This window comes from Hemitrygon akajei, chromosome 11 (genome assembly GCF_048418815.1).
Source record: "Hemitrygon akajei chromosome 11, sHemAka1.3, whole genome shotgun sequence".
In the NCBI taxonomy this organism is placed as follows: domain Eukaryota; kingdom Metazoa; phylum Chordata; class Chondrichthyes; order Myliobatiformes; family Dasyatidae; genus Hemitrygon; species Hemitrygon akajei.
Window position 1 is genome coordinate 84,229,827 of NC_133134.1, and position 72,089 is coordinate 84,301,915.

Sequence of the window (72,089 nt, forward strand, 5' to 3'; positions counted from 1 at the left end):
GTACCTTGTCCCATCGATCTGTACCCGGACACAGACCCCCATACCCCCCCCCCACCATCCATGTACCTAGTCCCATCGATCTGTACCCGGACATAGACCCCCATAACCCTCCCATCCATGTACCTTGTCCCATCGATCTGTAACCGGACACAGACCCCCATACACCCCCATCCATGTACCTAGTCCCATCGATCTGTACCCGGACACAGACCCCCATACCCCCCCATCCATGTACCTAGTCCCATCGATCTGTACCCGGACACAGACCCCAATACACCCTTCAACCACGTACCTAGTCCCATCGATCTGTACCCGGACACAGACCCCCATACCCCCCCCATCCATGTACCTAGTCCCATCGATCTGTACCCGGACACAGACCCCAATACACCCTTCAACCACGTACCTAGTCCCATCGATCTGTACCCGGACACAGACCCCCATACCCCCCTCATCCATGTACCTAGTCCCATCGATCTGTACCCGGACACAGACCCCCATACCCCCCTCATCCATGTACCTAGTCCCATCGATCTGTACCCGGACACAGACCCCCATACCCCCCCCCCATCGATCTGTACCCGGACACAGACCCCAATACCCCCCATCCATGTTCCTAGTCCATCGATCTGTACCCGGACACAGACCCCAATACACCCTTCAACCACGTACCTAGTCCCATCGATCTGTACCCGGACACAGACCCCCATACCCCCCTCATCCATGTACCTAGTCCCATCGATCTGTACCCGGACACAGACCCCCATACCCCCCTCATCCATGTACCTAGTCCCATCGATCTGTACCCGGACACAGACCCCCATACCCCCCCATCCATGTACCTAGTCCCATCGATCTGTACCCGGACACAGACCCCAATACACCCTTCAACCACGTACCTAGTCCCATCGATCTGTACCCGGACACAGACCCCCATACCCCCCTCATCCATGTACCTAGTCCCATCGATCTGTACCCGGACACAGACCCCCATACCCCCCTCATCCATGTACCTAGTCCCATCGATCTGTACCCGGACACAGACCCCCATACCCCCCCCCATCGATCTGTACCCGGACACAGACCCCAATACCCCCCATCCATGTTCCTAGTCCCATCGATCGTACCCGGACACAGACCCCCATACCCCCCCATCCATGTTCCTAGTCCCATCGATCGTACCCGGACACAGACCCCCATACACACCCCATCCATGTTCCTAGTCCCTAGTGAAGAAGTTCCCTCTCAGGTTTATTTCACCCTTCACCATTAACCCATGACCTCTAGTTCTCTCCCCGCTCCTTTCCTCGCTTTATTTCTTTCCTTCCCCCTCCCCCTCTTGGGCTCCTCCATATCCACTCCTTTCCCGCTCTGTCCCTCTCTCACATCCCCTTTTCTTCCTCTTGCCCATCCCTCTCACCCTCTATATTGCCAGTCCTCTCTCCCTCTCCCTAACTCGGCACTCTCTCTCTACCTTCCTCAGTTTTACCCCTCCGCATTCCTGCTACTGCTTCTCTCCCCTTTTGCTTCACCCTCTCCACCCCTCCCCCCCCCCCCCCCCCCCCGCTCCAAATTCTGCTTCTCACTCTCTGTCAGGAGCTCTCCCCCAACTCCGGATCTCCGGCCCCTGCAGGTTAAAGGCCGACTCTGCTGTCTAATAACTTCAGTCTGGCCCTTTGAACTCTGCTTATTGAAGAATGCTGCCTCTAATTCTGCTGATTAGCTCCCCGGGGACCGATCCAGCTTGCAATGGTTCCTGTTGCAGAGAGGCGCACGTCTGTAGCGTTTCCCCTGTTGTCAGGGCACTAGGGGCACGGCTCTGTTAGTGCAAAAGTGTACCAGGGTCACACCTACCCTCCTGCTCTCAGGGTGTCTCCCACCCTCCTTCCCTTTCTGTCCTCCCCTCTCCTTCCTCCTCTTCTCTCCTTCCCTCCCTCCTTTCTCATCCTCTCTCCTTCCCCTTCACTCTCTCACACTCCCTACTTTCTCCTTTCCTCCCTGTCTCCCTGCCTCCCTCTCTCTCCCTCCCTCCTTCTCTCCTCACTTTCCCTTCATTCATCCCTCTTTTCCTCCCCTCCCTCTCCATTTCCACTTTCCCTGCCCTCCCTCTTGTTTTCCCCAGAATGGAGGAGACAGGGAGCTCTCCTGGTGCAAGAGTAGATGATTGTAAAAGGCATCTTACAGTGAAACGGGCCATATGACCCATCAACCTGAAATGTCGACTGCCCACCTCCCTCCGTAGATGCTGCCTGGCCGCTGAGTTCCTCTGGCAGCTCGATGTTCTGCTGCAGATTCCAATGTCTTTATCTCCACCCTGAAGAGATCCAGGGCGCTGATTGCATCAATGTTGTTATGGGATCCCTCGAGTTTACATCCTAATCTAGACCACAGTATCAGAGCACAGCGTAGGAACAGGCCCTTCAGCCCATCGTGTCTGTCATGACCATTATGCCAACTTAATTTCATCTCTTCTGCCTTCACATAGCTCATATCCCTCTGTTCATCCGTTATCAAGGACCCCACCCCCACCATCCAGGGAACACACAGAAAATGCAGATCAGGCAGCATCTATGGAAATGAATCAGCAGTCGACGTTCCTTGCTCCCTGCTCGCGGCTGCCGTTGGGAAGGAGGGACCGCAGCCTTATTAACTTGTTTGTTCCTTTTTGTATCTGCACCATTTGTCGTCTTTTGGCCACTGGTTGTCAGTCTTTGTGAGGTTTTTCGTGTTGTTGTGTGTCTTTGTATCTACTGCGAATGCCGACAAAAGAAGAATCTGAGGGTGGGGATGTACGTGTACTTTGATAATAATCTGAATTTGAACTTTTTGAAGTTATTACCCTACAACCACCAGGCTCCTGAACCGGCGTGGATAACTTCACTCACCTCAATTCTGAGCTGACTCATTGTCAAGGACTCTCCAACTCGTGTTCTCAGCACTAGTTATTTACTTTTTAAATTTTTTTTTGTATTTTGCACCAGTTTTCTTCCTTTGCACACTGGATGTTTGTCCATCTTTGTGTAGCTTTCCACTGGCTCTATCGTATTTTTGTGCTACTGTGAACACCGACACGAAAATGAATCTCAGGGTTGAATATACGTACTTGGATAATAAATCTACTTTGAACTTTGATCGTGTGTCTGTCTAAATGCCTCTTAAGTGTTGCTATCAGATCTGCTTCCACCCCTTCTCTGGTAGTGTGTTCAGGTACCCCCCCACCCCCCCACACCCTCTGTGTGAGTGGCACGCTAACGCGACAGCTAGCATATTGCTTGACAGTGCCAGAGATCCTGGTTCAACTCCGGCATAAGGAGTGTGTACATTCTCCCGTGACTCCGGGTGCTCTGGTGTCCTCCCACGTTCCAAAGATGTATGGGTCAGGGTTAGGAAGTTGTGGGCATGCTATGTCAGCACCGAAGCGGGGCGACACTTGTGAATTACCCCCAGCACACCCCTTGACTGTGTTGGTCATTGATGCAAATAATGCATTTCACTCTATGATTCAGTGTACATCTGACATATAAAGCTAATTTTTATATCTGCCCCCTAAGCTTCCTTACTATGATTAAATGTCAAATTGAAGTGAACGCATAATCTACCTGACATAATCAATAACTCTCCATTCCCTGCACATTATCAATAACTCTCCATTCCCTGCACAAAATCAATAACCACCATTTCCTGCACAAAATCAATAACCATCCATTCCCTGCACATAATCAATAACCTTCCATTCCCTGCACATTATCAATAACTCTTCATTCCCTACACATAACAGATAGCCCTCCATTCCCTGCATAATCAATAACCATCCATTCCCTGCAATATCAAGCCAAGTTGGAAGCCCAGGCTAACCAGAGGGATGCCAGTAGACTATGGCTGGGTCTAAATGAGATCACTGGGCACAAAGAAAAGGCTGAGATTATCAATAACTGTACGCTTCTCTTCCTGACAAACTTAACGTATTCTACTCAAGATTCGAACAGAAGAGGAGCGTCCCGCCCCCTCCGGATGAACCGGACCTGGTGGCATCGAGATTCATCGTTACCGAGGAGGACGTTAGAAGAGTCTTCCTGAAGATAAATCCAAGGAAGACGACGGGCCCAGATGGCGTCCCGGGGCGGGTTCTCCGGGCCTGTGCAAGCGAGCTAGCTGGAGTGTTTGCTGACATCTTCAACTGCTCCCTGCTTCAGTCTAAGATCCCCTCGTGTTTTAAGAAGGAAATGATAATCGCGGTGCCGAAGAAAAGCAAGGTGGCATGCCTGAATGACTATCGACCTGTTGCTCTGACATCAATTGCTATGAAGTGCTTCGAGCGATTGGTTATGGCACACATCAACCATAACCTACCGGTCAACCTCGATGCTTTGCAATTCGCCTACCGGAGCAACAGGTCAACGGCAGATGCCATCTCTCTGGCACTACATTCCTCCTTAGAACACCTGGAGAATAAAGACGTATTTGTAAGACTCCTTTTCATCGACTACAGCTCTGCCTTTAATACCATCATTCCAAATAAACTGATTCCTAAGCACCGGAACCTGGGTCTTAGCATTCAGATCTGCAGCTGGATCTTCAACTTCCTCACAGACAGGACCCAGGCTGTAAAAATAGCAGACAAACTCTCCTCTACAATCACTCTGAGCACCGGTGCCCCACAAGGCTGTGTACTCAGCCCCCTGCTGTACTCACTGTACACCCATGATTGTGTAGCCAAGTTTCCATCGAACTCAATATATAAGTTTGCTGATGACACCACAATTGTAGGCCGTATCTTGGGTAATGATGAGTCTGAGTACAGAGAGGAAATTAAGAACCTGGTGGCATGGTGCGAAGACAATAACCTATCCCTCAACGTCAGCAAGACGAAGGAATTGGTTGTTGACTTCAGAAAGAGTAGCGGACCACACGACCCCATCTACATCGGTGGTGCGCAGGTGGAACAGGTCAAAAGCTTTAAGTTCCTCAGGGTGAATATCACAAATGACCTGACTTGGTCTAACCAAGCAGAGTCCACTGCCAAGAAGGCCCACCAGCACCTTTACTTCCTGAGAAAGCTGAAGAAATTTGGCCTGTCCCCGAAAACCCTCACTAATTTTTATAGATGCACCGTAGAAAGCATTCTTCTAGGGTGCATCACAACCTGGTATGGAAGTTGTCCTGTCCAAGACTGAAGAAGCTGCAGAAGATCGTGAACACAGCCCAGCACATCACACAAATCAGTATTCGGTTCTTGGACTCACTTTACACCGCACGCTGTCGGAGCAGTGCTGCCAGGATAATCAAGGACACGACCCACCCAGCCAACACACTTTTTGTCCCTCTTCCCTCCGGGAGAAGGTTCAGGAGCTTGAAGATTCGTACGGCCAGATTTGGGAACAGCTTCTTTCCAACTGTGATAAGACTGCTGAATGGATCCTGACCCAGATCTGGGCCGTACCTTCCAAATATCTGGACCTGACTTACATTACCGTGCGTTCCCTTTTCTAATTATGATTTATAATTTAAATTTTTATTATATTTACTTTGATTTGTACTTCAGGGAGCGCAAAGCACAGAATCAAATATCGCTGTGATGATTATACACTCTAGTATCAATTGTTTGGTGACAGTAAAGTATTGGTATTTATATTTGTAATGAATAACCCTCCATTCCCTGCATAATCAATAACCATCCATTCCCTACATATGCCTATGTAACAGCTCCTTAAACACCTAAATCGTATTTGTCTCCACTACCGCCCCTGGTAATGCTCTCTTGGCACCCATTCCCATTAAATTAGACTTATTATCACTGATGGGTAATTGTAAACACAGGAGATTGTGTAGATGCTGGAAATCTTTGCCACTACACACAAAATGGAGGAGGAATTTAGCAGATCAGGTAACATCTGTCTGATAAACAGTCAACATTTCAAGCCAAAACCCTTTGTTAGAAATGAATTGTTTTGTGGTAGCAGGACAGTGCAAAGACATAGAAATCCTATAAATTATAATTAAATGAAGAGTGCTAAACAAAAGGAATAACGGGGTAGTGTTCATGGCTTCATGTTGGTGAATGAAGAAGTTCTTCCTGAACGGTCGAGTTCCTGTAGCTCCTCGCCGACAGTAGGATGAAAGAGGTGAGTGTACTTCGTGATGGATGCCACCTGTTTGTGGCACCAACTCTCAAAGCCGTCCTCGATGTCTGTGGTGGAGCTGACTGAGTCTACAACCCTCTGCAGCCTCTTGCGATCCTGGGCATTGGAGCCTCCGCTGCAGCCGGTGATGCGACCGATCAGAATGCTCTCCACTGCACACCCTTAGAAATCTTGGTGACATAAGTAAGCCTCTCACATCTCCTTCACTGGTATTGGTTTATTATTGTCACTTCGAGTCACAGGCTGGTCAGCCCATCTAGTCTTCCTAGTCCCATCGACCTGCCCTCCATACCCCTCCCGTAAATGTACCTGCCCATGTACGGAGACACAGTGAAAAGCTTCTTTTGCACACTCTTCATACAGATCAGGTCATCACACAGAGCACTGAGGTAGAACTAGACACTCTCCCCTTCTCATGCATCGGATCACCATTGGTTAAGGATCTCACGCCTACTGATGAGACAGGACAATTACCATTGTTCAGTCAAGTGGCATTTCAACAGAATGGGACTTGTAACCACCAGAATATTAGCATTCATTTCCAGAGGACTGGAATATAAAAGTAAGGATGCGATGCTAAGACTTCATAAGACGTTGGTCAGACTGCACCTGGAGTATTGTGAGCAGTTTTGGGCCCGTTCTCTGAGAAAGAATGTGCTGGGATTGTAGATGGTCCAGAGGAGGTTGACAAGAATTATCCCAGAAATGAAAAGGTTAACATATGAGGAGCATTTGATGACGATGGGCCTGTACTTGCTGGAGTTTAGAACTATGAAGGGGATTCTCATTGAAACCTATCGAATATTGAAAGGCCTATGGAGTGGATGTGGGGTGGATGTTTCCTATAGTTGAGGAGTCCAGAACCAGAGGGCACAACCTCGGAATAGAGAGACATCCTTTTAGAACAGGGATGAAGTGAAATTTCTTTAGCCAGATGGTGGTGAATCTATGGAATTCAATACCACAGGGGGCTGTGGAGGCCGAGCCATTAGATATATTTAAGGTGGAGATTGATTAGTAAGGGGGTCAAAGCTTACAGGGAGAAGGCTGGAGAATGGGGTTGAGATGGAAAGGTGGAGTAGACTCGATGGCCCAATTCTGCTCCTAAGTCTTACGGTTTTCAGCAGTAGGAGGCAATGTGCATGTCTGTCTCTGGAGAATACTCATGTCATATGTCAGATACTGGGGCTGACGGATCCACAGGCTTTCAGCTGCAAGGACAGGTGCCAGAAACCGGATGTTGTCCAAGCGACCACACGACAGCTGGCTCCTTGGCAGCTGACTGTCTCCGGATCCCCTTGCTCCTCGAGCTGGCAGGCGTGCTGCTTCCCGCAACCGGCAGTGGGAGGTTTCCCTGCATTGTCTGGGATCCAGCGACTGGGCCGGGAATTCAGGTCAGAGAGAGCTCGTTACTGGTGTGAAGGGCAGAGCAAGTCAGAATGGAGTCACACGGCCGGAAAACAGGCCATTCAGCCCAACTGCTCCATGCTGGTCCAGATTCCCATTGAGCTCATCCTTCTAACCTTTAACCTCTAAATTTAACCCAACGCTGAACTGATTGCACAACCTATGGACTCACTTATAAAGATTCTACAACTATTGTTTATTGCTTGTTTGTTTGTTTAGTTAGTTGTTTATTTTTTTATACTTACTCTTTTCTTTTTGTCTTTGTACAGTAAACACGATGGGCCTGATTCTGCTCCATGTCTGATGTTCTTATGGTCTAGTTGTATTTTGCACGTTAGTTATTTGTCTGCCTATGTTGTGTGTGGTGTTTAATTAATTCTATTGAGTTTCTTTCTACTTACTGTGAATGCCCGCAAGAAAACGAATCTCAAGGTGAGATATGTACTTTGATAATCAATTTACTTTAAACTTTGAACTTTATTTTTAATATAATTTTAATTATTTACCATCATTGAATGTTTTGTTGCATGTCATGGCCTAACCAACACAACACTGCAAATTCCTTATACTCTACATGTAAATATATACCTCTCCACATCCCTCTGAACCTTTCCTATACGTGTACCTGACCGTTATCCCTCTAAACCTTTCCTATTCGTGTACCTGTCCATATCCCTCTAAACCTTTCCTATCCGTGTACCTGTCCGTATCCCTCTAAACCTTTCCCATTCCTGTACCTGTCCATATCCCTCTAAACCTTTCCTATCCGTGTACCTGTCCATATCCCTCTAAACCTTTCCTATCCGTGTACCTGACCGTATCCCTCTAAACCTTTCCTATTCGTGTACCTGTCCATATCCCTCTAAACCTTTCCTATCCGGTGTACCTGTCCGTATCCCTCTAAACCTTTCCTATCTGTGTACCTGTCCGTATCCCTCTAAACCTTTCCTCTCCGTGTCCCTGTCCATATCCCTCCAAACCTTTCCTATCCGTGTACCTGTCCATATGCCTCTAAACCTTTCCTCTCCGTGTCCCTGTCCATATCCCTCCAAACCTTTCCTCTCCGTGTCCCTGTCCATATCCCTCTAAACCTTTCCTATCTGTGTACCTGTCCATATCCCTCCAAACCTTTCCTATCCGTGTACCTGTCCGTATCCCTCTAAACCTTTCCCATTCCTGTACCTGTCATATCCCTCTAAACCCTTTCCTATCCGTGTACCTGACCGTATCCCTCTAAACCTTTCCTATTCGTGTACCTGACCGTATCCCTCTAAACCTTTCCTATTCGTGTACCTGTCCATATCCCTCTAAACCTTTCCTATCCGTGTACCTGTCCGTATCCCTCTAAACCTTTCCTATCTGTGTACCTGTCCGTATCCCTCTAAACCTTTCCTATCCGTGTCCCTGTCCATATCCCTCCAAACCTTTCCTATCCGTGTACCTGTCCATATCCCTCTAAACCTTTCCTCTCCGTGTCCCTGTCCATATCCCTCCAAACCTTTCCTCTCCGTGTCCCTGTCCATATCCCTCTAAACCTTTCCTATCTGTGTACCTGTCCATATCCCTCTAAACCTTTCATATCCGTGTACCTGTCCATATCCCTCCAAACCTTTCATATCCGTGTACCTGTCCATATCCCTCTAAACCTTTCCTATCCGTGTCCCTGTCCGTATCCCTCTAAACCTTTCCTCTCCGTGTCCCTGTCCGTATCCCTCTAAACCTTTCCTATCCGTGTACCTGACTATATCCCTCCAAACCTTTCCTATCCGTGTACCTGTCCGTATCCCTCTAAACCTTTCCTATCTGTGTACCTGTCCGTATCCCTCTAAACCTTTCCTCTCCGTTGTCCCTGTCCATATCCCTCCAAACCTTTCCTATCCGTGTACCTGTCCATATCCCTCTAAACCTTTCCTCTCCGTGTCCCTGTCCATATCCCTCCAAACCTTTCCTCTCCGTTGTCCCTGTCCATATCCCTCTAAACCTTTCCTATCCGTGTACCTGTCCATATCCCTCTAAACCTTTCCTATCCGTGTCCCTGTCCGTATCCCTCTAAACCTTTCCTATCTGTGTACCTGTCCGTATCCCTCTAACCTTTCCTATCCGTGTACCTGTCCATATCCCTCTAAACCTTTCCTATCCGTGTACCTGTCCGTATCCCTCTAAACCTTTCCTATCCGTGTACCTGTCCCTATCCCTCTAAACCTTTCCTATCCGTGTCCCTGTCCCTATCCCTCTGAACCTTTCCTATCCGTGTCCCTGTCCCTATCCCTCTGAACCTTTCCTATCCGTGTCCCCTGTCCCTATCCCTCTAAACCTTTCCTATTCGTGTACCTGACTATATCCCTCCAAACCTTTCCTGGTTCTGGGTTCTCCAGCCTGGAGAAAAGGACCATGAGCATTCTCCGTATCAATGCCCCTCCCTCATGATATACCGATGATGCCACAGTGACCGAGCAGTCAGAGTGCTGCCATCACAGCTCAGGATGTTCGGGCTCTATACTGGTGCCATCTGTAGGGAGTTTGTACATTTGTTCCCGTGACCGCGAGGATTTCCTCCAGGTGCTCTGGTTTCCTCTCACAGTCCAAAGACGTACCAATTGATAGGTTAATTGTTCATTGTAAATCATGCTGTGATTGAGCGAGGGTAAATCGGTGGGTTGCTGGTGGTGTGGCTCGTTGGGCTGGGCAGGCCTGTTCCGCTCTCCATCTCTAAATAAATAAATGATTTTATACACCTCTGTGAGGTTACCCGTCGATCTCCTTTGGTCCAAGGAGAAAAGTCCCATCCTGGTCAACCTCTCTCCATAACTCAGTCCTCCTGTCCCATCAACACCCTCATAAATCTCCTCTGCACTCTCTCCAGCTTAATGGCACCTTTCCTCTAACAGAGTGACCAAAACTGAACACAATACTCCAAGTGCGGCCTCACCATCATCTTGTACAACTGCAACACAATGTCCCGAAGCTCTGACTGACACAGGCCTGTGTGCCAACGGCCTTCCAGTATACCTGCGACATATTCCACAGCTCCGAGCAAACCCCTCAGTTATCCACAAAACAACTCAATCGTCACCAGTGGTTGCACCCACAGACACCTACCCCTCCCTGGCACAACCTTCCCAGTTCACGTTTCAGTTTATCTCCAAACGCTGGTGCCATCACGTACTGATGCATCCTGACCCATTACCGCACAGCCTGGTCCGAGACTGAAGTGAGTAGTGGGCACAGCTCTGTCCATCTGGTATGGGAACTGTACCTCCCTCAATCGCAGGACTCTGCAGAGAGTGGTCGGACAGCCCAGCGCATCTGTAGATGTGAACTTCCCATGATTCAGGACATTTACAGAGACAGGTGTGTAAAAAGAACCTGAGGATCATTGGGGACCCGAGTCACCCCCGACCACAAACTGTTCCAGCTGCTACCAGCCAGGAAACGGTACCGCAGCATAAAAGCCAGGACCAACAAGCTCCGGGACAGCTTCTTCCACCAGGCCATCAGACTGATTAATTTATGCTGATACTATTGTATTTCTGTGCTGTATTGACTATCTTGTTGTACATACGATTTATTATAAATTACTATAAATTGCACATTTAGACGGAGACGTAACGTAAAGATTTTTACTCCTCATGTATGTGAAGGATGTAAGAAATAAAGTTCATTTCCCTCCTCACCTACGGGAGCCCTGCCTCAAGAAGGAAAATCCATCATCAAGGATTCGCAGAATCGGGATCAAGCCCTCTCCTCACAGCTCCCATCGGGCAGGAGGTAGAGAAACCTGAAAATGCCACAGCTCCAGGCTCCCCTCTCCACACAGCTGATGAATCCGAAGGAACGGCAGAGACCCCATACAGTTTGGTACCAGCGCCATCGCAGGTGTTGCCGGTCGGCGTTGAACTCAACATCGGACTGCCTTAAGGACTCCAGCTCCCTAATTTTACTCGGGACTGACTCCCAAAGCCTTCCCCATGAGTGGGTATAACCCCGAGGCAGCGGAGGTTGAGATCAGAGTTTTCCTTCTCCTACATGAGCTGACAACCATGGCTCAACGAGCCACATCTGCCCAGTGATTGGTTTTAAGGCACCAGTAACCCACCTTTGCCCCTTCTCCTGTCAGTAAAAACCAGTTCCGCTGGGCATCACTAATTCTCACAACCATGCCGTCTGTTCACACTACCAAGGGCCAGGAGGTATGAAAGCCTTAAGAACCCACACCACCAGGTTCAGAAACTGGACTTCCCTGCAAGCATTTGGTTCTTGAATCGACCTGCACAGTCCCAACCCTACCTCGGCAATAGAACGCTGCAGACCACCCCCTCTCCCTACCGAGTCAGACCACCTCTGACCCTACCGAGTCGGACCACCCCTCTCCCTACCGAGTCGGACCAACCCTCTCCCTACCGAGTTGGACCACCCCTCTCCCTACCGAGTCGGGACCAACCCTCTCCCTACCGAGTCGGACCACCCTCTCCCTACCGAGTCGGACCAACCCTCTCCCTAACGAGTCGGACCACCCCTCTCCCTACCGAGTCGGCACCACCCCTCTCCCTACCGAGTCGGACCACCCTCTCCCTACCGAGTCGGACCACCTCTGACCCTACCGAGTCGGACCACCCTCTCCCTACCGAGTCGGACCACCCCCCTCTCCCTACCGAGTCAGACCACCTCTGACCTACGAGTCGGGACCACCCCCTCTCCCTACCCGAGTCAGACCATCCCTCTCCCTACCGAGTCAGACCACCTCTGACCCTACCGAGTCGGACCACCCCTCTCCCTACCGAGTCAGACCACCCCTCTCCCTACCGAGTCAGACCACCCCTCTCCCTACCGAGTCAGACACACCTCTGACCCTACCGAGTCGGACCATCCCCTCTCCCTACCGAGTCAGACCACCCCTCTCCCTACCGAGTCGACCACCCCTCTCCCTAACGAGTCAGACCATCCCTCTCCCTACCGAGTCGGACCACCCCTCTCCCTACCGAGTCAGACCACCTCTGACCCTACCGAGTCGGACCATCCCCTCTCCCCTACCGAGTCAGACCATCCCTCTCCCTACCGAGTCAGACCACCCCTCTCCCTACCGAGGTCAGACCACCTCTGACCCTACCGAGTCAGACCACCCCTCTCCCTACCGAGTCGGACCATCCCTCTCCCTACCGAGTCAGACCACCCCTCCTCCCTAACGAGTCGGACCACCCCTCTCCCCTACCGAGTCGGACCAACCCTCTCCCTACCGAGTCAGACCAACCCTCTCCCTACCGAGTCGGACCACCCCTCTCCCTAACGAGTCGGACCACCCCTCTCCCTAACGAGTCGGACCAACCCTCTCCCTAACGAGTCGGACCAACCCTCTCCCTACCGAGTCGGACCACCCCTCTCCCTACCGAGTCGGACCACCCCTCTCCCTACCGAGTCAGACCACCTCTGACCCTAACGAGTCAGACCACCCCTCTCCCTACCGAGTCGGACCACCCCTCTCCCTACCGAGTCGGACCAACCCTCTCCCTACCCGAGTCGGACCAACCCTCTCCCTACCGAGTCGGACCAACCCTCTCCCTACCGAGTCAAACCACCTCTGACCCTAACGAGTCAGACCACCCCCTCTCCCTACCGAGTCGGACCACCCCCTCTCCCTACCGAGTCAGACCACCCCTCTCCCTACCGAGTCAGACCACCCCTCTCCCTACCGAGTCAGACCACCTCTGACCCTACCGAGTCAGACCACCTCTGACCCTAACGAGTCAGACCACCTCTGACCCTACCGAGTCAGACCACCTCTGACCCTACCGAGTCAGACCACCTCTGACCCTAACGAGTCAGACCACCCCTCTCCCTACCGAGTCAGACCACCTCTGACCCTACCGAGTCAGACCACCTCTGACCCCTACCGAGTCGGACCACCCCTCTCCCTACCGAGTCGGACCAACCCTCTCCCTACCGAGTCAGACCACCTCTGACCCTAACCGAGTCAGACCACCTCTGACCCTACCGAGTCGGACCACCCCTCTCCCTACCGAGTCGGACCACCCCTCTCCCTACCGAGTCGGACCACCTCTGACCCTACCGAGTCAGACCACCTCTGACCCTAACGAGTCAGACCAACCCTCTCCCTACCGAGTCGGACCACCCCTCTCCCTACCGAGTCGGACCACCCCTCTCCCTACCGAGTCAGACCACCTCTGACCTACCGAGTCAGAACCACCTCTGACCCTAACGAGTCAGACCCACCCCTCTCCCTACCGAGTCGGACCACCCCTCTCCCTACCGAGTCAGACCACCTCTGACCCTAACGAGTCAGACCACCCCTCTCCCTACCGAGTCAGACCACCTCTGACCTACCGAGTCAGACCACCTCTGACCCTAACGAGTCAGACCACCCCTCTCCCTACCGAGTCGGACCACCTCTGACCCTACCGAGTCAGACCACCTCTGACCTAACGAGTCAGACCAACCCTCTCCCTACCGAGTCGGACCACCCCTCTCCCTACCGAGTCGGACCACCCCTCTCCCTACCGAGTCAGACCATCCCTCTCCCTAACGAGTCAGACCACCTCTGACCCTACCGAGTCGGACCAACCCTCTCCCCTACCGAGTCGGACCACCCCTCTCCCTACCGAGTCGGACCACCCCTCTCCCTACCGAGTCAAACCACCCCTCTCCCTACCGAGTCGGACCACCCCTCTCCCTACCGAGTGCGGACCACCCCTCTCCCTACCGAGTCAGACCATCCCTCTCCCTACCGAGTCAGACCCACCCTCTCCCTACCGAGTCGGACACCCCTCTCCTACCGAGTCGGACCACCCCTCTCCCTACCGAGTCGGACCAACCCTCTCCCCTACCCCGAGTCGGACCACCCCTCTCCCTACCGAGTCGGACCACCCCTCTCCCTAACGAGTCAGACCACCCCTCTCCCACCCGAGTCGGACCACCCCTCTCCCTACCGAGTCGGACCAACCCTCTCCCTACCGAGTCAGACCACCCCTCTCCCTACCGAGTCGGACCACCCCTCTCCCTACCGAGTCGGACCAACCCTCTCCCTACCGAGTCGGACCAACCCTCTCCCTACCGAGTCAGACCACCCCTCTCCCTAACGAGTCGGACCACCCCTCTCCCTACCGAGTCAGACCACCCCCTCTCCTACCGAGTCAGACCACCTCTGACCCTACCGAGTCAGACCACCCCTCTCCCTACCGAGTCAGACCACCCCTCTCCTAACGAGTCGGACCACCCCCTCTCCCTACCGAGTCAGACCACCTCTGACCCTACCGAGTCAGACCACCCCTCTCCCTACCGAGTCGGACCAACCCTCTCCCTACCGAGTCGGACCACCCCTCTCCCTACCGAGTCAGACCACCCCTCTCCCTACCGAGTCGGACCACCTCTGACCCTACCGAGTCAGACCACCCCTCTCCCTACCGAGTCAGACCACCCCTCTCCCTACCGAGTCAGACCACCCCTCTCCCTACCGAGTCGGACCACCCCTCTCCCTAACGAGTCGGACCACCCCCTCTCCCTACCGAGTCAGACCAACCCTCTCCCTACCGAGTCGGACCAACCCTCCTCCCTACCGAGTCAAACCACCCCTCTCCCTACCGAGTCGGACCACTTCTTACCATTGATTTGTCTTGGACTGTTTTTGCACTAATGTCGTGTTTTCACACGACCATTTTAAATCTTGAATGATATCATTGATATCTAGTTTATGTTGTCTGTCGCTATCTGCCTGTGACACTGCTACGAGCAGCTTTCTCATTCAGTGTTCACGTGACTGTAAACCACACTTGCCCCTGACTTGACTACGGTAATCCATGACCCAGTGATCTCTGTCTCTCGCGGTACACAACCCACACCTAAACTGGTACCAGTGTCACTGAACAAAGACTCTACCTCTGTCCGGTCCACATCTAAACTCTCTGGGCCCGTCCAGTCCAGGAGCAGAAACTTCAACCCCCCGCAGATGCTGCCTGCCTGGCACCGACCATCTGCGTGTCGCTGGTGATTCCAGAAATCCTTGCAGCATGGTAATCTAACGTTACAGAGTGCCAGTGGCCTTGTGATTGAGCTCGGGGTTCAGTTCCCTGCTGCTGTCTAGAAGGAGTTTGCACGCTCTCCTTGTGACCCTGTGGGTTTCCTCCGGGTGATCTACGTTCCTCCCACATTCCAGAGACGTACAAGTTGGGATTAGTAAGTCGTGGGCGTGCTTGCTGGAAATGTGGCAACGCCTGCAGGCTTCCCCTTGGGCTGTGTTGTTCGCTGATGCACAGAATACATTTCTCTGTATGATTCAAATGGTAAATAGTCTAAACTATACGTTTATCTATTTCACTCTCATATTCTGCAACTCCGGACACTCCCCAGACCTTTACCCTGTCATCGTGAGAGAGAGGCCCTTCAGCCCACTGCTTCCGTGCTGACCAGCAACCACACAATTACACTAATCCCCTTTTTTATTCCCCCTCAACTCTTCCCCCAGATTCTCACCCCCCCCCCCACCTACACACCTTGAGGAAGGGGGGCTGATTTACAGCAGCCAATTAATTCACCGACCCTGCACATCATTGATCTGTGGGAGGGAACTGGGGGAAAGCCGCTCATTCTCAGGGTTTGCAGACACACCACACCCAACACTCATGTGTTCGAACCCAGTCACTGTGGCTCTACCCCTAGCTTCTCACTGGACAATTCCCCACTGCCCTACTGTCAGACCCAGCTCAGGACCAGGACACAGCTCACTAGTGCACACTCACATACAGCTCGCTCTCGTGGAACACTCAAGCACACCTTAAAGCTCTGTTCACACTAACACTATCCAGGTTACAGTTTCAAGTTCCTGGGTGTTAACATTTCTGAGGATCTACCCAACATATTGATGCAATTACAAAGGAGGCTGTATTTCACTGGCAGTTTGAGGAGAATTGCATGTCACCAAAGGCTCTCGCAGATTTCTCCAGATGTACCGTGGGGAGCATTCTAACCGGCTGCATCACCGTCTGGAATGGAGGGGCCACGGCACAGGGTCGGAAAAAGCTGCAGAAAGTTGTAAACTCGGCCAGCTCCGTCATGGGCTCCAGCCTCCCCAGCATCGAGGGACACCTTCGAAAGTTGATGCCTCAAAAAGACAGTATTTATCCACAAGGCCCCCCCACCCCCATCGCCCAGAACATGCCCCTCTTCTCATTGCTTCCATCAGGAGGGGGTACAGGAGCCTGAAGACACACACTCAACATTTCAGAAACATTTTCCTCTGCCATCAGATTTCTGAATGGACAATGAACCCATAAACACTCTCTTGTTGTTTTTTCTTTTGTTGCTGTCTGATTGCTCTGCTTATTTGATATATATGTTTCTCATTGTACTTTATAGTTCTCTTTTGCTCATGTATTCCTGCCGTTAAAAACAACAGATTACACCACAGATGTCCGTGATCTTAAAGACGATTCTGATTCCGAGTCACACGTGGACTCAGTTCCCAGCTCAAACTCACAACTCTCAGTGCACTCGCGCCTCACAATCACTTCTCCAGCGCACACCTCGAGTACACCTCCCCTCCCCAGCGCCGCTCACACCCCCCCGCAGTGCGCACTTTGCTTCGGCTTCTCTGACTCCGCCCCCATCCCCCGAGGGTCAGTTTCTGTCAAAGCGTCAAACAAGAGGTGAACAAACGGTAGAGAAGGCGAGAGCAGCGTGCAGGGAGGAAGGAGAAAGGAGAAAGGAGGAGAGAGGAGAGGGAGAGAGAGGGAGAGGGAGAGGGAGAGAGGGAGAGAGGAGAGGGGAGAGGAGAGAGAGAGAGAGAGAGAGAGAGAGAGAGAGAGAGAGAGAGAGAGAGAGAGAGAGAGAGAGAGAGAGAGAGAGGAGAGAGAGAGAGAGAGAGAGAGAGAGAGAGAGAGAGAGAGAGAGAGAGAGAGAGAGAGAGAGAGAAAGTCCGGGGAGAGAGAGTCAGACAGAAAGACAGACAGGGGAAAAAGCAGGAGCGGTCGGGAGCGCAGCGCTAACCAGCGCCGAGACAAAATTGGGTGCGAAGCCGCGGAAGGAGGTCCCCCTCGCCGGCAAAATGTCTAACTTCACCGGGAACTGGAAAATGAAGAGTAGTGAGAACTTCGAGGAGCTTCTGAAAGTGCCTGGGTGAGTGGGGGAGAGGAGGGGGGGGGGTAGAGAGTTGGGAGAGGGAAAGGGGGGAGAGGTAGATAAAGGGGTAGGACGCGAGGTAGCGGAGAGGGGGAGTCAGGAAAAGGGATAAAGAGAGAGATGAGGAAGAACGGAGAAGGGGAGAGGCAGATAAAGAGAGAGAAAAGGGGGGGGAGTCACGGGAGAGAGGAAGAAAAGGTACATAGAGGGGGAACAAGGTTGGGGAAAGAGGGAGAGAGAAAGTAAGAGTGGGGCAAAAGTGGAGAGAGAGGGAGCGGGAGGGTTGAAATGAGGGTAACACAGCGTGTGTATATGGGTCTCGGATGTTGAGAGGGAAATGGGTGGGAGAATGGAGGGGCTGGCGAGTGAGTGTGAGTGTGTGCTTCTGTGTGAGTGAGTGAGTGCATATTTATGTGTATATATGTGTGTTCGAGCGTGTGTGTCTGTGTGAGTGTAATAACATTTTATGTATTTAACAAACCCCCTCCACTCTCTGTCCTTTCCTCATTCCTTCCTCCTCTCTGTCCATCCCCCCTCACTCTCTCTCCATCACCTCTCAATCTGTGCGTGTCCCTCCTCTCTGTCCCATCCATTTCACTCTCCCTCTCTTTGACCTTACCTTCATTCTCAGTCTATCGCAAACTCTCTCTCTCCTCCTCCTCCCCTCACTCACCTCCTCTCTGGCCGCGGCTCTCTGTTCCCTCCCCACTTGTGTTTGATCTCTCAGTTCCCTTCTTTCTCTCAGATGTGTGTGTGTGTGTGTGTGTGTGTGTGTTGTCTCTGTGTGAGTGTCTGTGGTTGTGTTGTGTGTGTGTTTCTGTCTGCCTGTGTCTCTATATGTGTACGTGTCCGTGGTTGTGTTGCATGTTAAAGTGTGTGTCACACACACAGCCCCATGTCCTTGGGGAGGGGAGGTGTAGACCAGGGATCTCTGAGGAACATGTGCTGGTGGGGTAGGCAGACCCCAACTTTGCACCGTGCAGTGGGGCAAGAGGGTCAGGGACAGATCCTGGGGGGAGGGGGGGTCAGGGAGGGAAACTTTCTGGACCTGCCCCTGACCCTTTGCCCTCTGCACCAGAGGTGGGTCTGCTGCAGAGGAAGATCGCGGTGCAGGCTGCCTCCAACCCCGCCGTGGAGATCAAACAGGACGGTGAGAGCTTCTACATCAAGACAGCCACCAAGGTGAGGACCACTGAAATACGATTCCGGATCGGCGAGGAATTCGAGGAGCAGGACCGTGGACGGCAGGCCCTGCAAGGTGAGACCGTGGGAGTGGAGGGCTAGCAGGAGGGGCACGGAGGTATGAGGGGTGTGGTTGAGGGGGTTGGAGGGAGGGCAGCGGGTGTTCAGAGGGAAGGACTTTGGAGGGAGGCATGGAGATGGACAAGGGAACGGTGGTCAAGGGACAAGTGGCCTTGGCTCCCCAGGCATTCCCTTCGGCGGACATCAGGGTCTTGACACAGTATTTACCATGAGATTAGTGACCGTGGTTACTGTGGGATCAGAATTCCTGGTTTCCATGGGATCAGAGTTCCTGGTTACCGTGGGATCAGTGACCCCAGCTATCATGGATTCAGTGACCCAGGTTACCATGGGATCAGTGACCCCGGTTACCATGGGGTCAGCGATTCCATTGACAACACGGTTACCATGGAGGATGTCAGGGACCCTGGTTACTATGGGGACAGAGTGCTGGTTACCATGGGAAGCAGGACCTCTGGTTGTGCTGGGCATTGGTCCTCTTACCATGGGGTTGGAGGCCCAGTGATGGAGGTGCTGTGGTGACGGTGACAGTTGTCTCCCCGGCAGAGTCTGGTTCGATGGGTCGGCGACAACAAGATGGAGTGTGAGCAGCAGCTGCTGAAGGGACAGGGCCCCAAAACCTCCTGGAGCCGCCAGCTGACAGCCGATGACCAGCTCATCTTGGTGAGTGCTCCCTCACCCTCCCTCCCCTAGCCATCACCCTCCTTAACCTGCACCCTCTCCCTCCCACATTCCCTCACCCTCCCTCACCACCTCCTTCCCTCCCTCACTCTCCTTTACCCTTCCTCCCCTACCATTCATCCTTTCACCTACACCCATTCCCCTCTCACTCCCACACCCCCACCCACACACCTCCCTCATCCTCTGTCACCTACACGCTCTCCCTCCTTCACCCTCCCTCCCCAGCTTTCACCCTCTTTCACCCAGTCCCCACTCTCACTCCCACACTCCAACCACTAAACTCCCTCACCCTCTTTTCTCAACCTCCCTACCTCATCCTCCTTCACCCACCCTCCATCAAATGCTCCCTCACCTTCTCTCCCTCCACTCGCACTCTTCCTTCCTCCATCTGCCACCTACCCTCTCTCCTTCTTCCCTTACCCTATCTCCAACCCTCCCCCCACCAAACCTTTTCTAGTCCTCTCTCCTCACCCCTCTTTCAACATCCTTCCTTACTGCCTCATACAGACTTACCCCCCATCCCTCACCCTCATCCTTCACATTCACTCCCCTCCATCTCACCCACCCTCCTTCCCCCCAAACTGCCCCTTCTTCTCCCATCTCACTCTCCCTGTCCTCCCTCCCTACTCCCTCAATTTTCTTCCTCATTTCTCCATAATCTCCCTCCATCTCCCACACCCTCCCTTCCTAGAGCTGGGTGACCAGAACTGTCACATCACTCCAACTATTGTGTCTGTGCAACTACACATTGATTAAATATAAGCACGCATGCGGGAGACAGCTTTAACGGGTGTATTCACATTGCAGTGACACAGAGAGAGATGCGTAGACAACAGATCAATACATAGTGCTAAGGTGGGGGGGGGGTCATTGCTCTAAAAGAAATAGATCCATACATACATTACACTCCTCTCCCTTCAGTAATGCAACATAAAACTGTAAGGCGGGTTGTGCCTTACGAGCCTGAGTGAATTTTTTGAGGATGTGACTAGACACATTGATGAAGGTAGAGCAGTAGATGTAGTGTATATGGATTTCAGCGAGGCATTTGATAAGGTACCCCAGGCAAGGCTTATTGAGAAAGTAAGGAGGCATGGGATCCAAGGGGAAATTGCTTTGTGGATCCAGAACTGGTTTTCCCACAGAAGGCAAAGATTAGTTGTAGACGGGTCATATTCTGCATGGAGGTCGGTAACCAGTGGTGTGCCTCAGGGATCTGCTCTGGGACCCCTACTCTTTGTGATTTTTATAAATGACCTGGATGAGGAAGTAGAGGGATGGGTTAGTACATTTGCTGATGACACAAAGGTTGGAGATGTTGTGGATAGTGTGGAGGGCTGTCAGAGGTTACAGCGGGACATTGATAGGATGCAAAACTGGTCTGTGAAGTGGCAGATGGAGTTCAACTCAGGTAAGTGTGAGGTGGTTCATTTTGGTAGGTCAAATATGATGGCAGAATATAGTATTAATGGTAAGACTTTTGGCAGTGTGGAGAATCAGAGGGATCTTGGGGTCCGAGTCCATAGGGCACTCAAAGCTGCTGCACAGGTTGACTCTGTGGTTAAGAAGGTGTACAGTGCATTGGCCTTCATCAATCATGGGATTGAGGTTAGGAGCTGACAGGAAATGTTGCAGCTATATAGGACTCTGGTCAGACCCCACTTGGAGTACGGTGCTCAGTTCTGGTCACCTCATTACAGGAAGGATGTGGAAACAATAGAAATGGTGCAGAGGAGATTTACAAGGATGTTGCCTGGATTGGGGAGCATGCCTTATGAGAATAGGTTGAGTGAACTCAATCTTTTCTCCTTGGAGCAACGAGGGATGAGAGGTGACCTGATAGGGGTGTATAAGATGGTGAGAGGCACTGATTGTGTGGATAGTCAGAGGCTTTTCCCCAGGGCTGAAATGCCTAGCACAAGACGGCACAGTTTTAAGGTGCTTGGAAGTAGGTACAGAGGAGATGACAAGGGTAAGTTTTTTTTACGCAGAGAGTGGTGAGTGAGTGGAATGGGCTGCCAGTGATAGTGGTGGAGGCGGAAACAATAGGGTCTTTTAAGAGAAACCTGGATAGGTACATGGAGCTTAGAAAAATAGAGGGCTATGGGTAACTCTAGGTTATTTCTAAAGTAAGTACATGTTCGGCACAGCCTTGTGGGCTGAAGGGCCTGTATTTTGCTGTAGGTTTTCTATGTTTTTATATACAAAACATTCAATTTACTTTTCATAAACCCATATTCCAAGTAATAATGTTTCACAATAACGGTCCGTAACTAACTCCACTGGACTACAGGCTCAGTCTTTTGGGTGGCGCTCTGTTTCTTTCTCCATAGCACCTCTGGAGTGGCATCAGGCTTGGTAGGCGTCTTGTCAACGATAACGTTATTGTAGAGTCTCTGGGTCTGTGGAGTGGCATCAGGCTTGGTAGGTGTCTTGTCAATGATAACGTTATTGTAGAGTTTCTGGGTCTGTGGAGTGGCATCAGGTTTGGTAGGTGTCTTGTCAACGATAACGTTATTGTAGAGTCTCTGGGTCTGTGGAGTGGCATCAGGTTTGGTAGGTGTCTTGTCTAAGATGAGGTTCTCAGTTTCCAGTGTCACGTTGCTGTCAGTGACATCATCACTGAGAGGTAAGTCCGGTGACCGTAATGTGTCCATCTTGTTGGATGCAGTCGACTCAGGTGTGTTCTTCAGTTAAGCATCCAGCGTCTGGTCCACATGACGTCTCCATGTCTGATCTCAACATCCACTGTGTACATCACTGGTCCAGTTCCTGTAACTTCCTCCGGGGTCTCCACTTGTCTTCTCAGTAATCACGCGCGAGGACTTCCTGTCCATCCTTGAAGCCCCTTGCTGATTCACTTGGCAACTGGCTGAACTCTTTATTCTGCACTTCCCTCCAGAGGCCTATGCAAGATCTCAGACTCCTGCTCATGAACATCATCGCAGATGTTTGGTTTGTTGTTGCATGAACAGAGTTTCGATACACAAAAAGGAAATTGTCCACCTTGTGCTGCAGAGAAATGTCCACCTTGTCCATCACTTTAATGGACTTCTTGAAGGTTTGGATAAACCCTTCAGTTAACCCAATTGTTGCTGGATGCTGATGACTTGAAATGTCTGATGCCATTTTTCTTCATGAACAGTCGGAATTCTTCTGACATGTATTGTGGCCCGTTGTCACTCACAATTAGTTCTGGTAAGCCGTTTCAGGTGAAGATAGTCCTCAGGCTGGAGACAGTCTTTGCTGAGCTGGTTGACTTCATTGGTATAACCACCGGTCACTTCGAATGAGCAGCCACAGCAATCGGGAACATGGAGTCCAGCAAAGCCAATATGGGCTCCTTGCCACGGTGAAGGCAGCCACTCCCACAGGTGTAACGGTGCCTATGGGGGTGCATTTTGAACTTTTTGGCAACCTGAACAGCTGTAATCCATGTCTTCAATCTGTTCATCTATTCCCAGCCTCTGGTTAATGCGACCATTTGGACCGCAGTTGCTTGTTGATCTTTCACTGGGAGCTTTGATTGAGTGCCAGTCTAGTTGGATTTTTCTCAACCATTCACACTTGACACATGCTGGCTCCCCACTTTTCAACACAAATCTTTAATGGTTGTGTTTGGCCTCCAAATGTCACACTCACTTTCAGTTTGCTTTGGGAGACACTTTATCAACTGTGTAGGTCTTTAGTATCACTGAGATCTTCTCTAAAACAGTCTGTTGCAGTCAGCATCTGAAATAATAGACAAAGCTGATGATGTAGTCATTTCCAGTTTTACATCAGACACGTCTACTGTGACCCAGATGATCTTGTGATCTGCTTCAGTAACACTATGCAGTTCTAGGCAAGACAGCTCACCTTCGTTGGACTCTGTGTTGTCTGATTCTGTTTCACATTCGGTCACTTTATGTATTTGCTTAGTTTTGTGTCTGAAATTTTTTACTTGGTCTGGCTTTTCTCTTTGATTGTGCATTTTTTCTGACTTGCACACTCTCTGTGTGATCCTATCTGTGACACTTCCTGACGCACACTCTCTGTGTGATCCTATCTGTGACACTTCCTGACTTGCACACTCTCTGTGTGATCCTATCTGTGACACTTCCTGATGCACACTCTCTGTGTGATCCTATCTGTGACACTTCCTGACTTGCAAACTCTCGATGTGATCCTATCTGTGACACTTCCTGACTTGCACACTCTCTGTGTGATCCTATCTGTGACACTTCCTGACTTGCACACTCTCTGTGTGATCCTATCTGTGACACTTCCTGACGCACACTCTCTGTGTGATCCTATCTGTGACACTTCCTGACTTGCACACTCTCTGTGTGATCCTATCTGTGACACTTCCTGACGCACACTCTCTGTGTGATCCTATCTGTGACACTTTCTGACTTGCACACTCTCTGTGTGATCCAATCTGTGACACTTCCTGACTTGCACACTCTCGATGTGATCCTATCTGTGACACTTCCTGACTTGCACACTCTCTGTGTGATCCTATCTGTGACACTTCCTGACTTGCACACTCTCTGTGTGATCCTATCTGTGACACTTCCTGACGCACACTCTCTGTGTGATCCTATCTGTGACACTTTCTGACTTGCACACTCTCGCTGTGATCCTATCTGTGACACTTCCTGACGCACACTCTCTGTGTGATCCTATCTGTGACACTTTCTGACTTGCACACTCTCTGTGTGATCCTATCTGTGACACTTCCTGACTTGCACACTCTCGATGTGATCCTATCTGTGACACTTCCTGACTTGCACACTCTCTGTGTGATCCTATCTGTGACACTTCCTGACTTGCACACTCTCGATGTGATCCTATCTGTGACACTTCCTGACGCACACTCTCTGTGTGATCCTATCTGTGACACTTCCTGACTTGCACACTCTCTGTGTGATCCTATCTGTGACACTTCCTGACGCACACTCTCTGTGTGATCCTATCTGTGACACTTTCTGACTTGCACACTCTCGCTGTGATCCTATCTGTGACACTTCCTGACGCACACTCTCTGTGTGATCCTATCTGTGACACTTTCTGACTTGCACACTCTCTGTGTGATCCTATCTGTGACACTTCCTGACTTGCACACTCTCGATGTGATCCTATCTGTGACACTTCCTGACTTGCACACTCTCTGTGTGATCCTATCTGTGACGCTTCCTGACTTGCACACTCTCGATGTGATCCTATCTGTGACACTTCCTGACTTGCACACTCTCTGTGTGATCCTATCTGTGACACTTCCTGACGCACACTCTCACTGTGATCCTATCTGTGACACTTCCTGACGCACACTCTCGATGTGATCCTATCTGTGACACTTCCTGACTTGCACACTCTCTGTGTGATCCTATCTGTGACACTTCCTGACGCACACTCTCTGTGTGATCCTATCTGTGACACTTCCTGACGCACACTCTCTGTGTGATCCTATCTGTGACACTTCCTGATGCACACTCTCTGTGTGATCCTATCTGTGACACTTCCTGACGCACACTCTCTGTGTGATCCTATCTGTGACACTTCCTGACGCACACTCTCTGTGTGATCCTATCTGTGACACTTCCTGACGCACACTCTCTGTGTGATCCTATCTGTGACACTTCCTGACTTGCACACTCTCTGTGTGATCCTACCTGTGACACTTCCTGACGCACACTCTCTGTGTGATCATATCTGTGACACTTCCTGACTTGCACACTCTCTGTGTGATCCTATCTGTGACACTTCCTGACGCACACTCTCTGTGTGATCCTATCTGTGACACTTCCTGACGCACACTCTCTGTGTGATCCTATCTGTGACACTTCATGACGCACACTCTCTGTGTGATCCTATCTGTGACACTTCATGACGCACACTCTCTGTGTGATCCTATCTGTGACACTTCCTGACGCACACTCTCTGTGTGATCCTATCTGTGACACTTCCTGACGCACACTCTCTGTGTGATCCTATCTGTGACACTTCATGACGCACACTCTCTGTGTGATCCTATCTGTGACACTTCCTGACGCACACTCTCTGTGTGATCCTATCTGTGACACTTCCTGACTTGCACACTCTCGCTGTGATCCTATCTGTGACACTTCCTGACTTGCACACTCTCTGTGTGATCCTATCTGTGACACTTCCTGACTTGCACACTCTCTGTGTGATCCTATCTGTGACACTTCCTGACTTGCACACTCTCTGTGTGATCCTATCTGTGACACTTCCTGACGCACACTCTCTGTGTGATCCTATCTGTGACACTTCCTGACTTGCACACTCTCGCTGTGATCCTATCTGTGACACTTCCTGACTTGCACACTCTCTGTGTGATCCTATCTGTGACACTTCCTGACGCACACTCTCTGTGTGATCCTATCTGTGACACTTCCTGACGCACACTCTCTGTGTGATCCTATCTGTGACACTTCCTGACGCACACTCTCTGTGTGATCCTATCTGTGACACTTCCTGACTTGCACACTCTCTGTGTGATCCTATCTGTGACACTTCCTGACTTGCACACTCTCTGTGTGATCCTATCTGTGACACTTCCTGACGCACACTCTCTGTGTGATCCTATCTGTGACACTTCCTGACGCACACTCTCGATGTGATCCTATCTGTGACACTTCCTGATGCACACTCTCTGTGTGATCCTATCTGTGACACTTCCTGACTTGCACACTCTCTATGTGATCCTATCTGTGACACTTCCTGACTTGCACACTCTCGATGTGATCCTATCTGTGACACTTCCTGATGCACACTCTCTGTGTGATCCTATCTGTGACACTTCCTGACTTGCACACTCTCTATGTGATCCTATCTGTGACACTTCCTGACTTGCACACTCTCTGTGTGATCCTATCTGTGACACTTCCTGACTTGCACTCTCTCTATGTGATCCTATCTGTGACACTTCCTGACTTGCACACTCTCGATGTGATCCTATCTGTGACACTTCCTGACTTGCACACTCTCTGTGTGATCCTATCTGTGACGCTTCCTGACGCACACTCTCTGTGTGATCCTATCTGTGACGCTTCCTGACGCACACTCTCTGTGTGATCCTATCTGTGACACTTCCTGACGCACACTCTCTGTGTGATCCTATCTGTGACACTTCATGACGCACACTCTCTGTGTGATCCTATCTGTGACACTTCCTGACTTGCACACTCTCTGTGTGATCCTATCTGTGACACTTCCTGACGCACACTCTCTGTGTGATCCTATCTGTGACACTTCCTGACGCACACTCTCTGTGTGATCCTATCTGTGACACTTCCTGATGCACACTCTCTGTGTGATCCTATCTGTGACACTTCCTGACGCACACTCTCTGTGTGATCCTATCTGTGACACTTCCGGACGCACACTCTGTGTGATCCTATCTGTGACACTTCCTGACTTGCACACTCTCTGTGTGATCCTACCTGTGACACTTCCTGACGCACACTCTCTGTGTGATCCTATCTGTGACACTTCCTGACTTGCACACTCTCTGTGTGATCCTATCTGTGACACTTCCTGACGCACACTCTCTGTGTGATCCTATCTGTGACACCTCCTGACGCACACTCTCTGTGTGATCCTATCTGTGACACTTCCTGACTTGCACACTCTCTGTGTGATCCTATCTGTGACACTTCCTGACTTGCACACTCTCTGTGTGATCCTATCTGTGACACTTCCTGACTTGCACACTCTCGATGTGATCCTATCTGTGACACTTCCTGACTTGCACACTCTCTGTGTGATCCTATCTGTGACACTTCCTGACTTGCACACTCTCTGTGTGATCCTCTCTGTGACACTTCCTGACTTGCACACTCTCTGTGTGATCCTATCTGTGACACTTCCTGACTTGCACACTCTCTGTGTGATCCTATCTGTGACACTTCCTGACTTGCACACTCTCTGTGTGATCCTATCTGTGACACTTCCTGACTTGCACACTCTCTGTGTGATCCTATCTGTGACACTTCCTGACTTGCACACTCTCTGTGTGATCCTATCTGTGACACTTCCTGACTTGCACACTCTCTGTGTGATCCTATCTGTGACACTTCCTGACTTGCACACTCTCGATGTGATCCTATCTGTGACACTTCCTGACTTGCACACTCTCTGTGTGATCCTATCTGTGACACTTCCTGACTTGCACACTCTCTGTGTGATCCTATCTGTGACACTTCCTGACGCACACTCTCTGTGTGATCCTATCTGTGACACTTCCTGACGCACACTCTCGATGTGATCCTATCTGTGACACTTCCTGACTTGCACACTCTCTGTGTGATCCTATCTGTGACACTTCCTGACGCACACTCTCTGTGTGATCCTATCTGTGACACTTCCTGACGCACACTCTCTGTGTGATCCTATCTGTGACACTTCCTGACTTGCACACTCTCTGTGTGATCCTATCTGTGACACTTCCTGACTTGCACACTCTCTGTGTGATCCTATCTGTGACACTTCCTGACGCACACTCTCTGTGTGATCCTATCTGTGACACTTCCTGACGCACACTCTCTGTGTGATCCTATCTGTGACACTTCCTGATGCACACTCTCTGTGTGATCCTATCTGTGACACTTCCTGACTTGCACACTCTCTATGTGATCCTATCTGTGACACTTCCTGACTTGCACACTCTCTGTGTGATCCTATCTGTGACACTTCCTGACTTGCACTCTCTCTATGTGATCCTATCTGTGACACTTCCTGACTTGCACACTCTCGATGTGATCCTATCTGTGACACTTCATGACGCACACTCTCTGTGTGATCCTATCCGTGACACTTCCTGACGCACACTCTCTGTGTGATCCTATCTGTGACACTTCCTGACGCACACTCTCTGTGTGATCCTATCTGTGACACTTCCTGACGCACACTCTCTGTGTGATCCTATCTGTGACACTTCCTGATGCACACTCTCTGTGTGATCCTATCTGTGACACTTCCTGACGCACACTCTCTGTGTGATCCTATCTGTGACACTTCCGGACGCACACTCTGTGTGATCCTATCTGTGACACTTCCTGACTTGCACACTCTCTGTGTGATCCTACCTGTGACACTTCCTGACGCACACTCTCTGTGTGATCCTATCTGTGACACTTCCTGACTTGCACACTCTCTGTGTGATCCTATCTGTGACACTTCCTGACGCACACTCTCTGTGTGATCCTATCTGTGACACCTCCTGACGCACACTCTCTGTGTGATCCTATCTGTGACACTTCCTGACTTGCACACTCTCTGTGTGATCCTATCTGTGACACTTCCTGACTTGCACACTCTCTGTGTGATCCTATCTGTGACACTTCCTGACTTGCACACTCTCTGTGTGATCCTATCTGTGACACTTCCTGACTTGCACACTCTCGATGTGATCCTATCTGTGACACTTCCTGACTTGCACACTCTCTGTGTGATCCTATCTGTGACACTTCCTGACTTGCACACTCTCTGTGTGATCCTCTCTGTGACACTTCCTGACTTGCACACTCTCTGTGTGATCCTATCTGTGACACTTCCTGACTTGCACACTCTCTGTGTGATCCTATCTGTGACACTTCCTGACTTGCACACTCTCTGTGTGATCCTCTCTGTGACACTTCCTGACTTGCACACTCTCTGTGTGATCCGATCTGTGACACTTCCTGACTTGCACACTCTCTGTGTGATCCTATCTGTGACACTTCCTGACTTGCACACTCTCTGTGTGATCCTATCTGTGACACTTCCTGACTTGCACACTCTCTGTGTGATCCTATCTGTGACACTTCCTGACTTGCACACTCTCTGTGTGATCCTATCTGTGACACTTCCTGACTTGCACACTCTCTGTGTGATCCTATCTGTGACACTTCCTGACGCACACTCTCTGTGTGATCCTATCTGTGACACTTTCTGACTTGCACACTCTCGCTGTGATCCTATCTGTGACACTTCCTGACGCACACTCTCTGTGTGATCCTATCTGTGACACTTTCTGACTTGCACACTCTCTGTGTGATCCTATCTGTGACACTTCCTGACTTGCACACTCTCGATGTGATCCTATCTGTGACACTTCCTGACTTGCACACTCTCTGTGTGATCCTATCTGTGACACTTCCTGACTTGCACACTCTCGATGTGATCCTATCTGTGACACTTCCTGACTTGCACACTCTCTGTGTGATCCTATCTGTGACACTTCCTGACGCACACTCTCACTGTGATCCTATCTGTGACACTTCCTGACGCACACTCTCGATGTGATCCTATCTGTGACACTTCCTGACTTGCACACTCTCTGTGTGATCCTATCTGTGACACTTCCTGACGCACACTCTCTGTGTGATCCTATCTGTGACACTTCCTGACGCACACTCTCTGTGTGATCCTATCTGTGACACTTCCTGATGCACACTCTCTGTGTGATCCTATCTGTGACACTTTCTGACTTGCACACTCTCTGTGTGATCCTATCTGTGACACTTCCTGACTTGCACACTCTCGATGTGATCCTATCTGTGACACTTCCTGACTTGCACACTCTCTGTGTGATCCTATCTGTGACACTTCCTGACTTGCACACTCTCGATGTGATCCTATCTGTGACACTTCCTGACTTGCACACTCTCTGTGTGATCCTATCTGTGACACTTCCTGACGCACACTCTCACTGTGATCCTATCTGTGACACTTCCTGACGCACACTCTCGATGTGATCCTATCTGTGACACTTCCTGACTTGCACACTCTCTGTGTGATCCTATCTGTGACACTTCCTGACTTGCACACTCTCTGTGTGATCCTATCTGTGACACTTCCTGACTTGCACACTCTCTGTGTGATCCTATCTGTGACACTTCCTGACGCACACTCTCTGTGTGATCCTATCTGTGACACTTCCTGACGCACACTCTCTGTGTGATCCTATCTGTGACACTTCCTGACGCACACTCTCTGTGTGATCCTATCTGTGACACTTCCTGACTTGCACACTCTCTGTGTGATCCTACCTGTGACACTTCCTGACGCACACTCTCTGTGTGATCATATCTGTGACACTTCCTGACTTGCACACTCTCTGTGTGATCCTATCTGTGACACTTCCTGACGCACACTCTCTGTGTGATCCTATCTGTGACACTTCCTGACGCACACTCTCTGTGTGATCCTATCTGTGACACTTCCTGATGCACACTCTCTGTGTGATCCTATCTGTGACACTTCCTGACTTGCACACTCTCTGTGTGATCCTATCTGTGACACTTCCTGACGCACACTCTCTGTGTGATCCTATCTGTGACACTTCCTGATGCACACTCTCTGTGTGATCCTATCTGTGACACTTCCTGACGCACACTCTCTGTGTGATCCTATCTGTGACACTTCATGACGCACACTCTCTGTGTGATCCTATCTGTGACACTTCCTGACGCACACTCTCTGTGTGATCCTATCTGTGACACTTCATGACGCACACTCTCTGTGTGATCCTATCTGTGACACTTCCTGACGCACACTCTCTGTGTGATCCTATCTGTGACACTTCCTGATGCACACTCTCTGTGTGATCCTATCTGTGACACTTCCTGACGCACACTCTCTGTGTGATCCTATCTGTGACACTTCCTGACGCACACTCTCTGTGTGATCCTATCTGTGACACTTCCTGACGCACACTCTCTGTGTGATCCTATCTGTGACACTTCCTGACTTGCACACTCTCTGTGTGATCCTACCTGTGACACTTCCTGACGCACACTCTCTGTGTGATCGTATCTGTGACACTTCCTGACTTGCACACTCTCTGTGTGATCCTATCTGTGACACTTCCTGACGCACACTCTCTGTGTGATCCTATCTGTGACACTTCCTGACGCACACTCTCTGTGTGATCCTATCTGTGACACTTCCTGACGCACACTCTCTGTGTGATCCTATCTGTGACACTTCCTGACGCACACTCTCTGTGTGATCCTATCTGTGACACTTCCTGACTTGCACACTCTCTGTGTGATCCTATCTGTGACACTTCCTGACTTGCACACTCTCGCTGTGATCCTATCTGTGACACTTCCTGACTTGCACACTCTCTGTGTGATCCTATCTGTGACACTTCCTGACTTGCACACTCTCTGTGTGATCCTATCTGTGACACTTCCTGACTTGCACACTCTCTGTGTGATCCTATCTGTGACACTTCCTGACTTGCACACTCTCTGTGTGATCCTATCTGTGACACTTCCTGACGCACACTCTCTGTGTGATCCTATCTGTGACACTTCCTGACTTGCACACTCTCGCTGTGATCCTATCTGTGACACTTCCTGACTTGCACACTCTCTGTGTGATCCTATCTGTGACACTTCCTGACGCACACTCTCTGTGTGATCCTATCTGTGACACTTCCTGACGCACACTCTCTGTGTGATCCTATCTGTGACACTTCCTGACGCACACTCTCTGTGTGATCCTATCTGTGACACTTCCTGACTTGCACACTCTCTGTGTGATCCTATCTGTGACACTTCCTGACTTGCACACTCTCTGTGTGATCCTATCTGTGACACTTCCTGACGCACACTCTCTGTGTGATCCTATCTGTGACACTTCCTGACGCACACTCTCTGTGTGATCCTATCTGTGACACTTCCTGATGCACACTCTCTGTGTGATCCTATCTGTGACACTTCCTGACTTGCACACTCTCTATGTGATCCTATCTGTGACACTTCCTGACTTGCACACTCTCGATGTGATCCTATCTGTGACACTTCCTGATGCACACTCTCTGTGTGATCCTATCTGTGACACTTCCTGACTTGCACACTCTCTATGTGATCCTATCTGTGACACTTCCTGACTTGCACACTCTCTGTGTGATCCTATCTGTGACACTTCCTGACTTGCACTCTCTCTATGTGATCCTATCTGTGACACTTCCTGACTTGCACACTCTCGATGTGATCCTATCTGTGACACTTCCTGACTTGCACACTCTCTGTGTGATCCTATCTGTGACGCTTCCTGACGCACACTCTCTGTGTGATCCTATCTGTGACGCTTCCTGACGCACACTCTCTGTGTGATCCTATCTGTGACACTTCCTGACGCACACTCTCTGTGTGATCCTATCTGTGACACTTCATGACGCACACTCTCTGTGTGATCCTATCTGTGACACTTCCTGACTTGCACACTCTCTGTGTGATCCTATCTGTGACACTTCCTGACGCACACTCTCTGTGTGATCCTATCTGTGACACTTCCTGACGCACACTCTCTGTGTGATCCTATCTGTGACACTTCCTGATGCACACTCTCTGTGTGATCCTATCTGTGACACTTCCTGACGCACACTCTCTGTGTGATCCTATCTGTGACACTTCCGGACGCACACTCTGTGTGATCCTATCTGTGACACTTCCTGACTTGCACACTCTCTGTGTGATCCTACCTGTGACACTTCCTGACGCACACTCTCTGTGTGATCCTATCTGTGACACTTCCTGACTTGCACACTCTCTGTGTGATCCTATCTGTGACACTTCCTGACGCACACTCTCTGTGTGATCCTATCTGTGACACCTCCTGACGCACACTCTCTGTGTGATCCTATCTGTGACACTTCCTGACTTGCACACTCTCTGTGTGATCCTATCTGTGACACTTCCTGACTTGCACACTCTCTGTGTGATCCTATCTGTGACACTTCCTGACTTGCACACTCTCGATGTGATCCTATCTGTGACACTTCCTGACTTGCACACTCTCTGTGTGATCCTATCTGTGACACTTCCTGACTTGCACACTCTCTGTGTGATCCTCTCTGTGACACTTCCTGACTTGCACACTCTCTGTGTGATCCTATCTGTGACACTTCCTGACTTGCACACTCTCTGTGTGATCCTATCTGTGACACTTCCTGACTTGCACACTCTCTGTGTGATCCTATCTGTGACACTTCCTGACTTGCACACTCTCTGTGTGATCCTATCTGTGACACTTCCTGACTTGCACACTCTCTGTGTGATCCTATCTGTGACACTTCCTGACTTGCACACTCTCTGTGTGATCCTATCTGTGACACTTCCTGACTTGCACACTCTCGATGTGATCCTATCTGTGACACTTCCTGACTTGCACACTCTCTGTGTGATCCTATCTGTGACACTTCCTGACTTGCACACTCTCTGTGTGATCCTATCTGTGACACTTCCTGACGCACACTCTCTGTGTGATCCTATCTGTGACACTTCCTGACGCACACTCTCTGTGTGATCCTATCTGTGACACTTCCTGACTTGCACACTCTCTGTGTGATCCTATCTGTGACACTTGCTGACTTGCACACTCTCGCTGTGATCCTATCTGTGACACTTCCTGATGCACACTCTCTGTGTGATCCTATCTGTGACACTTCCTGACTTGCACACTCTCTGTGTGATCCTATCTTTGACACTTCCTGACTTGCACACTCTCTGTGTGATCCTATCTGTGACACTTCCTGACTTGCACACTCTCTGTGTGATCCTATCTGTGACACTTCCTGACTTGCACACTCTCTGTGTGATCCTATCTGTGACACTTCCTGACTTGCACACTCTCTGTGTGATCCTATCTGTGACACTTCCTGACGCACACTCTCTGTGTGATCGTATCTGTGACACTTCCTGACTTGCACACTCTCTGTGTGATCCTATCTGTGACACTTCCTGACTTGCACACTCTCTGTGTGATCCTATCTGTGACACTTCCTGACTTGCACACTCTCTGTGTGATCCTATCTGTGACACTTCCTGACACACACTCTCGATGTGATCCTATCTGTGACACTTCCTGACGCACACTCTCGATGTGATCCTATCTGTGACACTTCCTGACTTGCACACTCTCTGTGTGATCCTATCTGTGACACTTCCTGACTTGCACACTCTCTGTGTGATCCTATCTGTGACACTTCCTGACTTGCACACTCTCTGTGTGATCCTATCTGTGACACTTCCTGACTTGCACACTCTGTGTGATCCTATCTGTGACACTTCCTGACGCACACTCTCGATGTGATCCTATCTGTGACACTTCCTGACTTGCACACTCTGTGTGATCCTATCTGTGACACTTCCTGACGCACACTCTCGATGTGATCCTATCTGTGACACTTCCTGACTTGCACACTCTCTGTGTGATCCTATCTGTGACACTTCCTGACGCACACTCTCTGTGTGATCCTATCTGTGACACTTCATGACGCACACTCTCTGTGTGATCCTATCTGTGACACTTCCTGACGCACACTCTCTGTGTGATCCTATCTGTGACACTTCCTGACGCACACTCTCTGTGTGATCCTATCTGTGACACTTCCTGACGCACACTCTCTGTGTGATCCTATCTGTGACACTTCCTGACGCACACTCTCTGTGTGATCCTATCTGTGACACTTCCTGACTTGCACTCTCTCTGTGTGATCCTATCTGTGACACTTCCTGACTTGCACACTCTCGATGTGATCCTATCTGTGACACTTCCTGACTTGCACACTCTCTGTGTGATCCTATCTGTGACACTTCCTGACTTGCACACTCGCGATGTGATCCTATCTGTGACACTTCCTGACTTGCACACTCTCTGTGTGATCCTATCAGTGACACTTCCTGACTTGCACACTCTCTGTGTGATCCTCTCTGTGACACTTCCTGACTTGCACACTCTCTGTGTGATCCTATCTGTGACACTTCCTGACTTGCACACTCTCTGTGTGATCCTATCTGTGACTCTTCCTGACTTGCACACTCTCTGTGTGATCCTATCTGTGACACTTCCTGACTTGCACACTCTCTGTGTGATACTATCTGTGACACTTCCTGACTTGCACACTCTCTGTGTGATCCTATCTGTGACACTTCCTGACTTGCACACTCTCTGTGTGATCCTATCTGTGACACTTCCTGACTTGCACACTCTCGATGTGATCCTATCTGTGACACTTCCTGACTTGCACACTCTCTGTGTGATCCTATCTGTGACACTTCCTGACTTGCACACTCTCTGTGTGATCCTATCTGTGACACTTCCTGACGCACACTCTCTGTGTGATCCTATCTGTGACACTTCCTGATGCACACTCTCTGTGTGATCCTATCTGTGACACTTCCTGACGCACACTCTCTGTGTGATCCTATCTGTGACACTTCCTGACGCACACTCTCTGTGTGATCCTATCTGTGACACTTCCGGACGCACACTCTGTGTGATCCTATCTGTGACACTTCCTGACTTGCACACTCTCTGTGTGATCCTACCTGTGACACTTCCTGACGCACACTCTCTGTGTGATCCTATCTGTGACACTTCCTGACTTGCACACTCTCTGTGTGATCCTATCTGTGACACTTCCTGACGCACACTCTCTGTGTGATCCTATCTGTGACACCTCCTGACGCACACTCTCTGTGTGATCCTATCTGTGACACTTCCTGACTTGCACACTCTCTGTGTGATCCTATCTGTGACACTTCCTGACTTGCACACTCTCTGTGTGATCCTATCTGTGACACTTCCTGACTTGCACACTCTCGATGTGATCCTATCTGTGACACTTCCTGACTTGCACACTCTCTGTGTGATCCTATCTGTGACACTTCCTGACTTGCACACTCTCTGTGTGATCCTCTCTGTGACACTTCCTGACTTGCACACTCTCTGTGTGATCCTATCTGTGACACTTCCTGACTTGCACACTCTCTGTGTGATCCTATCTGTGACACTTCCTGACTTGCACACTCTCTGTGTGATCCTATCTGTGACACTTCCTGACTTGCACACTCTCTGTGTGATCCTATCTGTGACACTTCCTGACTTGCACACTCTCTGTGTGATCCTATCTGTGACACTTCCTGACTTGCACACTCTCTGTGTGATCCTATCTGTGACACTTCCTGACTTGCACACTCTCGATGTGATCCTATCTGTGACACTTCCTGACTTGCACACTCTCTGTGTGATCCTATCTGTGACACTTCCTGACTTGCACACTCTCTGTGTGATCCTATCTGTGACACTTCCTGACGCACACTCTCTGTGTGATCCTATCTGTGACACTTCCTGACGCACACTCTCTGTGTGATCCTATCTGTGACACTTCCTGACTTGCACACTCTCTGTGTGATCCTATCTGTGACACTTGCTGACTTGCACACTCTCGCTGTGATCCTATCTGTGACACTTCCTGATGCACACTCTCTGTGTGATCCTATCTGTGACACTTCCTGACTTGCACACTCTCTGTGTGATCCTATCTTTGACACTTCCTGACTTGCACACTCTCTGTGTGATCCTATCTGTGACACTTCCTGACTTGCACACTCTCTGTGTGATCCTATCTGTGACACTTCCTGACTTGCACACTCTCTGTGTGATCCTATCTGTGACACTTCCTGACTTGCACACTCTCTGTGTGATCCTATCTGTGACACTTCCTGACGCACACTCTCTGTGTGATCGTATCTGTGACACTTCCTGACTTGCACACTCTCTGTGTGATCCTATCTGTGACACTTCCTGACTTGCACACTCTCTGTGTGATCCTATCTGTGACACTTCCTGACTTGCACACTCTCTGTGTGATCCTATCTGTGACACTTCCTGACACACACTCTCGATGTGATCCTATCTGTGACACTTCCTGACGCACACTCTCGATGTGATCCTATCTGTGACACTTCCTGACTTGCACACTCTCTGTGTGATCCTATCTGTGACACTTCCTGACTTGCACACTCTCTGTGTGATCCTATCTGTGACACTTCCTGACTTGCACACTCTCTGTGTGATCCTATCTGTGACACTTCCTGACTTGCACACTCTGTGTGATCCTATCTGTGACACTTCCTGACGCACACTCTCGATGTGATCCTATCTGTGACACTTCCTGACTTGCACACTCTGTGTGATCCTATCTGTGACACTTCCTGACGCACACTCTCGATGTGATCCTATCTGTGACACTTCCTGACTTGCACACTCTCTGTGTGATCCTATCTGTGACACTTCCTGACGCACACTCTCTGTGTGATCCTATCTGTGACACTTCATGACGCACACTCTCTGTGTGATCCTATCTGTGACACTTCCTGACGCACACTCTCTGTGTGATCCTATCTGTGACACTTCCTGACGCACACTCTCTGTGTGATCCTATCTGTGACACTTCCTGACGCACACTCTCTGTGTGATCCTATCTGTGACACTTCCTGACGCACACTCTCTGTGTGATCCTATCTGTGACACTTCCTGACTTGCACTCTCTCTGTGTGATCCTATCTGTGACACTTCCTGACTTGCACACTCTCGATGTGATCCTATCTGTGACACTTCCTGACTTGCACACTCTCTGTGTGATCCTATCTGTGACACTTCCTGACTTGCACACTCGCGATGTGATCCTATCTGTGACACTTCCTGACTTGCACACTCTCTGTGTGATCCTATCAGTGACACTTCCTGACTTGCACACTCTCTGTGTGATCCTCTCTGTGACACTTCCTGACTTGCACACTCTCTGTGTGATCCTATCTGTGACACTTCCTGACTTGCACACTCTCTGTGTGATCCTATCTGTGACTCTTCCTGACTTGCACACTCTCTGTGTGATCCTATCTGTGACACTTCCTGACTTGCACACTCTCTGTGTGATACTATCTGTGACACTTCCTGACTTGCACACTCTCTGTGTGATCCTATCTGTGACACTTCCTGACTTGCACACTCTCTGTGTGATCCTATCTGTGACACTTCCTGACTTGCACACTCTCGATGTGATCCTATCTGTGACACTTCCTGACTTGCACACTCTCTGTGTGATCCTATCTGTGACACTTCCTGACTTGCACACTCTCTGTGTGATCCTATCTGTGACACTTCCTGACGCACACTCTCTGTGTGATCCTATCTGTGACACTTCCTGATGCACACTCTCTGTGTGATCCTATCTGTGACACTTCCTGACTTGCACACTCTCTGTGTGATCCTATCTGTGACACTTCCTGACTTGCACACTCTCGCTGTGATCCTATCTGTGACACTTCCTGATGCACACTCTCTGTGTGATCCTATCTGTGACACTTCCTGACTTGCACACTCTCTGTGTGATCCTATCTGTGACACTTCCTGACTTGCACACTCTCTGTGTGATCCTATCTGTGACACTTCCTGACTTGCACACTCTCTGTGTGATCCTATCTGTGACACTTCCTGACTTGCACACTCTCTGTGTGATCCTATCTGTGACACTTCCTGACTTGCACACTCTCTGTGTGATCCTATCTGTGACACTTCCTGACTTGCACACTCTCTGTGTGATCCTATCTGTGACACTTCCTGACGCACACTCTCTGTGTGATCGTATCTGTGACACTTCCTGACTTGCACACTCTCTGTGTGATCCTATCTGTGACACTTCCTGACTTGCACACTCTCTGTGTGATCCTATCTGTGACACTTCCTGACTTGCACACTCTCTGTGTGATCCTATCTGTGACACTTCCTGACACACACTCTCGATGTGATCCTATCTGTGACACTTCCTGACGCACACTCTCGATGTGATCCTATCTGTGACACTTCCTGACTTCCACACTCACTGTGTGATCCTATCTGTGACACTTCCTGACTTGCACACTCTCTGTGTGATCCTATCTGTGACACTTCCTGACTTGCACACTCTCTGTGTGATCCTATCTGTGACACTTCCTGACTTGCACACTCTGTGTGATCCTATCTGTGACACTTCCTGACGCACACTCTCGATGTGATCCTATCTGTGACACTTCCTGACTTGCACACTCTGTGTGATCCTATCTGTGACACTTCCTGACGCACACTCTCGATGTGATCCTATCTGTGACACTTCCTGACTTGCACACTCTCTGTGTGATCCTATCTGTGACACTTCCTGACGCACACTCTCTGTGTGATCCTATCTGTGACACTTCATGACGCACACTCTCTGTGTGATCCTATCTGTGACACTTCCTGACGCACACTCTCTGTGTGATCCTATCTGTGACACTTCCTGACGCACACTCTCTGTGTGATCCTATCTGTGACACTTCCTGACGCACACTCTCTGTGTGATCCTATCTGTGACACTTCCTGACGCACACTCTCTGTGTGATCCTATCTGTGACACTTCCTGACTTGCACTCTCTCTGTGTGATCCTATCTGTGACACTTCCTGACTTGCACACTCTCGATGTGATCCTATCTGTGACACTTCCTGACTTGCACACTCTCTGTGTGATCCTATCTGTGACACCTCCTGACTTGCACACTCGCGATGTGATCCTATCTGTGACACTTCCTGACTTGCACACTCTCTGTGTGATCCTATCAGTGACACTTCCTGACTTGCACACTCTCTGTGTGATCCTCTCTGTGACACTTCCTGACTTGCACACTCTCTGTGTGATCCTATCTGTGACACTTCCTGACTTGCACACTCTCTGTGTGATCCTATCTGTGACACTTCCTGACTTGCACACTCTCTGTGTGATCCTATCTGTGACACTTCCTGACTTGCACACTCTCTGTGTGATACTATCTGTGACACTTCCTGACTTGCACACTCTCTGTGTGATCCTATCTGTGACACTTCCTGACTTGCACACTCTCTGTGTGATCCTATCTGTGACACTTCCTGACTTGCACACTCTCGATGTGATCCTATCTGTGACACTTCCTGACTTGCACACTCTCTGTGTGATCCTATCTGTGACACTTCCTGACTTGCACACTCTCTGTGTGATCCTATCTGTGACACTTCCTGACGCACACTCTCTGTGTGATCCTATCTGTGACACTTCCTGATGCACACTCTCTGTGTGATCCTATCTGTGACACTTCCTGACTTGCACACTCTCTGTGTGATCCTATCTGTGACACTTCCTGACTTGCACACTCTCGCTGTGATCCTATCTGTGACACTTCCTGATGCACACTCTCTGTGTGATCCTATCTGTGACACTTCCTGACTTGCACACTCTCTGTGTGATCCTATCTGTGACACTTCCTGACTTGCACACTCTCTGTGTGATCCTATCTGTGACACTTCCTGACTTGCACACTCTCTGTGTGATCCTATCTGTGACACTTCCTGACTTGCACACTCTCTGTGTGATCCTATCTGTGACACTTCCTGACTTGCACACTCTCTGTGTGATCCTATCTGTGACACTTCCTGACGCACACTCTCTGTGTGATCGTATCTGTGACACTTCCTGACTTGCACACTCTCTGTGTGATCCTATCTGTGACACTTCCTGACTTGCACACTCTCTGTGTGATCCTATCTGTGACACTTCCTGACTTGCACACTCTCTGTGTGATCCTATCTGTGACACTTCCTGACACACACTCTCGATGTGATCCTATCTGTGACACTTCCTGACGCACACTCTCGATGTGATCCTATCTGTGACACTTCCTGACTTGCACACTCTCTGTGTGATCCTATCTGTGACACTTCCTGACTTGCACACTCTCTGTGTGATCCTATCTGTGACACTTCCTGACTTGCACACTCTCTGTGTGATCCTATCTGTGACACTTCCTGACTTGCACACTCTGTGTGATCCTATCTGTGACACTTCCTGATGCACACTCTCGATGTGATCCTATCTGTGACACTTCCTGACTTGCACACTCTGTGTGATCCTATCTGTGACACTTCCTGACGCACTCTCTCGATGTGATCCTATCTGTGACACTTCCTGACTTGCACACTCTCTGTGTGATCCTATCTGTGACACTTCCTGACGCACACTCTCTGTGTGATCCTATCTGTGACACTTCATGACGCACACTCTCTGTGTGATCCTATCTGTGACACTTCCTGACGCACACTCTCTGTGTGATCCTATCTGTGACACTTCCTGACGCACACTCTCTGTGTGATCCTATCTGTGACACTTCCTGACGCACACTCTCTGTGTGATCCTATCTGTGACACTTCCTGACGCACACTCTCTGTGTGATCCTATCTGTGACACTTCCTGACTTGCACTCTCTCTGTGTGATCCTATCTGTGACACTTCCTGACTTGCACACTCTCGATGTGATCCTATCTGTGACACTTCCTGACTTGCACACTCTCTGTGTGATCCTATCTGTGACACTTCCTGACTTGCACACTCGCGATGTGATCCTATCTGTGACACTTCCTGACTTGCACACTCTGTGTGATCCTATCTGTGACACTTCCTGACGCACACTCTCGATGTGATCCTATCTGTGACACTTCCTGACTTGCACACTCTCTGTGTGATCCTATCTGTGACACTTCCTGACTTGCACACTCTCTGTGTGATCCTATCTGTGACACTTCCTGACTTGCACACTCTCGATGTGATCCTATCTGTGACACTTCCTGACTTGCACACTCTCTGTGTGATCCTATCTGTGACACTTCCTGACTTGCACACTCTCTGTGTGATCCTATCTGTGACACTTCCTGACTTGCACACTCGCGATGTGATCCTATCTGTGACACTTCCTGACGCACACTCTCTGTGTGATCCTATCTGTGACACTTCCTGACTTGCACACTCTCTGTGTGATCCTATCTGTGACACTTCCTGATGCACACTCTCTGTGTGATCCTATCTGTGACACTTCCTGATGCACACTCTCTGTGTGATCCTATCTGTGACACTTCCTGACTTGCACACTCTCTGTGTGATCCTATCTGTGACACTTCCTGACTTGCACACTCTCTGTGTGATCCTATCTGTGACACTTCCTGACGCACACTCTCTGTGTGATCCTATCTGTGACACTTCCTGACGCACACTCTCTGTGTGATCCTATCTGTGACACTTCCTGACTTGCACACTCTCTGTGTGATCCTATCTGTGACACTTCCTGACTTGCACACTCTCGCTGTGATCCTATCTGTGACACTTCCTGATGCACACTCTCTGTGTGATCCTATCTGTGACACTTCCTGACGCACACTCTCTGTGTGATCCTATCTGTGACACTTCCTGACTTGCACACTCTGTGTGATCCTATCTGTGACACTTCCTGACGCACACTCTCTGTGTGATCCTATCTGTGACACTTCCTGACGCACACTCTCTGTGTGATCCTATCTGTGACACTTCCTGACTTGCACACACTCTGTGTGATCCTATCTGTGACACTTCCTGACTTGCACACTCTCTGTGTGATCCTATCTGTGACACTTCCTGACTTGCACACTCTCTGTGTGATCCTATCTGTGACACTTCCTGACTTGCACACTCTCTGTGCGATCCTATCTGTGACACTTCCTGACGCACACTCTCTGTGTGATCGTATCTGTGACACTTCCTGACTTGCACACTCTCTGTGTGATCCTATCTGTGACACTTCCTGACTTGCACACTCTCTGTGTGATCCTATCTGTGACACATCCTGACTTGCACACTCTCTGTGTGATCCTATCTGTGACACTTCCTGACACACACTCTCTGTGTGATCCTATCTGTGACACTTCCTGACTTGCACACTCTCGATGTGATCCTATCTGTGACACTTCCTGACGCACACTCTCGATGTGATCCTATCTGTGACACTTCCTGACTTGCACACTCTCTGTGTGATCCTATCTGTGACACTTCCTGACTTGCACACTCTCTGTGTGATCCTATCTGTGACACTTCCTGACTTGCACACTCTGTGTGATCCTATCTGTGACACTTCCTGACGCACACTCTCGATGTGATCCTATCTGTGACACTTCCTGACTTGCACACTCTCTGTGTGATCCTATCTGTGACACTTCCTGACTTGCACACTCTCTGTGTGATCCTATCTGTGACACTTCCTGACTTGCACACTCGCGATGTGATCCTATCTGTGACACTTCCTGACTTGCACACTCTGTGTGATCCTATCTGTGACACTTCCTGACGCACACTCTCGATGTGATCCTATCTGTGACACTTCCTGACTTGCACACTCTCTGTGTGATCCTATCTGTGACACTTCCTGACTTGCACACTCTCTGTGTGATCCTATCTGTGACACTTCCTGACTTGCACACTCGCGATGTGATCCTATCTGTGACACTTCCTGACGTACACTCTCTGTGTGATCCTATCTGTGACACTTCCTGACTTGCACACTCTCTGTGTGATCCTATCTGTGACACTTCCTGACTTGCACACTCTCTGTGTGATCCTATCTGTGACACTTCCTGACTTGCACACTCTCGCTGTGATCCTATCTGTGACACTTCCTGACTTGCACACTCTCTGTGTGATCCTATCTGTGACACTTCCTGACGCACACTCTCTGTGTGATCCTATCTGTGACACTTCCTGACTTGCACACTCTCTGTGTGATCCTATCTGTGACACTTCCTTCAAATTTTTTCATTGAACCAACAGTCATTTGCCTTACGGAAGGATTTGCAACGTTGATAAAATTTTTGGCTTTATGCACGATTCAGGGACATTTTGTGCATTTCACATTCTAAAGTCCCTTTCTGTGGTTCTTCTGCATCCTTTGCTGCAGTCTCTAACGATATTGCAATGGTCAATGACTGTTCTGGTTCGCTCTCTTTCTGCCAGTAGCCTCGTTTGAGTGCTTTGACTATGCATGTCACATACAAGCCTTTCCCATAAGGCATCAGAAAGTCCATCTCTTTCTGATCACATTACTGGGAAAGTTTGTGCAGTTCTGCAATGTACTCAGAAATGCTTTCATCCTTTAACTTGTTCCTTTTGTAAAATCTAAATCTCTCAGCTTTTACCAGCAGTTTAGCTCAGGTGAATTTGTAAAATTGTAACAATTTCATTGAAGGAGTTTTTTGCTGGTTTTTCAGGGGTTACTAAGTTGTGTAAGAGACTGTATGTCCTAGGACCCATTAAGCTAAGAAGGGTGGGGCTTTCATTTGCTCCTCCATCTTGTTAGTGTTCGCGAAGCCATTGCCACATTATTTTCACTTTAAATTTTACTAGTTACACATCTTACACTGTGTACTATGCAATACTCACACTTACCTTTGTAAGCATCCATGATGGGTTTCATACTCTTTCCACTCGCTGCACTGTCCCGTAACTGTCTGATATTCTCTGACTTTCAGACTCTTACTTGTCGCAAGTTTGGTATGTCTGTGCACAACTACATATCGATTAAATAAAAGCATGTACAGTCAGCCCTCCTTATCCGCGGGTTCCGTATGCGCGGATTCAACCAGCCGCGGATCGGGAAAACCCGCAAGTTCTCTCTCCAGCACTCGCTGCTTGAGCATGTACAGACTATTTTCTTGTCATTATTCCCTAAACAATACAGTATAACAACTATTTACATAGCATTTACATTGTATTAGGTATTATAAGTAATCTAGAAATGACTTAAAAGTACAGGCAGCCCCCAGGTTATGAATGAGTTCCATTCCTGAGTCCATCTTTAAGTCGGATTTGAAGTCGGAACAGGTACATCCGGTAATAGCGTCAGTTAGTCAAACGTTTTTCTTAGTATATAGTACATATTTTACCTTTCTATGCATATAAAACACTTAAGAGACATACGTATTTCAATAATTAAACCACTACATTGCTTAGTAATAATTGCAGATTCCATCGGGGCAGGGCCTTTCACGTGCTACATTAAAATTGTTCCGATTGTTGACCGACTGTAGCCTAACGCTTTTCCAATGACCGATAACGTTTCACCTCTCTCCAGTCGCTTTATTACTTCCACCTTATTTTCAATCATGACCATGATTATTTTCGTGAACAGAAACACTGCGGATTCAGAGCTGCACCAGGTCCTAAGGTCCACCGCACTACGACAGGTTGAATAAGGGACTTGAGCATCCACGTTTTTTGGTATCCGTGGGGGTCTCAGAACCAATCCCCCGTGGATAAGAAGGGCCGACTGTACATGCGAAATGGCTTTAACTGGTGTATTCACATTGTAATGACAGAGAGAGAGAGAACAATGCACATGTGGAGGCAAATGATCAATACCTAGTGCAAAGGGGACCTCTGAAAGAAATAGATCCACACATTACACCAACTGCAACGTAACGCCCCAGCTGCTGTACTCAATCCCCATTCTGAAGAAAGCCAGCATACCAAGCACCTGCCCTGTCTCCCTGTGGGGCCACTTTCAGGGAACCATGTTTCTGCACTCCCAAGCCCTTTCATTCTACGACACTCCCTGGGACCCTGCTGTTTACTGTGAAAGTCCTGCCCCAAAATACAACCCTCGCACTTGTCTGAGTTAAATTCCATCCCATGGCTCATTTTCCCCCGAGACCACGCCTGGTATTTTGTGCACAGGCTACAGTCCTGTGCAAAAGGCACATATATATATATATATATATATATATATATATAGTTAAGGTGCCTAAGACTTTTGCCAACGTGGTACAGAGAGTGAGTTTGTAAATCTGGTTGGAGCAAAGGATGTAGGGAATGTTGAGGGTGGAGTGCTGTGGCAGAGAAGGAGTGCCAGTGGTGGGGGTTGACGTGGGTGAAGACACACCCATCAGGCAAGGTAATTTTATTCTAAACAATTGTTTTATTGGTCATTACAGAACGTCTGTCTGGCGTTTCCCTCTCCCTCCCTTCCCCTAGTTATATATGTGTGCCTTATACCTTTGCATAGTACTGTAGGTCACTGAAAGAGACCCTGTTTGTGATACAAGGTTCACCAGATTGATTCTTGTGATGGTTTTATCCAGGAGAAAAGATTAAACAAACCGTGTCTGCATCCCCCTGAGTTAAGAAGTGACTGGCCCTTTCTTCCTGTGGTGACCCCCTTCACCGGGCCTCCACCCATGGAAACGGGTCCCTCCCACCATAACCAGAGCTACTGCCTCCCATGGTAACCAGCTCTCTGTCCCCACGGTAACCCGAGTCCCTGACCTCCCCCCCCCCCCCCCCATGGTAATTGGATTTTTGTCCCCATGGTAACTAGTTACTGACCCGATGGTAACCAGGGTCATGAACCCATGGTAAGGATGAGAGATTTCTTCCTCCAGAGAGTGGTCAGCGGCTGGAGCTGTGCTGGTCAGATGACATTAAAGTGGAGCTGGGTAAGGTCTAGAATATGGAGAAGGTAAACCAGGATGTTGCCTGGACTGGAGAAATTGAGTTTGTATAGACTGGAATTATTTTTCCTGTGGTGGGGGGTGGGGGGGGGGTGACCTGGCAGAGGTGAATAAGATCACGAGAGGCACAGGAGCAGAATCAGGCCATTTGGCCCATCAAGTCTGGCCTGCCATAGTGTAACCCTCAGGCTTGGCCAGCACGTTTGTCTAGGGGAAGACAGCCTCTGGCCCAGCCAGACTGAGAAATCTTGTTTGTGTGGATACTGCGTGATGTGAAATCCACACCACAAAATATCAGACAGTATATTTATGCAATTAAACGACTGAACTTTATAAATCTTAATCTGACTATAGGGTTAGTGAAGAAAATTAAAAGAAAACAGGCCCATTTGAATAAAACAGTCGTTCGTACGTGCACGTTGGAGTTCATGAATTCGGCCAGTCGTTCCCCATCAACCTCCTCCGAGCGTCACTGACCTTCGGACCCTCTCTCCTCGCCCACTCTGTCCGGCGGTCCACCAACTCTCTCCACTCGCATCTTCTCTCTTCTTCTCTTGCCGACAAAAGGCAGTGAAATCCCTGCCCCCAGACCCACAAGAAAGAACAACATGCCTCTCATTGGCTAACATACATTCCAAAGCCCCCGTTATCTCTAGTCATAACCCAAACATTACAGAGAAACCATTACCTTAGCAGTGAAGCCTTACAGAGAGACCATCACATTAGCAGTGAAAACTTAACAGCGGTCACACTGGTCAGAAGCAACACACAAAAAGCTGGAGGAACTCAGCGGGTCAGGGCAGCCATTGTGGAGGGAGAAGGACTATTGATGTTACTAGCTGAGACCCTTCACCTGAACAATGGGTTGAGTAGTATCTCCAAAGGGGAGAGAAGTAAGAAATTATTCTGGATGCAAAATTTCCACCCATCACGTCAACAGTTCCATTTATCCCGCAGATGCTGCCTGTCCTGAGTTCTTCCTGTGGTTTGTCCATTTATTTAGCATGAAACAGTTCCATCCAGTCCGACAAGCCATTTAACAATCTCAGGACAATTCACAATGACCAGTTGAAATGCTAACTGGAATGTTTTTTGACTGTGGGAGCAAACTGGAGCTATAGACTCATATTCTAGCACCTGCAGCCTCTTGTGTTTCCTCTAGGTAGGCATAGTAACCTTTAGGCATGGACTAGATGGGCCAAAGGGACTGTTTCTGTACTGCACTGCGCTGTGACTCTATAAGGTCACCTGTCATTCTCCTACGCTTCAGGGAATAAAGTCCCAAACGGCTCAACCTCTCCCTATATCAGGCCATTGTCACCTTTTTGAATATGTTTAATGGCTTGCCCTGTAGGAGGGAATTCCATGGATTCACATTCTTCTTCAGGGCTGGGAGGGGGCACAGTGGGGTAATGTTTAAAGTGGAAATGGAAAGCCATGCTGGGCTTTGGCAGAACCTTTGCAATAGTGAGTAACTGGGGAAAGGGCTGGCATGAGAAAGATGGGTTGAACAGCCTGCTCTTTGTGGGAGACATAGGAGCAGAATGAGGCCATTCAGCCCATCGAGTCTACACTGCCATTTCATCATGGCCAACCCCATCCTGCCTTCCCCCCCATAACTGTTGATGCTCTGACCAATCAAGAGCCTATCAACCTGCACTTTAAATAGGACTCTGTCCTGGCCTCCACGACCATCTGTAGCAATGGATTCCACAAACTCATCACGCTCTGGCTAAAGAAATTCCTCCTCATCTCTGTTCTAAGAGGATGTCTTTGTATTCTGAGGCTGTGCCTTCTGGTCCTAGACTCCCCACTATAGGGAACATCCTCTCCACGTTCACACTATCTAGGCCTTTCAATATTCATTAGGTTCAATTAAATCCTCCCTCATTCTTCTAAACTCCAGTGAGAACAGGCCCAGAGCCGTAAATGCTCCTCGTGCATTAACCCTTTCATTCCTGGGATCATGCTCGTGAGGTGGCAGTGTCCTGGGTAGGCGAGTGCTCTGTGAAGGTTACTAATGCTTGGTTCAATATTGTCACATCTCAGGTTAGAGTGAAAGTCTTTTGTCTGCGTGCTATTCAGACAGATCATACACATGTAAGTACACAGAGTTGAAACAAAAGGAAAATGGGGCCAGAATGAGGGGCAACGCTTGTGGGCTTCTCCCAGCGCAGTTAGATTGTGTTGGTTGTTAACTCAAACCGCACAATTCGCTCTATGTTTTGATGTACGTTTTGGTAAAAAGTGAATCGTAATCTGAAACAGAGTGCAGAATAGAGTGTCGCAGTTACAGAGAAAGTGCAGTGCAGGCAAAGTTCAAGGGCCACAACAAATTAGATTGGGAGATCAGAAGTCTATCTTACAGCATATGAGAGGTTTGTCCAATAGTTTTATAACAGTGGGGTAGACACTGTCTTGAATCTGTTGGATCACTTTTTTGTTTTAGTATCTTCTGCCCAAAGGCAGAGTGAAGGAGAGAGATTGTCCGGGGTGTAAGGAGTCTTGGATTCTGCTGGCTGCTTTCCTGGGGCAGTAAGAAGTGCAGACAGAGTCCATGGAGGGGAGGCTGGTGAGATGTGTCCACAACTCTCCGCAGTTTCCTGCAGTCACAGGCAGAGCAGTTGCCGTTCCAAACCATGATGCAACTGGACAGGATGGTGCACCTGTAAAAATTGGTAATGGTTGATGGAGACTTGCCGAATTTATTTAGCTTCCTGATGAACTAGAGATGTTGGTGAGCTTTCTTGAGAGTAGACATCAATGTGGTTGGACCAGGGCAGGCTGTTGGTGATGGTCACTTCCAGGAGTTAAAGCACCGTTGATACAGACAGGGCACTGATGGGGCAGATAGTTTTACTGTTTGACTCACTCCTCCTCCTCTCCCACAGATAATGACGGCCGATAACGTGGTGTGCACTCGCCATTATGTCCGGAAGTAAGGTGGCGGATTAGCCAGGGGACAACAGCCCCCACCTGGAGTCACCGGTAGCAGTTTGGCAGCCAGTATCAGCACTCTGATCCCCGACCCCTGCGGATGAAACAATTCACTAAAGACCGTCCCAGCACGAAGCCCCTTGTCAGGAGCCCCAGACGCCTGCCGCTCTTGGCGGCACCTGCCCCGACCGATGCATCACCACACCACAACAACGCATGTTCTTGTGCATTTCCGTGTCCGTGTCCGTGTTATTCCCAATAAAACCAGGAGCTGGGTCCACCGCTCCCTCCTTCCAAACATCGTGTCTGACTGTTCTTTCCATAGGCTGAGATGACCTGAGCAGCTTTGTATGTTAGACCATAAAATCATAAGATAAAGGAGCAGAATTAGGCCATTCAGCCTATCAAGTCTGCTCCATGGTTGACCCTGGATCCCACTCAACCCCTACGCCTGCCTTCTCGCCATAACATTTGACGCCCTGACCAATCGGGAAACTACCAATTTTCGCTTTAAATATACCCATGGCCTTGGCCTCCACTGCAACCTGTGCAGAGCATTCCACAGATTTACTACTCTCTAGCTGAAAAAATTCCTCCTTTCCTCTATTCTAAAGGGTCATCTCCTCAATTTTGAGGTTGTGGACACCCTACCATAGGAAACATCCTCTCCACATCCACCTTATCTTGTCCTTTCAACATTTGGTAGGTTTCAATGAGATTCCCCCCGCATTCTTCTAAATTCCAGCGAGTACAGGCCCAAAGCTGCCAAACACTCCTCATATGTTAACCCCTTCATTCTTGAATCTCCTCTGGACTCTCTCCAGTGGCAACACATCCTTTCTGAGATATGGGGCCCAAAACGTTTGACAATACTCTATGTGCAGCCTGACTAGTGTCTTATAAACCTCAGCATTATCTCCTTGCTTTTATATTCGATTCCCCTTGAAATAACTGAAACATTGCATTTGCCTTCTTTACCACAGACTCAACCTGTACATTAACCTGCAGGGAGTCCTGCACAAGGACTAAGTCCCTCTGCACCTCTGATATTTGAACCTTCTCCTCACTTAAGTAAAATTCTTCACTGTTGTTCCTTTTACCGAAATATATCATACATTTCCCAACACTGTATTCCATCTAGCACTTTTTGGCCCATTATTCCAGTTTGTCTAAGTCCTTCTGCAATCATAGTGGTACCTACCGTCCAACTATCTTTGTATCATCTGCAAATTTTGTCATAAGCCATCAATTCCATTATCTAAATCATTGACAAACAATGTGAAAAGCAGCGGTCCCAATACTGACCCCTGAGAAACATCACCAGTCACCGGCGGCCAACCAGAAAAGGCCCGTTTCATTCCCACTCGCTGCCTCCAGCCTGTCACCCATTCCGCTATCCACGCCAGTATCTTTCCTGTAACGCCGTAGGATTTTATCATTAAACATCCTCAAGTGTGGCACCTTATCAAATGCCTTCTGATAATCCAAGTAAATGACATCCACTGCCCCTCGTTTGTTCACCCTGTCTGTTATCTCCTCAAAGAACTCTATCAGGCAAGATTTCCCTTTACCAAAACCATGCTGACTTTGACTTATTTTATCATTAGTCTCCATACCTCGAAACCTCATCCCTAATAATGGACTCCAACCACTGAGGTCAGGCTAACTGGCCTATCATTTCCTTTCTTTTGCCTTCCTTCCTTCTTAAAGAGGAGTCACATTTACAAATTTCCAGTCCTCTGGAACCATGCCAGAATTAAGTGATTCTTGAAAGATCATGCCCAATGCATCCGGTACCTCTTCAACAACCTCTCTCAAAACTCTGGAATGTACTCCATCTGGTCCAGGTGACTTCTCCACCTTAATACCTTTGAGTTTGCCTAGCACTTTTCCCTTTGTAATAGCAATGGCACTCACTCCTGCTCCCTGACACTCACGGACCTGGCACATTGCTAGTATCACTTCCTCCTAAGCGTTCCTCCCTAATAAAATCTGGATTATTAGACCCAATCTATGATAGCCTTTTAGCCGGCTGGTGGCGTAGTGGCATCAGCGCTGGACTTCGGAGCGAAGGCTCCTGAGTTCGAATCTAGCCGGCTCCCTTGCTTTCCATCTGTGCTGGGTTGAGCGTCAAGCTAGAAATTCGGCCTTGTAAAATCAAGAAAGCCTGCTAAAAAAACGCTGTCACAATAGCGTCCCGGGTTAAGGGCTTTCTTCTATGATAGCCTTTCCCTAAGTAGCACAAGCTGCTCTAAGAAGCCACCTCTGAGGCAAATTCCACTCACCAACCTCTTGCATATCCGTCCCCCATTACAATGTGACATTACCCTTATTACCTACCTTTTCCAGCTCTCCCTTTGCAATCTCAACCCCACAATCTTGGCTGCTATTTGGAGGCCTATATATGACTCCTATAATGTTTTTTTTAACCCTCGCAATTTAATTCCACCCACAAAGATTTGACATTCTCTGACCCTATGTCACCTTTTTGAAGATGTAATTACCAACAGAGCCACACCACCACCTATATCTTCCTGTCTCTCCTTTCAATACAAAGTATATCCTTTGATGTTAAGTTCCCAACTATGGCCTTGTTTCAGCCATGACTCAGTGATGCCCACGTCATACCAACCAATCTCTAGGTTTGTCCACCTTATTCCAAATGCTACGCACTTTCACCCTTTTGAATTCCTGCATCCTTCACCCTTTTGAATTTTGCCTCTGAGGTACAATTTAACTCTTTGCTCTGTCTGCAGTTGTACCCAATCATTGGCTTGTCCTTCCTTACATTCATGTTACACCCATCATCTACTTGTAAACGTGCTAGCTCTGTCTTCAGCTCTATCATACTGGTTCCCATCCCCCTGTCATATTAGATCAAACCACTCCCAACAGCTCTAGTAAACCTGCCCACAAGATTATTGGTCTACCTTGGATTCAAGTGCAACCCATCCCTTTTGTACAAGTTACACCTGCCCCAGAAGAGGTCCCAATGATCCAGAAATCTGAATCCCTGCCCCCTGCTCCAATTCTTCAGCCGCACATTTATCTGCAACCTCATTCTATTCCTACCCTCACTGTCACGTGACACCTGCAGCAATCCTGAGTTTACTACCCTTCAGGTCCTGCTTCTCAGCTTCCTTCCTAACTCCCGGTATTTTGATTTCAGGACCTCCTCCCTTTTTCTTCCCATGTCATTGGTACCGATATGTACCACAACCTCTGGGTGCTCCCCCTCCCCTCTCAGGATATTGTGGATGTGTTCAGAAACATTGCGGACCCTGGCACCTGGGAGGCAAATTACTATCTGTGTTTCTTTATTACACCCACAGAATCACCTACCTGTCCCCCTACTATAGAGTCCCCTATCACTGCTGCCTTCCTCTTCCGTTCCCAACCCCTCTGAGCCCCAGGGCCAGACTCAATGCCATAGGCACGGCCGCTGTGGCTGCCCCCAGGTAGGTTCCAACCCCCTAACAGTACTTAGAATGGACTACTTATGGTTGAGGGGGACAGTCACAGGGGCGCTCGCCACTATCTGACCTTCCCTCTCCCGACAGTCACCCATTAATCTGTCTCCTGTAGGCTTGGGGTGACTACCTTCCTGCAGCTCCTGGGGGGTCTGTGTCCGGGTACAAATCCATGGGACTAGGTACATGGATGGGGGTGTATGGGGGTCTGTGTCTGGGTACAGATCGATGGGACTAGGTACATGGATGGGGGGGTGTATGGGGTTCTGTGTCCGGGTTCAGATCGATGGGACTAGTTACATGGATGGGGGGGTATGCGGGTCTGTGTCCGGGTACAAATCGATGTTACTAGGTACATGGATGGGGGGTATGGGGGTCTGTGTCCGGGTACAGATCGATGGGATGAGGTACATGGATGGTGGGGGGGGTGAGGTTATGGGGGTCTGTGTCCGGGTTCAGATCGATGGGACTAGTTACATGGATGGGGGTGTATGGGGGTCTGTGTCTGGGTACAGATCGATGGGACTAGGTACATGGATGGGGGGGTATGGGGGTCTGTGTCCGGGTACAGATCGATGGGACTAGTTACATGGATGGGGGTCTGTGTCTGGGTACAGATCGATGGGACTAGGTACATGGATGGGGGGGTATGGGGGTCTGTGTCCGGGTACAGATCGATGGGACTAGTTACATGGATGGGGGTGTATGGGGGTCTGTGTCCGGGTACGATCGATGGGACTAGGTAGATGGATGGGGGTGTATGGGGGTCTGTGTCCGGGTACAGATCGATGGGACTAGGTAAATGGATGGGGGATATGGGGGTCTGTGTCCGGGTACAGATCGATGGGACGAGGTACATGGATGAGGGGGTATGGGGGTCTGTGTCCGGGTACAGATCGATGGGAGTAGGTACATGGATGGGGGGTGTATAGGGGTCTGTGTCCGGGTACAGATCGATGGGAGTAGGTACATGGATTAGGATGGGTATGGGGGTCTGTGTCTGGGTACAGATCGATGGGACTAGGTACATGAATGGTCGGGTATGGGGGTCTGTGTCCGGGTACATATCGATGGGACTAGGTACAAGGATGGGAGGGGTTATGGGGGTCTGTGTCCGGGTACAGATCGATGGGACCAGGTACATGGATGGGAGGGGTTATAGGGGTCTGTGTCGGGTACGATCGATGAGACTAGGTACATGGATGGGGGAGTATGGGGGTCTGTGTCTGGGTACAGATCGATGGGACTAGGTACATGGATGGGGGGTGTATGGGGGTCTGTGTCCGGGTACATATCGATGGGACTAGGTACAAGGATGGGAGGGGTTATGGGGGTCTGTATCCGGGAACAGATCGATGGGACCAGGTACATGGATGGGAGGTTATGGGGGTCTGTGTCGGGTACGATCGATGAGACTAGGTACATGGATGGGGGGGTATGGGGGTCTGTGTCGGGTACGATCGATGGGACTAGGTACATGGATGGGGGGGTATGGGGGTCTGTGTCCGGGTACGATCGATGGGACTAGGTACATGAATGGTGGGGTATGGGGGTCTGTGTCGGGTACGATCGATGGGACTAGGTACATGAATGGTGGGGTATGGGGGTCTGTGTCGGGTACGATCGATGGGACTAGGTACATGGATGGGGGGGTATGGGGGTCTGTGTCCGGGTACGATCGATGGGACTAGGTACATGAATGGTGGGGTATGGGGGTCTGTGTCGGGTACGATCGATGGGACTAGGTACATGAATGGTGGGGTATGGGGGTCTGTGTCGGGTACGATCGATGGGACTAGGTACATGAATGGTGGGGTATGGGGGTCAGTGTCGGGTACGATCGATGGGACTAGGTACATGGATGGGGGGGTGTATGGGGGTCTGTGTCCGGGTACGATCGATGGGACTAGGTACATGAATGGTGGGGTATGGGGGTCTGTGTCGGGTACGATCGATGGGACTAGGTACATGGATGGTGGGGTATGGGGGTCTGTGTCCGGGTACAGATCGATGGGACTAGGTACATGGATGGGAGGGGTTATGGGGGTCTGTGTCCGGGTACAGATCGATGGGACTAGGTACATGGATGGGGGAGTATGGGGGTCTGTGTCCGGGTACAGATCGATGGGACTAGGTACATGGATGGGGGGTGTATGGGGGTCTGTGTCCGGGTACAGATCGATGGGAGTAGGTACATGGATGCGGGGTGTATAGGGGTCTGAGTCCGGGTACAGTTCGATGGGAGTAGGTACATGGATTGGGATGGGTATGGGGGTCTGTGCCCGGGTACAGATCGATGGGACTAGGTACATGAATGGTGGGGTATGGGGGTCTGTGTCTGGGTACATATCGATGGGACTAGGTACAAGGATGGGAGGGGTTATGGGGGTTTGTGTCCGGGTACAGATCGATGGGACTAGGTACATGGATGGGAGGGGTTATGGGGGTCTGTGTCGGGTACGATCGATGGGACTAGGTACATGAATGGTGGGGTATGGGGGTCTGTGTCTGGGTACAGATCAATGGGACTAGGTATATGGATGGTGGGGGGTATGGGGGTCTGTGTCTGGGTACAGATCGATGGGACTAGGTACATGGATGGGGGGGTATGGGGGTCTGTGTCTGGGTACAGATCGATGGGACTAGGTACATGAATGGTGGGGTATGGGTGTCTGTGTCTGGGTACATATCGATGGGACTAGGTACATGGATGGGGGGGTATGGGGGTCTGTGACTGAGTACAGACCGATGGGACTAGGTACATGAATGGTGGGGTATGGGGGTCTGTGTCGGGTACTGATTGATGGGACTAGGTACATAAATGGTGGGGTATGGGGGTCTGTGTCGGGTACAGATCGATGGGACGAGGTACATGGATGGGGGGTATGGGGGTCTGTGTCCGGGTACAGATCGATGGGACTAGGTACATGGATGGGAGGTATGGGGGTCTGTGTCCGGGTACAGATTGATGGGACTAGGTACATGGATGGGAGGGGTTATGGGGGTCTGTGTCGGGTACGATCGATGGGACTAGGTACATGAATGGTGGGGTATCGGGGTCTGTGTCGGGTATGATCGATGGGACTAGGTACATGAATGGTGGGGTATGGGGGTCTGTGTCCGGGTACAGATCGATGGGACTAGGTACATGGATGGGGGAGTATGGGGGTCTGTGTCCGGGTACAGATCGATGGGACTAGGTACATGGATGGGGGGTGTATGGGGGTCTGTGTCCGGGTACAGATCGATGGGAGTAGGTACATGGATGGGGGGTGTATAGGGGTCTGAGTCCGGGTACAGTTCAATGGGAGTAGGTACATGGATTGGGATGGGTATGGGGGTCTGTGCCCGGGTACAGATCGATGGGACTAGGTACATGGATGGGGGGGGTATGGGGGTCTGTGGCGGGTACAGATCGATGGGACTAGGTACATGAATGGTGGGGTATGGGGGTCTGTGTCGGGTACAGATTGATGGGACTAGGTACATGAATGGTGGGGTATGGGGGTCTGTGTCTGGGTACAGATCGATGGGACTAGGTACATGGATGGGGGGGGTATGGGGGTCTGTGGCGGGTACAGATTGATGGGACTAGGTACATGAATGGTGGGGTATGGGGGTCTGTGTCGGGTACAGATTGATGGGACTAGGTACATGAATGGTGGGGTATGGGGGTCTGTGTCTGGGTACAGATCGATGGGACTAGGTACATGGATGGGGGGGGTATGGGGGTCTGTGGCGGGTACAGATTGATGGGACTAGGTACATGAATGGTGGGGTATGGGGGTCTGTGGCGGGTACAGATTGATGGGACTAGGTACATGAATGGTGGGGTATGGGGGTCTGTGTTGGGTACAGATTGATGGGACTAGGTACATGGATGGGGGAGTATGGGGGTCTGTGTCTGGGTACAGATCGATGGGACTAGGTACATGGATGGGGGGGTATGGGGGTCTGTGGCGGGTACAGATTGATGGGACTAGGTACATGAATGGTGGGGTATGGGGGTCTGTGTCGGGTACAGATCGATGGGATGAGGTACATGGATGGGGGGTGTATGGGGGTCTGTGTCGGGTACAGATCGATGGGATGAGGTACATGGATGGGGGGTATGGGGGTCTGTGTCGGGTAAGATCGATGGGACTAGGTACATGAATGGTGGGGTATGGGGGTCTGTGTCGGGTACGATCGATGGGACTAGGTACATGAATGGTGGGGTATGGGGGTCTGTGTCCGGGTACAGATTGATGGGACTAGGTACATGGATGGGAGGGGTTATGGGGGTCTGTGTCGGGTACGATCGATGGGACTAGGTACATGGATGGGAGGGGTTATGGGGGTCTGTGTCGGGTACGATCGATGGGACTAGGTACATGAATGGTGGGGTATCGCGGTCTGTGTCGGGTATGATCGATGGGACTAGGTACATGAATGGTGGGGTATGGGGGTCTGTGTCCGGGTACAGATCGATGGGACTAGGTACATGGATGGGGGAGTATGGGGGTCTGTGTCCGGGTACAGATCGATGGGACTAGGTAGATGGATGAGGGGTGTATGGGGGTCTGTGTCCGGGTACAGATCAATGGGAGTAGGTACATGGATGGGGGGTGTATAGGGGTCTGAGTCCGGGTACAGTTCGATGGGAGTAGGTACATGGATTTGGATGGGTATGGGGTTCTGTGCCCGGGTACAGATCGATGGGACTAGGTACATGAATGGTGGGGTATGGGGGTCTGTGTCTGGGTACATATCGATGGGACTAGGTACAAGGATGGGAGGGGTTATGGGGGTTTGTGTCCGGGTACGATCGATGGGACTAGGTACATGAATGGTGGGGTATGGGGGTCTGTGTCTGGGTACAGATCGATGGGACTAGGTACATGGATGGGGGGTGTATGGGGGTCTGAGTCCGGGTACAGTTCGATGGGTGTAGGTACATGGATTGGGATGGGTATGGGGGTCTGTGCCCGGGTACAGATCGATGGGACTAGGTACATGAATGGTGGGGTATGGGGGTCTGTGTCTGGGTACATATCGATGGGACAAGGTACAAGGATGGGAGGGGTTATGGGGGTTTGTGTCCGGGTACAGATCGATGGGACTAGGTACATGGATGGGAGGGGTTATGGGGGTCTGTGTCGGGTACGATCGATGGGACTAGGTACATGGATGGGGGGGGGTATGGGGGTCTGTGTCGGGTACGATCGATGGGACTAGGTACATGAATGGTGGGGTATGGGGGTCTGTGGCGGGTACAGATTGATGGGACTAGGTACATGAATGGTGGGGTATGGGGGTCTGTGTCGGGTACAGATTGATGGGACTAGGTACATGAATGGTGGGGTATGGGGGTCTGTGTCTGGGTACAGATCGATGGGACTAGGTACATGGATGGGGGGGGGTATGGGGGTCTGTGGCGGGTACAGATTGATGGGACTAGGTACATGAATGGTGGGGTATGGGGGTCTGTGTCGGGTACAGATTGATGGGACTAGGTACATGGATGGGGGGGTATGGGGGTCTGTGTCTGGGTACAGATCGATGGGACTAGGTACATGAATGGTGGGGTATGGGGGTCTGTGTCTGGGTACAGATCGATGGGACTAGGTACATGAATGGTGGGGTATGGGGGTCTGTGTCTGGGTACAGATCGATGGGACTAGGTACATGAATGGTGGGGTATGGGGGTCTGTGTCTGGGTACAGATCGATGGGACTAGGTACATGGATGGGGGGGGTATGGGGGTCTGTGGCGGGTACAGATTGATGGGACTAGGTACATGGATGGGGGGGTATGGGGGTCTGTGTCTGGGTACAGATCGATGGGACTAGGTACATGGATGGGGGGGTATGGGGGTCTGTGTCCGGGTACAGATCGATGGGACTAGGTACATGAATGGTGGGGTATCGCGGTCTGTGTCTGGGTACAGATCGATGGGACTAGGTACATGGATGGGGGGGGTATGGGGGTCTGTGGCGGGTACAGATTGATGGGACTAGGTACATGAATGGTGGGGTATGGGGGTCTGTGTCGGGTACAGATCGATGGGATGAGGTACATGGATGGGGGGTGTATGGGGGTCTGTGTCGGGTACAGATCGATGGGATGAGGTACATGGATGGGGGGTATGGGGGTCTGTGTCGGGTAAGATCGATGGGACTAGGTACATGAATGGTGGGGTATGGGGTCTGTGTCGGGTACGATCGATGGGACTAGGTACATGAATGGTGGGGTATGGGGGTCTGTGTCCGGGTACAGATTGATGGGACTAGGTACATGGATGGGAGGGGTTATGGGGGTCTGTGTCGGGTACGATCGATGGGACTAGGTACATGGATGGGAGGGGTTATGGGGGTCTGTGTCGGGTACGATCGATGGGACTAGGTACATGAATGGTGGGGTATCGCGGTCTGTGTCGGGTATGATCGATGGGACTAGGTACATGAATGGTGGGGTATGGGTGTCTGTGTCTGGGTACAGATCGATGGGACTAGGTACATGGATGGGGGGGTATGGGGGTCTGTGTCTGGGTACAGATCGATGGGACTAGGTACATGGATGGGGGGGTATGGGGGTCTGTGTCTGGGTACAGATCGATGGGACTAGGTACATGAATGGTGGGGTATGGGTGTCTGTGTCTGGGTACATATCGATGGGACTAGGTACATGGATGGGGGGGTATGGGGGTCTGTGTCGGGTACGATCGATGGGACTAAGTACATGGATGGGAGGGGTTATGGGGGTCTGTGTCGGGTACGATCGATGGGACTAGCAATATGGATGGGGGGGTATGGGGGTCTGTGTCTGGGTACAGATCGATGGGACTAGGTACATGAATGGTGGGGTATGGGGGTCTGTGACTGAGTACAGATCGATGGGACTAGGTACATGAATGGTAGGGTATGGGGTCTGTGTCGGGTACGATCGATGGGACTAGGTACATGAATGGTGGGGTATGGGGGTCTGTGTCCGGGTACAGATCGATGGGACTATGTACATGGATGGGAGGAGTTATGGGGGTATGTGTCGGGTACGATCGATGGGACTAGGTACATGAATGGTGGGGTATGGGGGTCTGCGTCGGGTACGATCGATGGGACTAGGTACATGAATGGTGGGGTATGGGGGTCTGTGTCCGGGTACAGATTGATGGGACTAGGTACATGGATGGGGGGGGAGTATGGGGTCTGTGTCCGGGTACAGACTGATGGGACTAGGTACATGGATGGGGGGTGTATGGGGATCTGTGTCCGGGTACAGATCGATGGGAGTAGGTACATGGATGGGGGGTGTATAGGGGTCTGAGTCCGGGTACAGTTCGATGGGAGTAGGTACATGGATTGGGATGGGTATGGGTGTCTGTGCCCGGGTACAGATTGATGGGACTAGGTACATGAATGGTGGGGTATGGGGGTCTGTGTCTGGGTACATATCGATGGGACTAGGTACAAGGATGGGAGGGGTTATTGGGGTTTGTGTCCGTGTACAGATCGATGGGACTAGGTACATGGATGGGGGGGTATGGGGGTCTGTCTCCGGGTACAGATGGATACGACTAGGTACATGGATGGGGGGGTATGGGGGTCTGTGTCGGGTACAATCGATGGGACTAGGTACATGAATGGTGGGGTATGGGGGTTTGTGTCGGGTACGATCGATGGGACTAGGTACATGGATGGGGGGGTATGGGGGTCTGTCTCCGGGTACAGATGGATACGACTAGGTACATGGATGGTGTGGTATGGGGGTCTGTGTCGGGTACGATCGATGGGACTAGGTACATGGATGGGGGGGTATGGGGGTCTGTGTCTGGGTACAGATCGATGGGACTAGGTACATGGATGGGGTGGTATGGGGGTCTGTGTCCGGGTACAGATCGATGGGACTAGGTACATGGATGGGGGGGTATGGGGGTCTGTGTCCGGGTTCGATCGATGGGACTAGGTACATGGATGGGGTGGTATGGGGGTCTGTGTCCGGGTACAGATCGATGGGACTAAGTACATGGATGGGGGGGTATGGGGGTCTGTGTCCGGGTACAGATCGATGGGACTAGGTACATGGATGGGAGGTGTGGGGGTCTGTGTCGGGTACGATCGATGGGACTAGGTACATGGATGGGGGGGTATGGGGGTCTGTGTCGGGTACGATCGATGGGACTAGGTACATGGATGGGGGGGTATGGGGGTCTGTGTCTGGGTACAGATCGATGGGACTAGGTACATGGATGGGGGGTATGGGGGTCTGTGTCCGGGTACAGATCGATGGGACTAGGTACATGGATGGGGTGGTATGGGGGTCTGTGTCCGGGTACAGAACGATGGGACTAGGTACGTGGATGGGGGGGTATGGGGGTCTGTGTCCGGGTACAGATCGATGGGACTAGGTACATGGATGGGGGGGTATGGGGGTCTGTGTCTGGGTACAGATCGATGGGACTAGGTACATGGATGGGGTGGTATGGGGGTCTGTGTCCGGGTACAGATCGATGGGACTAGGTACATGGATGGGGGGGTATGGGGGTCTGTGTCCGGGTTCGATCGATGGGACTAGGTACATGGATGGGGTGGTATGGGGGTCTGTGTCCGGGTACAGATCGATGGGACTAAGTACATGGATGGGGGGGGGTATGGGGGTCTGTGTCTGGGTACAGATCGATGGGACTAGGTACATGGATGGGGGAGTATGGGGGTCTGTGTCCGGGTACAGATCGATGGGACTAGGTACATGGATGGGGGGGTATGGGGGTCTGTGTCGAGGTACAGATCGATGGGACTAGGTACATGAATGGTGGGGTATGGGGGTCTGTGTCGGGTACGATCGATGGGACTAGGTACATGGATGGTGGGTATGGGGGTCTGTCTCCGGGTACAGATGGATACGAATAGGTACATGGATGGTGTGTTATGGGGGTCTGTGTCCGGGTACAGATCGATGGGACTAGTTACATGAATGGTGGGGTATCGGGGTCTGTGTCGGGTATGATCGATGGGACTAGGTACATGGATGGGGGGGTATGGGGGTCTGTGTCTGGGTACAGATCGATGGGACTAGGTACATGGATGGCGGGGGTATGGGGGTCTGTGGCGGGTACAGATTGATGGGACTAGGTACATGAATGGTGGGGTATGGGGGTCTGTGTCGGGTATGATCGATGGGACTAGGTACATGAATGGTGGGGTATGGGGGTCTGTGTCAGGATACAGATCGATGGGACTAGGTACATGGATGGGGGGGTATGGGGGTCTGTGTCGGGTACGATCGATGGGACTAGGTACATGAATGGTGTGGTATGGGGGTCTGTGTCGGATACGATCGATGGGACTAGGTACATGAATGGTGGGGTATGGGGGTCTGTGTCAGGATACAGATCGATGGGACTAGGTACATGGATGGGGGGGTATGGGGGTCTGTGTCGGGTACGATCGATGGGACTAGGTACATGAATGGTGGGGTATGGGGGTCTGTGTCGGATACGATCGATGGGACTAGGTACATGAATGGTGGGGTATCGCGGTCTGTGTCGGGTATGATCGATGGGACTAGGTACATGAATGGTGGGGTATGGGGGTCTGTGTCCGGGTACAGATCGATGGGACTAGGTACATGGATGGTGGGGTATGTGGGTCTGTGTCGGGTACGATCGATGGGACTAGTTACATGAATGGTGGTGTATTGGGGTCTGTGTCGGGTACGATCGATGGGACTAGGTACATGGATGGGGTGGTATGGGGGTCTGTGTCCGGGTACAGATCGATGGGACTAGGTACATGGATGGGAGGGGTTATGGGGGTCTGTGTCGGGTACGATCGATGGGACTAGGTACATGGATGGTGGGGTATGGGGGTCTGTGTCCGGGTTCAGATCGATGGGACTAGGTACATGAATGGTGGGGTATGGGTTCTGTGTCAGGTACGATCGATGGGACTAGGTACATGGATGGGAGGTGTGGGGGTCTGTGTCTGGGTACAGATCGATGGGACTAGGTACATGGATGGGGGGGGGTATGGGGGTCTGTGTCTGGGTACAGATCGATGGGACTAGGTACATGGATGAGGGGTGTATGGGGGTCTGTGTCTGGGTACAGATCGATGGGACTAGGTACATGGATGAGGGGTGTATGGGGGTCTGTGTCCAGGTACAGATCGATGGGACTAGGTACATGGATGGGGGAGTATGGGGGTCTGTGTCCGGGTACAGATCGATGGGACTAGGTACATGGATGGGGGGGTATGGGGGTCTGTGTCGAGGTACAGATCGATGGGACTAGGTACATGGATGGGGGGGTATGGGGGTCTGTGTCGAGGTACAGATCGATGGGACTAGGTACATGGATGGGGGGGTATGGGGGTCTGTGTCGGGTACGATCGATGGGACTAGGTACATGAATGGTGGGGTATGGGGGTCTGTGTCGGGTACGATCGATGGGACTAGGTACTTGGATGGTGGGTATGGGGGTCTGTCTCCGGGTACAGATGGATACGACTAGGTACATGGATGGGGGGTGTATGGGGGTCTGTGTCGGGTACGATCGATGGGACTAGGTACACGAATGGGGGGATATGGGGGTCTGTGTCCGGGTACGATCGATGGGACTAGGTACATGGATGGGGGGGTATGGGGGTCTGTGTCGGGTACGATCGATGGGACTAGGTACATGATTGGTGGGGTATGGGGGTCTGTGTCTGGGTACAGATCGATGGGACTAGGTACATGAATGGTGGGGTATGGGGGTCTGTGTCGGGTACGATCGATGGGACTAGTTACATGAATGGTGGGGTATTGGGGTCTGTATCGGGTACGATCGATTTGACTAGGTACATGGATGGGGGGGTATGGGGGTCTGTCTCCGGGTACAGATGGATACGACTAGGTACATGGATGGGGGGGTATGGGGGTCTGTGTCGGGTACAATCGATGGGACTAGGTACATGAATGGTGGGGTATGGGGGTCTGCGTCCGGGTACAGATTGATGGGACTAGGTACATGGATGGGAGGGGTTATGGGGGTCTGTGTCGGGTACGATCGATGGGACTAGGTACATGGATGGGGGGTATGGGGGTCTGTGTCTGGGTACAGATTGATGGGACTAGGTACATGGATGGGGGGGTATGGGGGTCTGTGTCGGATACGATCGATGGGACTAGGTACATGAATGGTGGGGTATCGCGGTCTGTGTCGGGTATGATCGATGGGACTAGGTACATGAATGGTGGGGTATGGGGGTCTGTGTCCGGGTACAGATCGATGGGACTAGGTACATGGATGGGGGAGTATGGGGGTCTGTGTCCGGGTACAGATCGATGGGACTAGGTACATGGATGGGGGGTGTATGGGGGTCTGTGTCCGGGTACAGATCGATGGGAGTAGGTACATGGATGGGGGGTGTATAGGGGTCTGAGTCCGGGTACAGTTCGATGGGAGTAGGTACATGGATGGGGGGTGTATAGGGGTCTGAGTCCGGGTACAGATCGATGGGACTAGGTACATGGATGGGGGGGTATGGGGGTCTGTGTCGGGTACGATCGATGGGACTAGGTACATGAATGGTGGGGTATGGGGGTCTGTGTCGGGTATGATGGATGGGACTAGGTACATGGATGGGGGGGTATGGGGGTCTGTACCCGGGTACAGATCGATGGGACTAGGTACATGAATGGTGGGGTATGGGGGTCTGTGTCTGGGTACATATCGATGGGACTAGGTACAAGGATGGGAGGGGTTATGGGGGTTTGTGTCTGGGTACAGATCGATGGGACTAGGTACATGAATGGTGGGGTATGGGGGTCTGTGTCTGGGTACAGATCGATGGGACTAGGTACATGAATGGTGGGGTATGGGGGTCTGTGTCCGGGTACAGATCGATGGGACTAGGTACATGGATGGGAGGGGTTATGGGGGTCTGTGTCGGGTACGATCGATGGGACTAGGTACATGAATGGTGGGGTATGGGGGTCTGTGACTGAGTACAGATCGATGGGACTAGGTACATGAATGGTGGGGTATGGGGGTCTGTGTCGGGTACAGATTGATGGGACTAGGTACATAAATGGTGGGGTATGGGGGTCTGTGTCGGGTACAGATCGATGGGACGAGGTACATGGATGGGGGGTATGGGGGTCTGTGTCGGGTACGATCGATGGGACTAGGTACATGAATGGTGGGGTATGGGGGTCTGTGTCGGGTACAGATTGATGGGACTAGGTACATGGATGGGGGAGTATGGGGGTCTGTGTCGGGTACAGATCGATGGAACTAGGTACATGGATGGGGGGTGTATGGGGGTCTGTGTCCGGGTACAGATCGATGGGAGTAGGTACAAGGATGGGGGGTGTATAGGGGTCTGAGTCTGGGTACAGTTCGATGGGAGTAGGTACATGGATTGGGATGGGTATGGGGGTCTGTGCCCGGGTACAGATCGATGGGACTAGGTACATGAATGGTGGGGTATGGGGGTCTGTGTCTGGGTACATATCAATGGGACTAGGTACAAGGATGGGAGGGGTTATGGGGGTTTGTGTCCGGGTACAGATCGATGGGACTAGGTACATGGATGGGAGGGGTTATGGGGGTCTGTGTCGGGTACGATCGATGGGACTAGGTACATGAATGGGGGGGTATGGGGGTCTGTGTCTGGGTACAGATCGATGGGACTAGGTACATGGATGGGGGGGTATCGGGGTCTGTGTCTGGGTACGATCGATGGGACTAGGTACATGAATGGTGGGGTATCGGGGTCTGTGTCGGGAATGATCGATGGGACGAGGTACATGAATGGTGGGGTATGGGGGTCTGTGTCCGGGTACAGATCGATGGGACTAGGTACATGGATGGGGGAGTATGGGCGTCTGTGTCCGGGTACAGATCGATGGGACTAGGTACATGGATGGGGGGTGTATGGGGTTCTGTGTCCGGGTACAGATCGATGGGAGTAGGTACATGGATTGGGATGGGTATGGGGGTCTGTGCCCGGGTACAGATCGATGGGACTAGGTACATGAATGGTGGGGTATGGGGGTCTGTGTCGGGTACGATCGATGGGACTAGGTACATGAATGGTGGGGTATGGGGGTCTGTGACTGAGTACAGATCGATGGGACTAGGTACATGAATGGTGGGGTATGGGGGTCTGTGTCGGGTACAGATTGATGGGACTAGGTACATAAATGGTGGGGTATGGGGGTCTGTGTCGGGTACAGATCGATGGGACGAGGTACATGGATGGGGGGTATGGGGGTCTGTGTCCGGGTACAGATCGATGGGACTAGGTACATGGATGGGGGGTGTATGGGGGTCTGTGTCCGGGTACAGATCGATGGGAGTAGGTACATGGATGGGGGGTGTATAGGGGTCTGAGTCCGGGTACAGTTCGATGGGAGTAGGTACATGGATTGGGATGGGTATGGGGGTCTGTGCCCGGGTACAGATCGATGGGACTAGGTACATGAATGGTGGGGTATGGGGGTCTGTGTCTGGGTACATATCGATGGTACTAGGTACAAGGATGGGAGGGGTTATGGGGGTTTGTGTCTGGGTACAGATCGATGGGACTAGGTACATGAATGGTGGGGTATGGGGGTCTGTGTCTGGGTACATATCGATGGGACTAGGTACAAGGATGGGAGGGGTTATGGGGGTTTGTGTCCGGGTAGAGATCGATGGGACTAGGTACATGGATGGGAGGGGTTATGGGGGTCTGTGTCGGGTACGATCGATGGGACTAGGTACATGAATGGTGGGGTATGGGGGTCTGTGTCCGGGTACAGATCGATGGGACTAGGTACATGGATGGCAGGGGTTATGGGGGTCTGTGTCGGGTACGATCGATGGGACTAGGTACATGAATGGTGGGGTATCGGGGTCTGTGTCGGGTATGATCGATGGGACTAGGTACATGGATTGGGATGGGTATGGGGGTCTGTGCCCGGGTACAGATCGATGGGACTAGGTACATGAATGGTGGGGTATGGGGGTCTGTGTCTGGGTACAGATCGATGGGAGTAGGTACATGGATGGTGGGGTATGGGGGTCTGTGTCTGGGTACATATCGATGGGACGAGGTATATGGATGGGTGGGGGGTATGGAGTTCTGTGTCCGGGTACAGATCGATGGGACTAGGTACATGGATGCGGGGGTATGGGGGTCTGTGTCGGGTACGATCGATGGGACTAGGTACATGAATGGTGGGGTATGGGGTCTGTGTCGGGTACAGATCGATGGGACTAGGTACATGGATGGGGGGGTATGGGGGTCTGTGTCTGGGTACAGATCGATGGGACTAGGTACATGGATGGGGGGGTATGGGGGTCTGTGGCGGGTACAGATTGATGGGACTAGGTACATGAATGGTGGGGTATGGGGGTCTGCGTCGGGTACAGATCGATGGGATGAGGTACATGGATGGGGGGTATGGGGGTCTGTGTCGGGTACGATCGATTGGACTGGGTACATGAATGGTGGGGTATGGGGGTCTGTGTCGGGTACGATCGATGGGACTAGGTACATGAATGGTGGGGTATGGGGGTCTGTGTCCGGGTACAGATTGATGGGACTAGGTACATGGATGGGAGGGGTTATGGGGGTCTGTGTCGGGTACGATCGATGGGACTAGGTACATGAATGGTGGGGTATGGGGGTCTGTGTCGGATACGATCGATGGGACTAGGTACATGAATGGTGGGGTATCGCGGTCTGTGTCTGGGTACAGATCGATGGGACTAGGTACATGGATGGCGGGGGTATGGGGGTCTGTGGCGGGTACAGATTGATGGGACTAGGTACATGAATGGTGGGGTATGGGGGTCTGTGTCGGGTATGATCGATGGGACTAGGTACATGAATGGTGGGGTATGGGGGTCTGTGTCAGGATACAGATCGATGGGACTAGGTACATGGATGGGGGGGTATGGGGGTCTGTGTCGGGTACGATCGATGGGACTAGGTACATGAATGGTGGGGTATGGGGGTCTGTGTCGGATACGATCGATGGGACTAGGTACATGAATGGTGGGGTATGGGGGTCTGTGTCAGGATACAGATCGATGGGACTAGGTACATGGATGGGGGGGTATGGGGGTCTGTGTCGGGTACGATCGATGGGACTAGGTACATGAATGGTGGGGTATGGGGGTCTGTGTCGGATACGATCGATGGGACTAGGTACATGAATGGTGGGGTATCGCGGTCTGTGTCGGGTATGATCGATGGGACTAGGTACATGAATGGTGGGGTATGGGGGTCTGTGTCCGGGTACAGATCGATGGGACTAGGTACATGGATGGTGGGGTATGTGGGTCTGTGTCGGGTACGATCGATGGGACTAGTTACATGAATGGTGGTGTATTGGGGTCTGTGTCGGGTACGATCGATGGGACTAGGTACATGGATGGGGGGGTATGGGGGTCTGTCTCCGGGTACAGATGGATACGACTAGGTACATGGATGGGGGGGTATGGGGGTCTGTGTCGGGTACAATCGATGGGACTAGGTACATGAATGGTGGGGTATGGGGGTCTGTGTCGGGTACGATCGATGGGACTAGGTACATGGATGGGGTGTATGGGGGTCTGTGTCCGGGTACGATCGATGGGACTAGGTACATGGATGGGGGGGTATGGGGGTCTGTGTCTGGGTACAGATCGATGGGACTAGGTACATGGATGGGGTGGTATGGGGGTCTGTGTCCGGGTACAGATCGATGGGACTAGGTACATCGATGGGAGGGGTTATGGGGGTCTGTGTCGGGTACGATCGATGGGACTAGGTACATGGATGGTGGGGTATGGGGGTCTGTGTCCGGGTACAGATCGATGGGACTAGGTACATGAATGGTGGGGTATGGGTTCTGTGTCAGGTACGATCGATGGGACTAGGTACATGGATGGGAGGTGTGGGGGTCTGTGTCTGGGTACAGATCGATGGGACTAGGTACATGGATGGGGGGGGTATGGGGGTCTGTGTCTGGGTACAGATCGATGGGACTAGGTACATGGATGGGGGGGTATGGGGGTCTGTGTCGAGGTACAGATCGATGGGACTAGGTACATGGATGGGGGGGTATGGGGGTCTGTGTCGAGGTACAGATCGATGGGACTAGGTACATGGATGGGGGGGTATGGGGGTCTGTGTCGGGTACGATCGATGGGACTAGGTACATGAATGGTGGGGTATGGGGGTCTGTGTCGGGTACGATCGATGGGACTAGGTACTTGGATGGTGGGTATGGGGGTCTGTCTCCGGGTACAGATGGATACGACTAGGTACATGTATGGTGGGGTATGGGGGTCTGTGTCGGGTACGATCGATGGGACTAGGTACTTGGATGGTGGTTATGGGGGTCTGTCTCCGGGTACAGATGGATACGACTAGGTACATGGATGGGGGGTGTATGGGGGTCTGTGTCGGGTACGATCGATGGGACTAGGTACACGAATGGGGGGATATGGGGGTCTGTGTCCGGGTACGATCGATGGGACTAGGTACATGGATGGGGGGGTATGGGGGTCTGTGTCGGGTACGATCGATGGGACTAGGTACATGAATGGTGGGGTATGGGGGTCTGTGTCTGGGTACAGATCGATGGGACTAGGTACATGAATGGTGGGGTATGGGGGTCTGTGTCGGGTACGATCGATGGGACTAGTTACATGAATGGTGGGGTATTGGGGTCTGTATCGGGTACGATCGATTTGACTAGGTACATGGATGGGGGGGTATGGGGGTCTGTCTCCGGGTACAGATGGATACGACTAGGTACATGGATGGGGGGGTATGGGGGTCTGTGTCGGGTACAATCGATGGGACTAGGTACATGAATGGTGGGGTATGGGGGTCTGCGTCCGGGTACAGATTGATGGGACTAGGTACATGGATGGGAGGGGTTATGGGGGTCTGTGTCCGGGTACAGATCGATGGGACTAGGTACATGAATGGTGGGGTATCGCGGTCTGTGTCGGGTATGATCGATGGGACTAGGTACATGGATGGGGGGGTATGGGGGTCTGTGTCCGGGTACAGATCGATGGGACTAGGTACATGGATGGTGGGGTATGGGTGTCTGTGTCTGGGTACATATCGATGGGACTAGGTACATGGATGGGGGGGTATGGGGGTCTGTGTCCAGGTACAGATCGATGGGACTAGGTACATGGATGGGGGGGTATGGGGGTCTGTGTCGGGTACAATCGATGGGACTAGGTACATGAATGGTGGGGTATGGGGGTCTGTGACTGAGTACAGATCGATGGGACTAGGTACATGAATGGTGGGGTATGGGGGTCTGTGTCGGGTACAGATTGATGGGACTAGGTACATAAATGGTGGGGTATGGGGGTCTGTGTCGGGTACAGATCGATGGGACGAGGTACATGGATGGGGGGTATGGGGGTCTGTGTCGGATACAGATCGATGGGACTAGGTACATGAATGGTGGGGTATCGCGGTCTGTGTCGGGTATGATCGATGGGACTAGGTACATGAATGGTGGGGTATGGGGGTCTGTGTCCGGGTACAGATCGATGGGACTAGGTACATGGATGGTGGGGTATGTGGGTCTGTGTCGGGTACGATCGATGGGACTAGTTACATGAATGGTGGTGTATTGGGGTCTGTGTCGGGTACGATCGATGGGACTAGGTACATGGATGGGGTGGTATGGGGGTCTGTGTCCGGGTACAGATCGATGGGACTAGGTACATGGATGGGAGGGGTTATGGGGGTCTGTGTCGGGTACGATCGATGGGACTAGGTACATGGATGGTGGGGTATGGGGGTCTGTGTCCGGGTTCAGATCGATGGGACTAGGTACATGAATGGTGGGGTATGGGTTCTGTGTCAGGTACGATCGATGGGACTAGGTACATGGATGGGAGGTGTGGGGGTCTGTGTCTGGGTACAGATCGATGGGACTAGGTACATGGATGGGGGGGGGTATGGGGGTCTGTGTCTGGGTACAGATCGATGGGACTAGGTACATGGATGGGGGAGTATGGGGGTCTGTGTCCGGGTACAGATCGATGGGACTAGGTACATGGATGGGGGGGTATGGGGGTCTGTGTCGAGGTACAGATCGATGGGACTAGGTACATGGATGGGGGGGTATGGGGGTCTGTGTCGAGGTACAGATCGATGGGACTAGGTACATGGATGGGGGGGTATGGGGGTCTGTGTCGGGTACGATCGATGGGACTAGGTACATGAATGGTGGGGTATGGGGGTCTGTGTCGGGTACGATCGATGGGACTAGGTACTTGGATGGTGGGTATGGGGGTCTGTCTCCGGGTACAGATGGATACGACTAGGTACATGGATGGGGGGTGTATGGGGGTCTGTGTCGGGTACGATCGATGGGACTAGGTACACGAATGGGGGGATATGGGGGTCTGTGTCCGGGTACGATCGATGGGACTAGGTACATGGATGGGGGGGTATGGGGGTCTGTGTCGGGTACGATCGATGGGACTAGGTACATGATTGGTGGGGTATGGGGGTCTGTGTCTGGGTACAGATCGATGGGACTAGGTACATGAATGGTGGGGTATGGGGGTCTGTGTCGGGTACGATCGATGGGACTAGTTACATGAATGGTGGGGTATTGGGGTCTGTATCGGGTACGATCGATTTGACTAGGTACATGGATGGGGGGGTATGGGGGTCTGTCTCCGGGTACAGATGGATACGACTAGGTACATGGATGGGGGGGTATGGGGGTCTGTGTCGGGTACAATCGATGGGACTAGGTACATGAATGGTGGGGTATGGGGGTCTGCGTCCGGGTACAGATTGATGGGACTAGGTACATGGATGGGAGGGGTTATGGGGGTCTGTGTCGGGTACGATCGATGGGACTAGGTACATGGATGGGGGGTATGGGGGTCTGTGTCTGGGTACAGATTGATGGGACTAGGTACATGGATGGGGGGGTATGGGGGTCTGT

At 51.0% G+C, this 72,089-nt stretch overlaps 1 pseudogene; it reads left to right on the plus strand.

Moving 5' to 3' along the window:
* The first annotated feature begins 17,598 nt into the window (after nt 1-17,598).
* LOC140736353 (cellular retinoic acid-binding protein 2-like) lies at nt 17,599-49,981 on the plus strand (annotated as a pseudogene).
* The last annotated feature ends 22,108 nt before the right edge of the window (nt 49,982-72,089 follow it).